This window comes from Muntiacus reevesi, chromosome 1, assembly GCF_963930625.1.
Source record: "Muntiacus reevesi chromosome 1, mMunRee1.1, whole genome shotgun sequence".
NCBI classification, from domain to species: Eukaryota; Metazoa; Chordata; class Mammalia; order Artiodactyla; family Cervidae; genus Muntiacus; species Muntiacus reevesi.
In genome coordinates, this window is record NC_089249.1 from 94442478 (window position 1) to 94510923 (window position 68446).

Below are 68446 nucleotides of genomic sequence, written 5' to 3' on the forward strand. Positions count from 1 at the left end.
GCAATTACCAGCCAAGAAGAGGTTCACAGGTCACATCCGCCTACAGCGAGTTGGGGCTGGATGCAGAGGTGCTGGCTGCATCCTCAGTCCTTAGAAAAAGGATCAGGGTTGAATGCCCCAAGCACACTCTGAGGGGACTAATGTGACATAGCACGCACGTAATGGGGAAAACCTAAACTATGGGAATGCCAGAGAGACAAAAACAAAAGACCTTACCCGCAGAAAGGCTATAATGCTGCACTGTGACTCCCGGTGCACTCATAGAACAAAGGATCCCACCCTAGCGAATGCCAAAGGACAGCAAGCCAGCTGCTATTTGTGGCCCTCTGTGGAGGCAGAGGGAGAAGGCAATGGCACCCCACTCCAGTAATCTTGCTTGGAGAATCCCATGAATGAAGGAGCCTGGTAGGCTACAGTCCATGGGGTCGCTAAGAGTCGGATATGACTGAGCAGCTTCACTTTCACGTTTCACTTTCATGCATTGGAGAAGGAAATGGCAACCCACTCCAGTATTCTTGTCTGGAGAATCCCAGGGACAGAGGAGCCTGGTAGGCTACAGTCCATGGGGTCGCTAAGAGTCGGATATGACTGAGCAACTTCACTTTCACGTTTCACTTTCATGCATTGGAGAAGGAAATGGCAACCCACTCCAGTATTCTTGTCTGGAGAATCCCAGGGACAGAGGAGCCTGTTGGGCTGCCGTCTATGGGGTAGCACAGAGTCGGACACGACTGACGTGACTTAGCAGCAACTGGAGGCAGAGAGGGCGTCCCTCATAGCTCAGTCAGTAGAGAACCTGCCTGCAATGCAGGAGACCTGGGTTCAATTCCTGGGCCAGGAAAATTGCCTGGAGAAGGAAATGGCAATCCACTCCACAGTACTCTTGCTTAGAGAATCCCATGGACAGAGGAGCCTGGCAGGCTATAGACCATAGTGTTGCAAGAGTCAGACATGACTTAGTAACTAAAGCACCACCACTTGAGGCAGAGAGGTAGGTGCATGACAGTCAGAGGCAGAAGAGAAGGGGCCACTGCAATCTTAGCCCCAGAGACCATTCCTCCCACCAAGCTGTGAGTGGGAACACAGTCACTACCCACATCTTCCTGGGATCCTGCACAGTTCTTATCTGCCAAGAGTGTGACAGCCTGAGACAAGCTCCCCTGAGGAGATGCATGGTCCACCTGGGACTGTGCCTTTGTGGTGCATCCAGGAGCCTGAGTGGCTTGAACCTGGGAAGGGCACGACACTGGATTGTGGCAAGCCCTGTGTGGTCCATCCACCATGAGCACTGTCAGACACATGCCAGTGGGATTTGTTTGCAGTGTCCCTCCCTTTCCAAAGCACAACTGAGCAGGTGCGCCCAAGTAAGTGGCCACTTTCCACCCCCTCATGTCAGGGCAGAGATCGGACAGTGAAGAGAGACTTGCAAGCAGAGGAGGCCAACCTAAGCAAAGAAAAGAAGGGGAACCAGCCCAGAAAAGGCAGATGCAACAGATCAAAATCCTGCACTTAAATTGAGACTATGCATTTGAGGGGCAACTGTAGACTTTGAGAACAGATACAAGCTAGAACAAGGGATTATCTTACACTAAACTGACTCCACACTGCCCAAAATGGCTCCAGAGAAATTCCTAGATATATTTTTCTTTATTATTATTATTTTTTAATTTTTAAAATTTCTTTTAATTGTTTATTCTTATTTTTTCTTTTTTCTCTCTGTTTTCCCCTTTCTTCCCCTTCTCTTTTTCTGTTGTCCTTTCATTCTTACCTGATACAGTTCTTTATTTCTCCTATAAGTTTTATTTTTTAGAACTTTTTACCTTTCTTAAAAAAAAAAAACCTATTTTTAAAATAAATTCCATTTTAAAAGTAAGTGTTTTCCATTTTGTTTTTTATTGTACATTTGAGAGTCTAATTTTTATTCTAGGTTTTTAATTTTTGCTTTTTGATCTTTTGTTATTAATTTTGTGTCTTTAAGAGTCTAATTTTTGTATCCATTTTTCACTTAGGGATTTGATTATTGTCTTCATTGCTCTTTCCCTTTTGACTCTCCCTTTTCTCTTCCTGGTCACCTCTGTCTCCTTCTTCCCTTTTCTCTCCTCTATATGACTCTGTGAAGCTCTGGGTACTATTGTCTGTGGAGAGTTGTTTCACCATTAACCTAGGGGTTTTGTTTTCTGTGCTGTGTGGATGGAGAAGTCTTGATGCTATTGTAAGAGGTCGGGATCAAAACCCAGAGGCAGTAGGCTCAACTCCAGAAGTTTACACCATCATAGAACTTCTGACTCCAGGGAACATTAAAAGACAAGGGCCCACCCAAAGCCTCCACTATCTATACTGACCCTGAACTTCACCAAAGACCCAGCAAGCTTCAGTGCAACACACCTCACACTACTCCTCCATCCAAATAAGAACACAACCCTGAACGTTAAAAGACAGGCTGCCTAAAGCATACCAAACCCATAGACACCCCTAAACTCACTACTGGACACTCCACTGTCCTCCAGAGAGATGATATCCAGCTCCATCCACCAAAACACAGACACAAGCTCCTCCAACCAGGAAACCTTCACAAATCACTGGTCCAACTCCACCCACAGGGAACAGACTCCATAATTAAGAGGAACTATGACACTCCAGACAGCAGAAATGAGACCCCAAGTAAAGCAAAATAAACAAAATCAAAAGGCAGAAAAATATACAGCTGGTGAAGGAACATGATAAAAACCCACAAAACCAAACAAAAGAGGAGAAGATAGGGAGCCTACCTAAGAAGGAATTCAGAACAATGATAGTAAAGATGATCTAAAATCTTGAAAACAAAATGGAGATACAGATAAATAGACTAGAGACATGGATTGAGAAGATGGAAGATATGTTTAACAAGGACCCAGAAGAAATGAATAGTCAGTCAGAAATGAACAATTCACTAACTGAGATTAAAAAAAACACTCTGGAGGGAATCAACAGTAGAGTAATTGAGGCAGAAAGAAGGATAAGTGAGCTGGAAGATAGAATGGTGGGAATAAATGAAGCAGAATGGGAAAAAGAAAAATTAAAAAGAAATGAGGACAGCCTCGGAGACCTCTGGGAAAATGCAAATCACCCCAACATTCAAATCATAGGCATCCCAGAAAAAGAAAACAAAAGGAAAGAGCATGAAAAAATATTTGAGGAGATAATAGTCAACAACTTCCCAAAAGTGGAGAAAGATATAGCCACCCAAATCCAAGAAGCCCAGAGAGTCACATACAGGATAAACCCAAGGACAAACATGCCAAGACACATATAAGTCAAACTAACAAAAATTAAATACAAAGAACAAATATTGAAAGCATCAAGGGAAAAGGAACAAACAACATACAAATGGATCCCATTAAGAATAAGAGTTGATCTTTCAACAGAAACTCTGGAAGCCAGAAGGGAATAGCAGGCCATACTTAAAGTGGTGAAAGAGAAAAACCTACAACCAAGATTACTTTAGCCAGCAAGGATCTCATTCAGATTTGAAGGAGAAATCAAAAGCTTTATAGACAAGAAAAAGTTGAGAGAATTCAGCACCACCAATCCAGCTCTTCAACAAATGCTAAAGGATGTTCTCTAGACAGGAAACAGAAAAGGCTTATAAAAACGAACCCCAAACAATAAATAAACAGTAATGGGGTCATACCTTTCAATAATTACCTTAAAAGTAAACTGGTTAAATGCTCCAACCAAAAGACAAAGACTGGTCGAATGGATACAAAAACAAGACCCCTATAAAATCAGTGCAGATGGTGATTGCAGCCATGAAATTAAAAGACGCTTATTCCTTGGAAGGAAAGTTATGACCAATCTAGATAGCATATTAAAAAGCAGAGACATTACTTTGCCAACAAAGGTTCGTCTAGTCAAGGCTATGGTTTTTCCAGTGGTCATGTATGGATGTGAGAGTCGGACTGTGAAGAAAGCTGAGAGCCAAAAAATTGATGCTTTTGAACTGTGGTGTTGGAGAAGACTCTCGAGAGTCCCTTGGACTGCAAGGAGATCCAACCAGTCCATCCTAAAGGAGATCAGTCTTGGGTATTCGTTGGAAGGCCTGATGCTGAAGCTGAAACTCTAGTACTTTCGCCGCCTGATGCGAAGAGTTGACTCATTGGAAAAGACCCTGATGCTGGGAGAGATGGGGGCAGGAGGAGAAGGGGACGACAGAGGATAAGATGGCTGGATGGTATCACCGACTCTGTGGACATGGATTTGAGTAAACTCTGGGAGTTGGTGATGGACAGGGAGGCCTGGCGTGCTGTGATTCATGGCTTCGCAAAGAGTCAGACATGACTGAGTGACTGAACTGATTGAACTGATGAGAGACCCACCTCAAACCTAGGGATGCATATAGATTGAAAGTGAGGGGATGGAAAAAGATATTTCATGCAAATGGAGACCAAAAGAAAGCGGGATTAGTAATACTCATATCAGATAAAATAGACTTTAAAATAAAGACTATTATAAGAGACAAAGAAAGACACTACATAATGATCAAGGGATCAATTCAAGAAGAAGATATAGCAATTATAAATATATATGCACCCAACAAGGGAACATCTCAATACACAAGGCAAATACAACTATTAAGGGGGAAATTGACACAATAATAGTGGGGGACTTTATTACTCAACTCATACCAATGGACAGATCATCCAGACAGGAAATTAACAAGGAAAGACAAGCTTTAAAAGATACACTGGACCAGTTAGACCTACAGGGCATTCCACCCACAATCAATGGATTTCACCTTTTTATCAAGTGCACATGGAACTTTCTCCAGAATAGATGACATCATGCCTTGGTAAATTTTTAAAAATTGAAATCTCTTCAAGTATCTTTTCTTATCACAAAGCTATAAGATTACATACCATCTATAGGAAAAAAGCTGTAAAAACAAACATATAAAGCTAAATGACATGCTTTTGAGTAACCAACAGATCACTGAAGAAATAAAAGAGGAAATCAAAAGTCTTCAACGGTGAAAAATTGAAAGCATTTCCTCTGAAATCAGAACAACTCAGGAGTGCCCACTCTCACCAATACTATTCAACCAATTTTGGAAGTCCTAGCCAAACCAATCAGAGAAGAAAAAGAAACAAACAGAATCTAGACTGCAAAAGAAGAAGTAAAACTCACATTGTTTGCAAATGATATGATCCTCTACATAGAAAACCCCTAAAGACACCACCAGAAAATGACTAGAGCTAATCAATGAATATAGTAAAGTTGCAGAATAAAATTAACACAGAGAAATCACTTTTATTCCTATACACTAACAATGAAAAATCAGAAAGAGAAATTAAGGAAATAATCCCATTCACCATTGCATTGAAAAGAATAAAATACTTAGGAATAAATTTACCTGAAGAAACAGAAGACCTGTATACAGAAAACTATAAAATACTGATGAAAGAAATCAAAGATGACACAAATAAATGGAGAAATATACCATGTTCTTGGACTGGAAGAATCAATATAGTGAAAATGAGTATACTACCCAAAGCAATCTATAGGTTCAATGCAATCCCTATCAAGCTACCAGCAGTATTTTTTCAGAGAACTAGAACAATTAATTTCAGAATTTGTATAAACACAAGAATGGAACTGGAGGAATTGACCTTCCTCACTTTAGACTACTACAAAGCTACCGTCAACAAGACAGTATGATATTGGCACAAAGACAGAACTATAGATCAATGGAACAAAATAGAAAGTCCAGAGATAAATCCACGCACCTTTGGACACCTTATCTTTGACAAAGGAGGCAAAAATATACATTGGAGAAAAAGACAGTCTCTTCAACAAGTGGTGTTGGGAAAACTGCTCAACTATGTGTAAAAGAATGAAACTAGAACACTCTAACACCATATACAAAAATAAACTCAAAATATATTAAAGATCTGAATGTAAGACCAGAAAATTATAAAACTCTTAGAGGCAAACATAGGCAGAACAGCCTCTGAAATAAATCACAGCAAGATCTTCTATGACCCACCTCCTAGAGTAATGGAAATAAAAACAAAAGTAAACAAACGGGACCTGATTAAACTTAAAAGCTTTTGCAAAGCAAAGGAAACAATAAGCAAGGTGAAAAGACAACCCTTAGAATAGGAGAAAATAACAGCAAATGAAACAACTGACCAAGAATTAATCTCCAAAATATACAAGCAGTTCATGCAGCTCAATACCAGAAAAACAAACAACACAATCAAAAAGTGGGCAAAGGACCTAAGCAGATATTTCTGCAAAGAAGAAATACACATGGCTAATAAAAACATGAAAAGATGCTCAACATCACTCATTATTAGAGAAATGCAAATCAAAACCACAATGAGGTATCATCTCACACTGGTCAGAATGCCTGTCATCAACAAGTCTACAAACAATAAATGCTGGAGAGGGTATGGAGAAAAGGGAACCTTCTTACAGTTGGTGGGAATGCAAACTGGTACAGCCACTGTGGAGAATAGTGTGGAGATTCCTTTAAAAACTGGGACTAGAACTGCCGTACGACCCAGCAATCCCACTGCTGGGCATATATCCTGAGGAAACCAGAATTGAAAGAAACACATGTACCCAAATGTTCATTGCAGCACTATTTACAGTAACCAGGACATGGAAGCAACCTAGATGTCCATTGCCAGATAAATGGATAAGGAAGTTGTGGTACATATACACAATGGAATATTACTCAGTAAAAAGGAACACATTTGAGTCAATTCTAATGAGGTAGATGAACCTGGAGCCTATTATAGAGAGTGAAATAAGTCAGAAAGAGAAATACAAATACTGTATATTAATGCATATACATGTAATTTAGAAAGATGATACCAATGATCCTTCATGCAGGGAAGCAAAGGAGACATAGACATAAAGAACAGGCTTTTGGACTCAATGGGAGAAGGTAAGGGTGGAATGATTTGAGAGAATAGCATTGAAGCATATACATTACCATATTTAAAATAGATGTCTAGTGTGAGTTTGATGAATGAAGCAGAGCACCCAAAGCTGGTGCTCTGGGACAACCTAGAAGGCAGGGTGGGGAGGGAGGCTGGAGGGGAGTTCATGACTGGGAGGACACATGTATACCTATGGCTGATTCATACTGATGTATGGCAAAAGCCATCATAACATTGTAAAGTATCGTCCAATTAAAATAAATAAATTAAAAAAATAAAAGCAGCTAGAGAAAAAACAGTGTATTACATACAAGGGAAACCCCATGAGACTATCAGTAGAGTTCTCAGGACAGAGAGGAGTAGAATGATATATTCACAGTGCTGAAAGAAAAGACTTCCAATCCAGAATTCTCTACCCAGAAAGGTTATTGTTTAGAATTGAAGAAGAGACTAAGAGTTTTCCACACAAACAAAAGATAAAGGAGTTCATCATCACTAAATAAACCTTACAAGAAACGTTGAAAAGAATTCTAAAAGTTGAAAAAATATACTAATTAATAATAAGAAAACATACAAAAGTAATCATCTCACTGGAAAAGATCAACAAACAGTCAAGGTAGAAAGGTAGTGGATCAATCACTTATAAAGCAAGTATGAAGGTCAAAAAATAAAAGTAGAATTATAATTGTAATAGCTAGTATAAGGGATGCATAAAATAAAAATATGTACAATCAGCCTAAAATATGAAGACTGACTTGAAGAGTAAAAATGTACAGCTTTTAGAATGTGTTCAAGTAAAAGTTGCCATCAAAAAAATTTTAAATATATGCACAGGAAACCACAAAGAAAAAATTTACAGTAAGTACACAAAAGAAAATGAGAAAGGAATCTAAATATAGCACCAAAGAAAACCATCAAACCAGAAGAGTGAAAGAGAAGAAAGGAAAAAAGAGGAACTATGGAAACAGGCAAAAATCAGTGAACAAGACGGTAATATGTACATGCCTATCAATAATTACGTTAAATGTAAATGGGTTAAATTTGCTAATCAAAAGAGGTAAAATGGCTGAATGGATTTAAAAAATAAGACTCGTCTATAACTATATTCTGCATACTAGAGACTCACCTCAGAAGTAAGGACACACACAGGCTGTGAAGGGATGGAAAAAGTATTCCATGCAAACAAAAATGAAAAGAAACTTGCAATAGTTCTATCAGATAAAATAGACTTTAAAACAAAGATTATAATAAAAGACAAGGGCACTAAGCAATAATAAAGAAGTTAATAAAGCAAGAAGATAAATATTCATTAATATATATGCACCCAATGTAGGTGCAGTGCTGCAGTCTATCAGGTTGTGAAGAGTTGGATGTGACTTGGCAGCTGAACAACGACCCAATGTAGGAGCATCAGAATATATAAAACAAATAGTAATGTACCAAAAAGAAGAAACTGAAAGCAATACAATAATAGTAGGGGACTTTAACACCCCACTAACAGTAAAAGATGGGACTTCCCTGGTGGCTCTGCAGTAAAGGATCCACCTGCCAACATAGTGATGTGGATTTGATCCCTGGGTTGGGAAGATCCCCTGGAGAAGAAAATGGCAAACTATTACAGTACTCTTGCCTGGGAAATCCCACAGATTGAAGAGCCTTGTGGTCTACAGTACATGGGATCACAAAGAATTAAATATGACTTAGCAGTTGAAAACAATAACACACATTCTCCTCAAGAGCACATAGAACATTCTTCAGAATAGATCATATGTTAGGATACAAAACAAGTCTCCATAAATTCAAGAAAACTGAAATCATATCAGTGCTTTCTCTGACCACAATGATATAAAAATAGAAGTCAATTACAATGAGAAATATAGAAAATCACAAAAATATAGATATTAAATTACATTCTACTGAATAACCAATATTAAAAAATCAAAGAAGAAATTTAAAAATACCTTAAGACAAATGAAAACAGAAATATTACATACCACAACAAAAGAAATTCCTAGAGAGAAGTTCATAGCAATACAGGCTTATCTTAAGAAACAAGAAAGATCTCAAAGAAACAATCTGATTTCACACCTTGTAGGAACTAGAAAAAGAAGAATAAATGAAGTTCAAAGTTAGCAGAAAAAATGAAATAATAAAGATAAGAGCAGAAATAAATAAGAGACTAAAAAGACAATTGAAAAGATGAAAGAACCTGAGAGTTGGTTATTTGCAAAGATAAACAAAATCAGCTGTGTTGTTGTTCAGTCACTAAGGCATGTCTGACTCTGTGACTCCATGAACTGCAGTATGACAGGCTTTCCTGTCCTTTACTGTTTCCCAAGTTTCAGTTCAGTTCAGTTCAGTTGCTCAGTCATGTCCGACTCTTTGTGACCCCATGAATCACAGCACGCCAGACCTCCCTATCCATCACAAACTCCCAGAGTTTACTCAAGCTCAAGTCCATCGAGTCGGTGATGCCATCCAGCCATCTCATCCTCTGTCATCCCCTTCTCCTCCTGACCCCAATCCGTCACAGCATCAGGGTCTTTTCCAATGAGTCAACTCTTCTCATGAGGTGGCCGAAGTATTGGAGTTTCAGCCTCAGCATCATTCCTTCCAATGAACACCCAGGACTGATCTCCTTTAGGATGGACTGGTTGGATCTTCTTGCAGTCCAAGGGACTCTCAAAAGTCTTCTCCAACACCACAGTTCAAAAGCATCAATTCTTCAGCTCTCAGCTTTCTTCACAGTCCAACTCTCACATCCATACATGACCACTGGAAAAACCATAGCCTTGACTAGACGGACCTTTGTTGGCAAAGTAATGTCACTGCTTTTTAATATGCTATCTAGGTTGGTTATAGCTTTCATTCCAAGGAGTAAGTGTCTTTTAATTTCATGGCTGCAGTCACCAATGCAGTGACTTTGGAGCCCCCCAAAATAAAGTCAGCCACTGTTTCCACTGTGTCCCCATCTATTTCCCATGAAGTGATGGGACCAGATGCCATGATCTTAGTTTTCTGAATGTTGAGCTTTAAGCCAACTTTTTCACTCTCATCTTTCACTTTTATCAAGAGGCTCTTTAGTTCCTCTTCACTTTCTGCCATAAGGGTGGTGTCATCTGCATATCTGAGGTTATTTATACTTCTCCCGGCAATCTTGATTCCAGCCTGTGCTTCTTCAAAACTCATATCCATTGAGTCAGTGACAATATATAACCATCTCATCCTCTGCTGCCCTCCTCTCCTTTTGCCTTCAATCTTTCCAAGCATCAGGGTCTTTTCCAATAAGTTGGCTCTTCACATCAGGTGGGCAATGTATTGGAGCTTCAGCTTCAACATCAGTCCTCCCAATGAATGTTCAGGTTTGATTTCTTTAGGATTGGCTGGTTTGATCTCTTTATTGTCCAAGGGACTCTCAAGAATCTTCTCCAGAACCACATTTCAAAAGCATTAATTGTTTGGTGCTCAGCCTTCTTTATGGTTCGGCTCTCACATCTGTACATGACTATTGGAAAAGCCATAGCTTTGACTATACAGAACTTTGTAGCAAAATGATGTTTTTGATTTTTAATTTGCTGTCTAAGTTGTTATAGCTTTCTTTCCAAGGAGCAAGTGTCCTTAATTTTTTTTTATTAATTAATTTATTTGAACTGGAGGCTAATTAGTTTACAATATTGTGGTGGTTTTGCCATACATTGACATGAATCAGCCATGACTTCAGCCACCATCCACAGTGATTTTGGAGTCCAAGAAAATAATATCTGTCACTGTTTCTACTTTTTCCCCTTCTATTTGCCATGAAGTAATGGTACCAGGTGCCATGTCTTCGTTTTTTTGCATGTTGAGTTTTAAGCCAGTGTTTTCACTCTCCTCTTTCACTCTCATCAAGAGGCTCTTTAGTTCTTCTTCACTTTCTGCTATTAGAATGGTACATCTGCATATCTGAGGTTGTTGCTATTTCTCCTGGCAATCTTGATTCCAACTTTTAATTCATCCAGCCAAGCATTTCTCATTATGTACTCTGCATAGAAGCTAAATAAACAGTGACAATACATAGCCTTGTCCTATTCCTTTCCCAATTGTGAACCAGTCAGTTGGTCCATGTCTGGTTCTAACTGTTGCTTCTTGACCTGCATACAGGTTTCTCAGGAGACAGGTAAGGTGGTGTGGTACTCCCATCTCTTTAAGAATTTTCCACAGTTTGTTGTGATCCACACAGTCAAAGCCTTTAGCATAATCAATGAAGCAGAAATAGATGTTTTTCTGGAATTGTCTCACTTTCTTCATGAACCAACGAGTGTTTGCAATTTTATCTCTGGTTCCTCTGCCTTTTCTAAACACAGCTTGTACATCTGAAAGCTCCCAGTCCATGTACTGCTGAAACCTAGCTCAAAGGATTTTTAGCAAAACCTTGCCAGCATGTGAAATGAGCACAATTGTATGGTAGTTTGAACATTCTTTGGCATTGCCCTTTTTGGGGATTGGAATGAAAACTGACCTTTTCCAATCCTGTGGCCACTGCTGAGTTTTCTAAGTTTGCTGGCATATTGAGTGCAACACTTTCACAGTATCATCTTTTAGGATTTGAAATAACTCAGCTAGAATTCTATCTAACTTTGTTCATAATAATGCTTCCTAAGGCCCACTTGACTTCATTCAAACTGACTACAGGATGTCTGGTTCTAGGTGAGTGACCACACCATCATGGCTATCTAAGACCTTCTTTGTATAGTTTTTCTGTGTTTTCTTGCCACCTCTACTTAATGCCTTCTGCCTCTGGTAGGTTATTACCATTTCTCTCCTTTATTGCACCCATCCTTGCATAAAATGTTCCCTTTATATCTCCAGTTTTCTTAAAGATATCTCTGCTGCTGCTGCTGCTAAGTCGCTTCAGTCGTGTCCGACTCTGCGCGACTCCACGAACTGCATTCTACCAGGCTCCTCCGTCCCTGGGATTCTCCAGGCAACAGTACTGGAGTGGGGAAAGAGATCTCTAGTCTTTCCCATTCTATCGTTTTCTTCTACTTTGCATTGTTCATTGAAAAAGGACTTCTTATCTCTCTTTACTATTCTCTGGACCTCTACATCCTGTTGGGTATATCTTTCTTCTCCCTTGCTTTTCACTCCTCTTCGTTCCTCAGCTATTTGTAAAGTCTCCTCAAACAACCACGTTGCCTTCTTGCATTTCTTTTTTGGGGGGATGTTTTTGGTCCCTGCTGCCTGTACAGTGTTACAAACCTCTGTTTATATTTCTTCAAGCACTCTGTCTACAAGATCGAGTTCCTTGAATCTATTTGCACCTTCACTGTATAATCACAAGGGATTTGATTTAAGTCATACCTGAATGGTCTAGTGGTTTTCCATACTTAAACCTGAATTTTGCAACAAGGAGCTCGTGAACTGAGCCACAGTCAACTCCAGGTCTTGTTTTTGCTCACCGTATAGAACTCCATTTTCAGCTGCAAAGAATATAATCAGTCTGATACTGGTATTGACCATTTTGTGTTGTCCATGTGTAGAATCATCTCTCATGTTGTTGAAAAAGTGTATTTGCTATGACCAGTGTGTTCTCTTGACAAAACTGTTAGCCTTTGTCCTGTTTCATTTAGTACTCCAAGGCCAAACTTGCCTGCTATTCCAGGTCTTTCTTGACTTCCTACTTTCACTTTCCAATCCCCTATGATGAAAAGGATCTTTTTTTGGTGTTACTTCTAGAAGATCTTGTAGGTCTTCATAGAACTGGTCAACTTCAGCTTCTTTGGCGTCAGTGGTTGGGGCACAGACTTGGATTACTGTGATGTTCAATGGTTTGCCTTGGAAACAAACTGAGATCATTCTGTCATTTTTGAGACTGCACCCAAGTACTGCATTTGGATTCTTTTGTTTACTATCCATTTCTTCTAAGGGATTCTTGTTCATAGTAGTAGGTATAATGGTCATCTGAATTAAATTCATCAATTCCTGTCCATTTTAGTTCACTGATTCCTAAGATGTTGATGTTCACTCCTGCTTGATGACATTCAATTTTCCTTAATTCGTGGACCTAACTTGCAATAATGTTCTTTGCAATATTGTCCTATGCAATATTGTTCTTTACATCACTGGACTTTACTTTTACCTGCAGACACATCCACAACTAAGCATCATTTCCACTTTGGCCCAGCTGCTTCATTCTTTCTGGACACTTTAGTAATGGCCCTCCACTCTTCCCCAATAGCTTATCAGACACTTTCTGACCTGGGGGAGCTCATCTTTAGGTGTCGTATCTTTTTGCCTTTTCATACTGTTCATGGGGTTCTCCTGGCAAGAATACTGAAATGGTGCCATCCCTCCTCCATTGTACAATTTTTTTGGTCAGAATTTTCCAACAGCTTCATTTCCAACAAGTCCCTCCTCTATGACAAGACTGTGTTCCATGAAAGACATTTTTCACCATGCCCAACAGTCAACTCGAAGTGGATTAAAGATGTGAATCTAAGGGCAAAACCCATATAGTTCCAAGAAGAAACTACAGGTGGTAACCTCAGTAGCATGTTTTTGTGAGGCTGTTTGTTTAGCGATGTTTTTGTGAGGCTGACTCCAAAGGCAAGGGAAACAAAAGCAAACAAATGGAACCACATCAAACTAAAAAAATTATGCAATGAAGGAAATGGTAAACAAAATGACAGTGTATCATTTTTTTAGATTCCACACATGAGTGACATCATATGGTATTTCTCCTTTTCTTTCTGACTTACTTCACTTAGTATGATCATCCCTAGGTCCATCTGTGTTTTTGTAAACGGCATTATTTCATTCATTTTTATGGCTGAGTAATAGTCTATTGTCTGTGTACCTATATATGCATATGTATACATTATAAAATATAGAATTATTTTTATATTTTTCTCCATTATGGCTTATTACAGGTATTGAGTATCATTCCCTGAGCGATAAATAAGACTTTGTTTTCTAGTCTGTTTAATATATAGTAGTTTGTTAATTCCAAGCTCTTAATTTATCCCTCCACAACTTTGCCTTTTGTAACCAAGTTTTCAATGTTTATGAGTCTATTTCTGTTTTGTAAACAAGTACATTTGCATCATATTTTAGATTCCACATGTTAGTGATATCATGTGGTATTTGTCTTTTTATTACTTCATTTAGTATGATAATCTTGAATTCCATCCATGTTATTGCAAATGCCATTATTTCATATTTGTTCATGGTTCAGTAATATTCCATTTGAGCAAACTCCAGGAGGTAGTAATGGACAGGGAAGCCTGGTATGCTGCAGTTCATGGGGTTGCAAAGAATCGGACATGATTTAGTGACTGAATAACAAGTATTCCATTGTATATATACATCTTTATCCATTCATCTTTTGATGGACATTTAGGTTGCTTTCATGTCCCAGCTACTGTCACTAATGCTGAGGTGAACACTAATTTTTTTAAATTGGCGTTTTCTTTGTTTCTGTGTCCAGGAATGGGATTGTTGGATCATAATGCAAATCTATTTTAGTTTTTAAACGAGTCTCCACCCTGATTTCCCTCATGGCTACACCAATTTACATTATCAACAACAATGTGAGAGCATTCCCTTTTCTTTACATACTCTCCAGTGCTTATTTGTGGCCATTTTGATGACAGCTATCCAACAACACAAGAGAAGACTCTACACATGGACATCACCAGATGGTCAACACCAAAATCAGATTGATTATATTCTTGCAGCCAAAGATAGAGAAGCTCTATACAGTTAGCAAAAACAAGACCGGGAGCTGACTGTGGCTCAGATCATGAACTCCTTATTGCCAAATTCAGACTTAAACTGAAGAAAATAGGAAAAACCACTAGACCATTCAGGTATGACATAAATCAAATCCCTATGACTATACAGTGGCAGTGAGAAATAGATTTAAGGGACTAGATCTGATAGAGTGCCTGATGAGCTATGGACGGAAGTTCATGACATTGTACAGGAAACAGGGATCAAGACCATCCCCGTGGAAAAGAAATGCAAAAAGGCAAAATGGTTTCTGAGAAGGTCTTACAAATAGCTGTGAAAAGAAGAGAAGTGAAAAGCAAAGGAGAAAAGGAAAGATATTCCCATTTGAATGCAGAGCTCCAAAGAATAGCAAGGAGAGAAAAGAAAGCATTCCTCAGTGATCAATGCAAAGAAATAGAAGAAAACAACTGAATGGGAAAGACTAGAGATCTCTTCAAGAAAATTAGAGATGCCAAGGGAACATTTCATGCAAATATGGGCTCAATAAAGGACAGAAATAATATGGACCTAACAGAAGCAGAAGAAATTAAGAAGAGGTGGCATAACTACACAGAAGAACTGTACAAAAAAAGATCTGCATGATCCAGATAATCATGGTGGTGTGAGCACTCACCTAGAGCCAGACATCCTGGAATGTGAAGTCAAGTGGGCCTTAGAAAGCATCACTACGAACAAAGCTAGTGGAGGTGATGGAATGCCAGTTGAGCTATTTCAAATCCTAAAGGATGATACTGTGAAAGTGCTGCACTCAATATGCCAGCAAATTTGGAAAACTCAGCAGTGGTCACAGGACAGGAAAAATGTCAGTTTTCATTTCAATCTCAAAGAAAGGCAATGCCAAAGAATGCTCAAACTACCACACAATTGCACTCATCTCACACGCTAGTAAAGTAATGCTCAAAATTCTCCAAGCCAGGCTTCAATAATACATGAACCATGAACTTCCAGATGCTCAAGCTTGTTTTAGAAAAGGCAGAGGAACCAGAGATCAAATTGCCAACATTCGCTGGATCATCAAAAAAGCAAAAGAGTTCCAGAAAAACATCTATTTCTGCTTAATTGACTATGCCAAAGCCTTTGACTGTGTGGATCACAATAAACTGTGGAAAATTCTGAAAGAGATGGGCATACCAGACACCCAACCTGCCTCTTGAGAAACCTATATGCAGGTCAGGAAGCAACAGTTAGAACTGGACATGGACCAACAGACAGCTTCCAAATAGGAAAAGGAGTACGTCAAGGCTGTATAGTGTCATCCTGCTTATTTAACTTATATGGAGAGTATATCATGAGAAACGCTGGGCTAGATGAAGCACAAGCTGGAATCAAGTTTGTCAGGAGAAATATCAATAACCTCAGATATGCAGATGACACCACCCTTATGGCAGAAAGTGAAGAGGAACTAAAAAGCCTCTTGATGAAAGTGAAAGAGGAGAGTGGAAAAAATTGGTTTAAAATTCAACATTCAGAAAACTAAGATCATGGCATCTGGTCCCATCACTTCATGGGAAATAGATGAGGAAACAGTGGAAACAGTGCCAGACTTTGTTTTGGGGGGCTCCAAAATCACTGCAGATGGTGACTACAGCCATGAAATTAAGAGACACTTATTCCTTGGAAGGAAAGTTATGACCAACCTAGGTAGCATATTATAAAACAGAGACATTACTTTGCCAACAAAGGTTCATCTAGTCAAGACTATGGTTTTTCTAGTGGTCATGTATGGATGTGAGATTTGGACTGTGAAGAAAGTTGAGCGCCGAAGAATTGATGCTTTTGAACTGTGGTGTTGGAGAAGACTTTTGAGAGTCCCTTGGACTGCAAGGAGATCCAACCAGTCCATCCTAAAGAAGATCAGTCCTGGGTGTTCATTGGAAGGAATGATGCTGAAGGTGAAACTCCAATACTTCGGCCACCTCATGAGAAGAGTTGACTCGTTGGAAAAGACCCTGATGCTGGGAGGGATTGGGAGCAGGAGGAGAAGAGGGTGACAGAGGATGAGATGGCTGGATGGCATCACCGACTCGATGGACATGTATTCGAGTAAACTCTGGGAGTTTGTGATGGACAGGGAGGTCTGGCGTGCTGCAGTTCATGGGTTCACAAAGAGTCAGAGACGACTGAGCAACTGAACTGAACGAACTGATTCTGATTGGTGTGAGGTATTATTGCAGTTTTGCTTTGTGTTTCTCTAACAATTGGTGATATTGAGAATCTTTTCATGTGCTTGTTGTCCATCTGTATGACTTCTTTGGAGAAACGTATATTTAGGTCTTCTGCCAACTTTTTGATTGGGTTGTTTCGTTTTTGGAATATTAATCTGTAGAGCTGTTGGATAAATCCCACTTGATCATGGTGTATCATCTTTTTAATGTACTGGTGTAATCAGTTTGCTAGTTATGTTTTAGGATCTTGCACTTAAGTTCATCAGTGATATTGGCCAGAAAATTTCTTTTTGTAGTATCTCTGTCTGGTTTTGGTATCAGGGTGATGGTGGCCTCATAGGGGAGTTCAGGATTGTTCCTTCCTCTGCAATATTTTGGAATAATTTCAGAAGGATCGGTATTAATTCTAAATGTTTGGTATAATTCATTTGTGAGGCCATCTTGTGCTGGACTTTTATTTTTTGGGAGTTTTTAAATAACTGTTTCAATTTCAGTACTTGTAATTGGTCTGTTAATATTTTCTATTTCTTCCTGGTTCAGTCTTGTAATACTGTACCCTTTAAAGAATTTGTCTGTATATTCTAAGTTGTCCATTTTATTGGCATATAGTTGCTTATAATAGTCTTTTATGACCCTTTGTATTTCTGTGGTGTTGATAGTAACTTCTACTTTTTTCATTTCTAATTTCATCAACTTGGAACTGCCTCCTTTTTTTCTTGATACATAAGGTTAAAGGTTATCAACTTAAAAAGAAACTTTTCAAAGGACCGGGTTTTAGTTTTATTGATCTTTTTAATTTTTTAGTCTCTATTTCATTTATTTCTTCTCTGATCTTTATGATTTCTTTCCTTCTACTAAGTCCGAGTTTTATTTGTTCTTTCTCTAGTTGTTTTAGATGTAAGTTAGTTTGCTTATTTGAAATTTTTCTCCTTTCCTGACATAAACTTGTATCACTATAAAATTCCCTCAAAGACCTGCTTTTTCTTTGTCCCATAGGTTTCAAATCATGTTTTCATTTTCATTTGTCTCTAGCTAATTTATTTACTCCTCTGTGACTCGTTTGGTGATCCATTGGTTGTTTAGTAGCATAATGCTTAACCTCCGTGTGTTTGTGTTTTTTGAAGGTTTTTTCCCTTGTAATTGAGTTCTAATCTCATAGCATTGTTGTTGGAAAAGATGATTGATATGATTTCAATTTTCTTGAGTTTCCCAAGGCTTGCTTTGTGGTTCCACATGTGATCTATCCTGGAAACTGTTCCATGTGCACTTGAAAAAAAATTTTTTATTATGCTACTTTCAAACAGAAAGCTCTATAAATTTGAGTTAAGTCCTTTTGGTCAAGTGTGTCACTTACTACCTGTTTTTACTTACCGATTTCCTGTCTGCATGATCTGTCTATTAGTGTAAGTGGGAGGTTAAAGCTCCCCCCAGTATTATTGTGCTAATCTTAATTTCTCCTTTTTTATCTGTTAACATTTGCCTACACAGGGAGGTGCTTCTATATTGGGTGCATATATACTTAAAATTGTTATATCACCTTTGGTTGATCCCTTGATAATTATGTATTGTTCTTCTTTGTGTCTTATAACAGTAGTTATATTAAACCCCATTTTATCTGATATAAGTATTGCTACTCTGGTTTTCTTTTAGGAAGAATTTTTTTTTTTTTTTTTTTTTTTTTTTTACTGAGAAAAAAAAAGATGCTTGCTCCTTAGAAGAAAAGCATGACAAACCTAGGCAGTGTATTAAAAATCAGAGGCATTACTTTGCTGACAAAGGTCCATATAGTCAAAGCTATGGTTTTCCCGTAGTCATGTACAGATGTGAGAGTTGGACCATAAAGAAGGCTGAGCAACAGAGCACTGATGCTTTCGAACTGTGGTGTTGGAGAAGACTCTCGAGAGTCCCTTGGATAGCAAAGAGATCCAACCAGTCCATCCTAAATGAAATAAACCTTGAATATTCGTAGGAAGGACTGATACTGAGGCTGAAGCTCTGATACTTTGGCTACCTGATGCGAAGAGTTGACTCGTTGGAAAAGACCCTGATGCTGGGAGGGATTGGGGGCAGGAGAAGAAAGGGATGACAGAGGATGAGATGGTTGGATGGCATCACTGACTCAATGGGTGTGAGTTTGAGCAAACTCTGGGAGATGGTGAAGGACAGGAAGCCTGGCATGCTGCAGTCCATGGGGTCACAAACCGTTGGACAAGACTGAGTGACTGAACAGCAAGAAAAAAGCTCAACATATCAAAATTAATGTGATAATTTTAGAAGATGATGTAAATCCAAGTGACCATGGATTTGTTGGTGCCTTCTTAGGTACAACACTAAAAGCATGATCCATAAAAGAAAAAACTGATATGATGGACTTCATTAAAATGAAAAACATCTGCTCTACAAAAGACATTGTTAATAGAATGAAAGGACAAACCACAGACTGGGAGATAATCTTCGCAAAACATATGTCAGATGAAGGACAAGGATCCAAAGTTTATAAAGAACTCTTAAAATTCAACAAAAAGAATATGAACATTGCCACAATGGGCAAAAGATACAGAAAGAAATCTCCCTAAAGAATATGTACAGATGGCAAATAGCATATGAAAACTGCTTAGCATCATATGTCATTAGGGAGTTGCAAATTAAAACAACAGTGAGATAGCACTACACACCTATTACCATGACCAAAACCTAAACAACTGAGAACACTAAATGCTGGTGAGAATTTGGAGCAGTGGGAGATCTCATTCATTGTTGGTTGAAATGAAAAATGGCACAGCCACTTTGGATGACAGTTTGGAAATGTTTTACAAAATTAAACATGCTCTACCATGTTTCAGCAGTCACGATCCTGAGTGTTTAACCAAATGAGTTGAAAATTTTTATCCACGAAAAAGCCTGCACATAAGTGTTTACAGGAAGTTTATTCAGGGAATCCCCCAAGTTAGTGTTTTCATAGTTTTTGAATAAACACCCAGGATTGAAATTCTTGGATCACATGGTAGCTCTATTTTCAGTTTTTTGGGGAAGAATCTCCACACTGTTTTCCAAAGTTACTGTACAATTTTACATTCCTGCCAAAAGCATATGAGTAACCTGTTCTCCACAACATCGACAGCACTTGTTATTTGCAGTGATTTTGATAGTTGCCATTCTAATGAGTATGAGATGATCTCATTGTGGTTTTGATTTGTATTTTCCTGATGATTAGTGATGTTCAGCATATTTTCATCTGACTGTTGGCAATCAGTATGTTTCCTTAGGAAAACATAAGAAAAATACTTACTTGCTGTTTTCATAGGAAAATACCTATTCAGGTCTTCTACCCATTTTATAAACAGGTTGTTTTTTTTGATGTTGAGCTGCATGAGCTCTTCCTACCTTTTAGAATAATAAGCCCTTATCAGATATATTATTTGCAAACATGGTCTCCCATTCAGAAGGTGACCTTTTCATTTTGTTGACAGTTTCCTTCATTGTACATTACACTTTTTAGTCTGATGTAGTCCCATTTGTTTATTTTTGTTTGTCTCCCTGAAGAAACATATTAAAAACCTACTAAGACAGATGCCAAAGAGATTGCCTCTGTTTTCTTCTATATTAGGTTTAATTGTTTTTCATCTTACATTTAGGTGCTTAATCCATTTTGAGTTTACTTTTGTATATTGTATGAGAAAATTTCTTTATTTTTTCACTTGTAGCAGCCCAGTTTTCCTAGCCCCATTTATCAAAATATACAGTCCGTGAACTATACAGCCCTTGGAATCACCAGGCCAGAATACAGGGGTGGGTACCCATTCCCTTCTACAGGGGCTCTTCCAAACCCAGGGATCGAACCCAGGTCTCCTACATTGCAGGCAGATTCTTTAACAGCTGAGCCACCAGGGAAGTCCAATAATACTGGAGTGGGTAAACTATCCCTTCTCCAGGGGAACTTCCTGACCCAGGAATCGAACTGGGACCTCCTACTTTGCAGACGGATTCTTTACCTTATCAACTCTAGCTGCCTTGTATCCTAGGCCACCAGCTTCGTCTTCACAATTCAGCTAGTCTTCCTCACTTTCCCCTCCCTGACCTGTAGTGTAGAAACCCTCAAAGCAGTAATCTGAGGCATTTGTAAGCTTTAAGTTTCCCATTTTTCAGGGATCACTGTCTGATGGGGATGTTTGTGTCTCCCTAAATTTGTATGTTTAAATCCTACCCACCAACTCCACGTGATAGTTGAATATGGGGCTTTTGGGAAGTAACTAGAATTAGAAGAAGGCATGAGGGTGGAGTCCTCATGAATGAAATTAGTGCCCTTATAAGAGTTAGAACTTCTGTCCTCTTTCTGTTCTCTTTCTTGTGGAAATACAATGAGAAGTTGATAATCTGCTCTCAACAGAATCTGAACATGCTGGCACCCTGATCTTAGCCTCCTGAACTGTGAGAAATAAATGCCTGCTCTTTATTAGCCACCCATTTTATGGTATTTTTTATGGCAGCCCAAGCTGACTGAAACATTTTTCATTATCTGCTTGTCTTGAAAACAGTTGTTTCATATATTCTTGTTTGATTGTTGCTATTGTCATTGCTTCAAGTTGGAGGTTAAATCCAGTCCCTGTTACTCTGTCTTGTCCAGAAGTGGTTTTACTAGAGTTTTTTTAAAATTATCTTTTCAGTCATTTTTAACATAGCATGATATACACATTGCTAAAAATCACCACGCCATGCAAAATTATGCAATAAAAACCCAATTTGCTCATAGAAAAATTAGGTTATAAACACAGCACCAGAAAATTCTGACACATTAAATAAAAAGATAAGTACTAAATAAAAATGGAAGTACATTTTTAACAGGTTGAATTACTAATAAATACATAAATACTATAACAAACATGGCATTTTACCCTGTGAAAAATATGAAATTTACTTGTGGGAGGGCATTCCCATTCTCCTGCCAGCCTGCCCACCTCACTCTCATCAGGTTGCATGTATGAGGAAGAAAGTAAAAAAGAGCTTTTAAAAACATTGACAGAAATGGTAGATTAAAAAGAAAAACAACAAAGAACATGGAGAAAAAGTGCAAATAGTCTGACAAGACAGACAGGAAATTAAAGCTAGAATGTACTAGGCTGAGCAGCCAAGATGACCATTTGAAGGGATATAACTTGTGAATTATTGTCCAGTGATAGAAGGAGGGTTGTCCAAGATAAGACGGAGAATTTCAACACCAGATATGGATGTGTGGGGCTCATTGTCCTTGAGGCATGTGGGAACATGTGTTTTATGACCTACATTTCTCAGTTCATCTGGGTGCAGTCTTTTGCAGTTACCTAGTGTATTTTAGGCACAAAATTGTACTTCATTCTGTTCAGTCACTCAGTCGTGTCCAGCTCTTTGTGATCCCATGGACTGCAGCACGCCAGGCCTCCTTGTCCCTCACCAACTCCCGGAGTTTAACCAAACTCATGTCCATTGAGTCAGTGATGCCATCCAACCATCTCATCCTGTCGTCCCCTTCTCCTCCTGCCTTCAATCTTTTGCAGCATAAGGGTCTTTTCAAATGAGTCAGTTCTTCCCATCAGGTGGCCAAAGTATTGGAGTTTCAGCTTCAACATCAGTCCTTCCAATGAACACTCAGGACTGACCTCCTTTAGGGTGCACTGGTTGGATCTCCCCGAAGTCCAAGGGACTCTCAAGAGTCTTCTCCAACACTACAGTTCAAAAGCATCAATTCTTTGGTGCTCAGCTTTCTTTATAGTTCAACTCTCACATCCACAGATGATTACTGGAAAAATCATAGCCTTGACTAGATGGACCTTTGTTGGCAAAGTAATGTCTCTGCTTTTTAATATGCTGTCTAGGTTGATCATAACTTCCCTTCCAAGGAGTAAGAGTCTTTTAATTTCATGGCTGCAGTTAAGGAAATTCAAAATTTAGATCCTCTCAAATTCTTCTGTAATATATCAAATGTCTAGTAACAAATCATGTTTTCAGACCAAACATTATAGAAGAACTATCTTCCCCTTTTATTTCTTGGACTTCTCTTTTTATTTTAGTATTTAATTAAAATACTTTTCATGTATATATTAGAATGAAAATCTTTTTAAGGATTTGAATATCATATTAAGTGATAATTTTGCTTCATATAAATTTCTTCGTTCTTTCAGAAAATTTGGCACAGAAATGATAAAAAGATGACACATTCTTTCAAAGGAATGCTGGACTTTATCCACAATTCTCTTTAAGGGTTATCATATTCTATAGAATTTACACTTTCCATTGTCTCTGATAATTTGTCAACTCTTCAGTGATGAAGTTAACTTTTCAAAAGCCTGATAGTGATGCAACAAATGGTTCCTCTCAAAAAAGATACAAATGAATTTTGTATGGTAGAGATGCAATTGTTTCTATACCCCTCTCAAACCTCTGTGCAAGAGATGATTTTAAATATTACATTTTGCTTTATTACCCAGCAGATATTGGGTAAATATCCTATTTACACCTATTATCAAATTCAGTTCAGCATTTCCCATTGCCTAAATGGTTGCCTGCTCTTAGAATTCTATTTAAACCTATTTCAACATCTTAATTTTTCCCTCATTAATTAGTAAGTTACATGAAATTATTAATACATGCCCATTTAATTTTATATGAAAGCCATAATTTTACTTTTCTTCAATTATCATTTAACCGTTCAAAAATTCCATCACACTTTCTTTTCTTTTTTTTCTTTTTTTTTTTTTGGCCACTCTGCATGACATGTGGGATTGGAAGTATGGAGTCTTAACCAATGAACTACCAGGGATGTCCCCTTCACCTTACTTTTGTATCAAACGTTTTTTTTTTTGAGATGTATGATACCAAAATCATTTTTTAATTTTTGCTAGTTGTGGCAGGCAGACTTAAAGATTGGTCTCCAATGATTCCCATCTTCTGTTGACAGTCTAGTGTAAGCATCTCTTTTCAAGTGTAACAAATTTAATTCATCAAAAGTGATGGGATATCACCTCTATGTTTAGGTTACATGAGCTTGTGACCTCCATCTTGTTACTAGAATCTCTTGCATGTTGGATTTGACAAAGCAAGGTGCCAAACTGGGAAGGTCAGAGAGTTGCAAAAATTGTAGCTGCAGGAAACTGTGCTCTTATGATGGCCCTAAATTCAGTTCAGCTCCGTCGCTCAGTCGTGTCTGACTCTTTGAAACCCCACGGACTGCAGCATGCCAGGTTTCCCTGTCCATCACCAACTCCTGGAGCTTGCTCAAACTATGTCCATTGGGTCAGTGATGCCATCCAACCATCTCATCCTCTGTCATCCCCTTCTCCTCCTGCCTTCAGTCTTTCACAGCATTAGGGTCTTTACCAATGAGTCAGTTCTTTTTTTTTTTTTTTTTGAGTCAGTTCTTCACATCAAGTAGCCAAAGTATTGGAGTTTCAGCTGCAGCATCAGTCCTTCCAATGAACATCCAGGACTGATTTCCTTTAGAATGGACTGGTTGGATATCCTTGCAGTCCAAGGGACTCTCAAGAGTCTTCTCCAACACCACAGTTCAAAAACATCAATTCTTCAGCGCTCAGCTTTCTTTATAGCCCAACTCTCACGTCATTACATGACTACTAGAAAATCCATAGCTTTGACTAGATGAACCTTTGTTGGCAAAGTTGTGTCTCTGCTTTTTAATATGCTGTCTAGGCTGGTCATGGCTTTTCTTCCAAGAAGCAAGCATCTTTTAATTTCATGACTGCACTCACCATCTGCAGTAATTTTGGAGCCCCCCAAAATAAAGTCTTTCGCTGTTTCCACTGTTTCCTCATCTATTTGCCATGAAGTGATGGGACCAGATGCCATGATCTTAGTTTTTTGAATGTTGAGTTTTAAAAAAACTTTTTCACCCTTCTCTTTCGCTTTCATCAAGAAGCTCTTTAGTTCTTCTTCACTTTCTGCCATAAGGGTGGTGTCATCTGCGTATCTGAGGTTATTGATATTTCTCCTGGCAAACTTGATTCCAACTTGTGCTTCATCCAGCCTGGCATTTTGCATGATGTATTCTTCATATAAGTTAAATAAGCAGAGTGACAATATACAGGCTTGATGTACTCCTTTCCCAGTGTGGAATCAGTCTGTTGTTCCATGTCTGGTTCTAACTGTTGCTTCTTGACCTGCATACAGATTTCTCAGGAGGTAGGTAAGGTAAGATAAACTTCCCATATCAGTAGGTGCCTAATATGCTACTGGAGAACAGTGGGAAAATAACTCCAGAAAGAATGAAGAGATGGAGTCAAAGTGAAAACACCACCCAGTTCTGGATGTGACTTATGATGGAAGTAAAGTTTGATGCTGTAAAGAACAATATTGCATAGAAAACTGGAATGTTAGACCCCTGAATCAAGGTAAATTGGAAGTGGTCAAACAGGAGATGGCAAGAGTGAATATTGAAATTTTAGGTATCAGTGAACTAAAATGGAATGGAATGGGTGAATTTAATTCAGATGACCATATATCTACTACTGTAGATATATCCCTTAGAAGAAATGGAGTAGCCATCATGGTCAACAAAAGAGTCCGAAATTCAGTACTTGGATGCAATCTCAAAAATGACAGAATGATCTCTGTTCATTTCCAAGCAAACCATTCAATATCACAGTAGTTCAAATCTAAGCCCTAAACAGTAATGCTGAAGAAACTGAAGCTGAATGGTTCTTTGAAGACCTACAATACCTTCTAGAACTAACACCCAAAAATATGTCCTTTTCATCACAGGGGAGTGGAATGCAAAGTAGGAAGTCAAGAGATATCTGGCCTAGCAGGCAAATTTGGCCTTGGAATTCAGAATGAAGCAAGGCAAAGGCTAACAGAGTTTTGCCAAGAGAATGCACTGGTCATAGCAAACATCCTCTTCCAACAACACAAGAGAAGACTCTACACATGGGCATCACCAGATGATCAATACCAAAATCAGATTGATTATATTCTCTACAACCAAAGATGGAGAAGCTCTATACAGTCAGCAAAAACAAAATGGGGAGCTGACTGTGGCTCAGATCATGAACTCCTTATTGCCAAATTCAGACTTAAACTGAAGAAAGTAGGGATAACCATGAGACCATTCAGGCATGACCTAAATCAAATCCCTTATGAGTATACAGTAGAAATGACAAACAGATTCAAGGGATTAGATCTGATAGAGTGCCTGAATAACTATGCATGGAAGTTTGTGACACTGTACAGGAGGTAGTAATCAAGATCATCCCCAAGAAAAAGAAATGCAAAAAGGCAAAATGGTTGTTCAAAGAGGACTTACAAATAGCTGTGAAAAGAATAGCAGTGAAAAGCAAAGGATAAAAAGAAAAATATACCCATTTGAATGCCGAGTTCCAAAGAATAGCAAGGAGAGACAAGAAAGCCTTCCTCAGGAGGAATCAGATGGGGAGGGAGGTGGGAGGGGGGATTGGGAGGGGGAACACATGTAAATCCATGGCTGATTCATGTCAATGTATGGCAAAAACCACTACAATATTGTAAAGTAATTAGCCTCCAACTAATAAAAATAAATGAAAAAAAAAAAAAGAAAAAAACAGAGGGAAAGCTTGGAATGGGAAAGACTGGAGATCTTAAGAAAATTAGAGATACCAATGGAATATTTCATGCAAGATGGGCACAATAAGGGACAGAAATGTTACGGACCTAACAGAAGCAGAAGATATTAAGAAATGGCAAGATTACACAGAAGAAATATACAAAAAAGATCTTCATGACCCAGATAACCTCAATGGTGTGCTCACTCACCTAGAGTCAGACATCCTGGAATTCTAAGGATGACCCCACTAAAATGCCTGCCTGAGAAAGCTAAACACTGCCAAGAGAATGTACTGTTTGTCCTAACCAGTACCTAATGATAGGCCACTGCTGTCTTAATGCTCCCTTAATTCGAGCATTTACTATAAAAGGACTTACAATTATGAATCCTTTCTCTGTCCTTTTGAGATGTATATCTATGTCCTACAACTAGATGTGTCTTTCTCAAAGACCAGGAAGTCATTGCTTCAAAATGTAATCATAAGGAAGGATAGAGCACTCCCAGTCTTCGGGGTAACATAAAATCCTAATCTTGATAATTACCAGCTAGCAGACACTGGCCCAACTGCATTTTCACTGACCAACCCTTCATAATTTTTCACTTCTTTAACTCTCCTTGAGTCTCCACTCACCTTTCCTTGATTTTCCCTTTTAAATAAATATCAGAACACTTCCTCGCAAATTGGTATGAGGTTCAGTTCTTTCTCTTACTGGCAGCAGAAATGTTTTCAGTTTTAACTAATGCCCATCTGTGATTATCTCTTACAGCTCACATAGCAAAGAAGTGAAAGCAGCCTCTGAAGAAACAACCAGCAAAAGTGAGACCCTCAGTCTAACAGTTGCAAACAACTGAATTCTGTTAACCAAAAGAGCTTTAATGTAGATCTTGCCCAGTTGAATCTTCAAATGAGACTGCAGCCCTGGACAACACCTTGACAGTAGCCTTGTGAGAGACCTTAAAGCAGATGACTCAGCTAAGCTGTACCTGGACTTCTGACCCAGAAAAACCATGTGATAATAAAGTGTGGTTTTTTCACTTGCCAAACTTGTGGTAATTTCTAATGCAGCATTATATAATACAGTCTTCCTCTCTAGAAGCTTTAAATTTTCTCTTTCTCTTTTGTAGTCTCTATTTTCTCTATTTTTAGGCATGGTTTTTGTTTCTGTTTTTTTTTTTTTTTTTCCTTTTCTTTCCTACTCATTTCTTTATGGCTCTTTTCATCTGACATCTTTCTACTTTATTTAATCCTGGAAAAATTGTTTATAGATTTAAAAATTGTTTTCATTTTTCTCTTTCTGCAACTCTTGTTATCTAGATATTGGCACATAGCTTCTATCTATCACAATTTTATTATTTATTTAATTTCAAAGATTGCTATTAAATAATTAATATTTTTATATTTTCCAGCTGCTGTCCGACATTTTTCTTGATGTGTTCTCTCAGTTCCCTAAGTTTTCCTTCACCTGTATGGTTCAACTAATTGTCACATCTAATGTATTTTTAACTCATATATTACAGACCTAGTAAGTTCATTTTTTGGTTGTTTTCCAATTACAATTCCCTTTAATTTTCCTTATAATCTTAATTTGATTGATAACGCATATTTAAAATTTTGGTTTATCTGTTTTAGTAACTCTTCTTCATATTGTATTGTTTCAATAATTCCATTTGTCTTCTTCTGAAATAGTGTACTCCTTTTTACTTACTTTGGTTTGTGATGCCATATTCTCCTGTTGACTGTGGTTGCTTTACCTGGTAATGCGTTTTAAGCAAGGGTCAAAGGCCTTACCCATATTTATGTCATTTTCCAGTAAAACGAAGGAGAGTGGGCAGGTTGAAGTCTAGAACAGAGAACTTCAGGTATCCCAAACAGTAAAATAGTCACGCTTTCTGTCTCACCACAAACCAGGTCCCTAAGTGAGGGTTTCACTTGACTGAAATAATTCACTGGAATTTGGGGAGGAAGCCGCGTCCTAGACTCTCATCTATAAGTCTTAGGGTTTTTTAGAGAGACAGAGACGCCTGTATCTCAAACTATGTATCTATGAATTACTTATTCGGCTCTTCACCCCAGCAGCTCTCTTTGCTTAGTCACTCAGGTGTGCCTGACTATTGGCAACCCCACAGACTCTAGCCCGCCAGGCTCCTTTGTCCATGGGGCTTCTCCAATCTAGAATACTAGAGTAGGTTGCCATACCCTCCTCCAGGAGATCTTCCCAATCCAGGGATCGAACCCAGGTCTCCCGCATTGCAGGAAGATTCTTTACCATCTGGACCACCAGAGAAGCCTGAAGTGCTCTTTGCTGACTTGATACTATCATGAACACTTGCACCAGGAATCTTTACTATTTCTTTAACTTCCTTCTGTGTGGATGGACAGACATTGATAATCCCAGACAATATGGGAGAGAGGGAACAGAAATAATTTAAAACTGCCTTTTTCCAACGTATGATTTCAGTTTTCTGTGCTCAGATCACAGCTACTTTCTTCCCTACACATTCATTTTAAGACAGCCTTTAGTTCCCACTGGAGTTTTCAAAATGTTCTTCAGTTCAGTCACTCAGTCATGTCCAACTCTTTGCAACCCCATGGACTGCAGCACACTAGGCCTCCCTGTCACCAACTCCCAGAGTTTACTCAAACTCATGTCCATTGAGTCAGTGATGCAATCCAACCATCTTATTCTCTGTCATCCCCTTCTCCTCCTGCCTTCAAGCTTTCCCAGCATCAGGGTCTTTATAAATGAGTCAGTTCTTTGCATCAGGTGGCCAAAGTAATGGAGTTTCAGCTTCAACATTAGTCCTTCCAATGAATATTCAGGACTGATTTCCTTTAGGATGAACTGGTTGGATCTCTCTGCAATCCAAGAGACTTTCAAGAGTCTTCTCCAACACCACAGTTCAAAAGCATCTATTCTTTGGTGTTCAGCTTTCTTTATAGTCCAACTCTCACATCCATACATGACTACTAGAAAAACCATAGCTTTGACTATATGGACCTCTGTTGGTAATATCTCTGCTTTTTAATATGCTGTCTAGGTTGGTCATAACTTTTCTTCCAAGGAGCAAGTGTCCTTTAATTTCATGGCTGCAATCACCATCTGCAGTGATTTTGGAGCACTCCCTGCCAAAATAAAGTCTGTCACCATTTCCACTGTTTCCCCATCTATTTGCCATGAAGTGATGGGACCAGATGCCATGATCTTAGTTTTCTGAATGTTGAGTCTTAAGCTAACAGTGTTCTTAGTTCTTAGAATATGTTTCCCTTTTATAATATAGGAGAAACAGCAGGTCTTAGTTCATCACTGTAGCAGGATTCAACAAATGTTGTATTATAATTGTTATTTATAGTACTTGAAAAGAAAAATCTCTGCTGTATTTATAGCCATTTCCCCCTTTTATTCTGTATTTTTGCTCTCTCTTTTTTTTTTTTTTTTTTTTGGCTTGATTAACCTCTCTTAACATCTATCTCTAGTGTTGATTTTATCAAAGAATCAGCTTGTGGCTTTGTTAACTTACCGCATTATTATTTACTTCACTTGCTTATTTTTGTTTCCTTTGTATTCTGTTGCTTCTAAAAACATGTCTAAATTGGGTTCTTAAGTTTTTAAAAATTAATTAATTAATTTGACTGTGTTGTGTCTAAGTTTTAGTATGCAAGATCTTCCTTGTGGTATGTGGGATCTTTTTCAAATCTTTTTAGTTACAGCATATGTAACTCGTGTGTTTAAACATTGTTATTTTATGACAAACATTTAAATCACTTAATTTTCATTATAATTTCATCTTTAATTCAGGAGTAATTTAGTAATAGGTTACTCAGTTTCCAAATATGTCTAAAAGCTATTCTTAATTATCTGAATAGCTAATTTTAAACAACCTATGGTTGGTAAACATAGTATGTATAGTATTAATCCTAATCCAGTATGCTATTTTATACATATTCTATATGGTCTCAAAAATAATGTGAATTATTAAATGAATGGAGAGTTATTTACACACCTGATGTCCCACTCTGGTTTATTGAATTGTTTAGAAATTTGAAATCTATGCTTAGCTTTTGTATGTTTTAGCTATTAATTTCTCAGAGATATTTGTCTATAAAGCCATCCTCTACATTTGTTGGTTTGTTACTCTACTCATTTCTGTCAGTTGTTGCTTAAATTTGTCACTCTTTTAGCTAACAAGATCTTTATCTTAATATGCTTGTTTCTCTTTGGTGTCTCATTCCTTTATCCATGCTGTTGTATTATTCTCTGTGCATCAGTTTCTCCATAGAATGTACTATTTTTCACTAGCTGTTAAGAGTAAACAAGTTAATATTTGTAAAGTACTTAGGATAGTGCTTGGCATGTAGTTTCAAGTAGGTGTTTGGTTAGGATAAAAATGGCTAGAGGTGGCCATTGAAACCACAAGCATGTTTAAAGTCACTTTAGGAGACAGGATAGTTTGAGAAAATAAAAGGATCAATGATCAAATTTAGGGAAATCTGTTTAATGGCCATGTGAGGGATAAAACTTCAAAAGAAACTGAAAAGGAGTACACAAAAAAGTAGGAGGGAATTCAAGAAAATACATTACCAATGGCATCAAGTGGAAAGATCAATAAATCTTTAATTAATAAATCTGCTGCTGAATACAGATATAAATAAATGTGATAAACAACATCAACTGAAATAGCTGAATGAGTGGTTTAATGAGTACACTTGACACTCCGATGCATTTCCCAGAACTTCTTTGAGAAATAAAGGTTTTATTCTGCCAACATTCCAACTGGGAATGTTGCCAGCAGACATGCCTTAGCTATGCCTCTTTGAGTAACTGCCTTGGCTAAAGAGATCTTCCTTACTTAAGCTCATGCACCCTTCCCTGGCAAAGCCTGAATTCCACTTGGGAAAGCTTCAAAAGTTCATCTTAATTTTAGAGCTCTATGTGGGATCCTCTAAGGCCTTTGTTAAGACTGGGCATCACAACCTAACTTCTCCCTCTGCCCAACTTTGCTCCCTTTTTTTCCTTTCTAGGCTTCCCTGGTGACTCAATGGTAAGGAATCTGCCAGCCAGTGTGGAAGACTTGGGTTCGAATTCCCAGATAAGGAAGATCCTCTGGAGAAGGAAATGACAACCCACTCCAGTATTCCTACCTGGGAAATCCCATGGACAGAGGAGACACGTTGGGCTACAGTCCATGGGGTCACAAAGAATCCAACAGGACTTACAGCTAAACAACATGCCTTCCTTCCACAGACACTGATCCCTAATAAACTTCCTGCCCACCAAAGTCTATCTGAAGGGTCTGTCTCCCAGGAAACCCAATCTGTGACAATGAGCTTCATTTATGAGAAGTGCTGATGGATATGAGGAGAAGTTAAGAAATGCAAAAATTAAGAAATGAGTGGTGACAAAAATGAAACAAGTCAAGAATGGGCAACTCATTTATGTAATTTTGCTTTCACAGACAGGAGGACGACCAAAACCAAGATAGTAAAAGGGGCTCAACACTCTGCCTCCTCTTTAGTATGGGAATATTTGACTGAAAGATAAATACCACTTACACACACAGGATTCAATATCGCCAAAATTAATCTTTAATGAAGAGTGAATGGTAGTTAAAGCATTACTCTATGATAATCGAGACTTCAAGATCTTTCATCATTTCATTAACGAGTTAGGAGAATGACTAACCAGCATTTTTAAAAGACCAAAATAAACCTTTAACTTGGCTACCATACATCAGTCTCTTAAGTTTACATTTTTACTGCTGGTAGCTGATAAAACTAGATCTTTTAAACCATTCCTCCCACAACTTCCTCCTAGTTCTAGCTGAAGCCAAAGACTCAACCCGTTTCTCAGATAAGAGACTTAACAACAGTAATCAAGAGATGTCTGCCAAGTATTTCTCTGGAAAGTCAGATAAAGATGCCAAAAAGTAAGTCAATACAAGAAATGAAACTTTTGGGGAATTAAAAAACTACATGACAGTGTTATTTCCAGCGAGTATTACGGAGTGGAGGGAGACCGTAGGTTAACTCTCGAGGCAAAGCTTTAAGTAAGAGAATAAAACCCGAGAAACCCTCAGGAAGTAGCAATAAAACAGGCGCTTGCCACAGGCAGGTGTCTTAAAATTTTCTCACTCCAGGAGTGCATATGACTCCGAAAGAACCCTCCAATGTCTTTTAAAGCACGGGCGGAAAAGAAAATTTAGACCAGCGGCAAATACAAAGGGAGGAAATTTGCGATTGCCCCGGAAACATTTTATTTTGCGTAGGCATCTGGAGAATTTTTTTCTGCGACTCGTTACTTGATCCGGAAGAAGAGATGGCAAACATCACCTTTGATTGGATCACAGTACAAGGGCGAGGTGCTAGCGAGCCAGTCATCTTGGCGACCGGATGTGACGATACCGGAAGCTGGCAGGCTGAGCTTTGCTAGCGGGCGGCTTTGGTGGGCGGAGTCGGCCGAGCCCTGCTGGCTCGGCCTTCACGGCTCACCCGGGACCCATAGGGGCGGCGCCATTAAGGCCACGCCTCCAGCGTTGATTCCGGGCGGCTCTGGAGCGAAGTCCCAGGCGCTGAATGGGTGGAGACTCGAGACCCTTCTCTGAGAGGCTAGGGACGGACCCGCCCCGTCAATCTCTTCTATTCTTCCGGTTTTTGGTGGCTGCGCCGCCTCCCTCCGAAGCGTGAGGATACACCCTTTCGAGAGCCTGCCATCCTTCTCCTTTCAGCTTCGAACTCCTCAGAATTGCTCCGGGACAACTCCAGCCCAACATTCTCGTTCTCGCTCTCGCTCTCGTTCTCGTCCCTTGGAGGACCTCGGCCCCGACACTGCCCCCTTTCCTGGATGTACTGGCCCCTCCCAACCCTATAAAATGTCCAATAACCTACAAAGGGTCTTCTTGAAACCTACAGAGGAAAAGTCAGGCAACGCCTCGCATTGGTAAGTACCGGTTTCGAATCTCCCTCGACCCGGCGGCCCCTCTCCCGTATCTGAACAGGATGTTGAGTCGGCCGTCGTTTCCTGACGTTCTGCAATTCAGACGCCTTTGATCCCTCTGGGTGAGCACTCCAGGGAAAGTGCGCGGCAGTTTGGCGCTTAGATCCCTTAGAGCACGTCCCCCTTCAGAGTCTGACGCAGTCAGCCTTTGCCCTGGCGCCGCAGGACTCCAGCGTCTGAATTTCATAGGCTGACAGAGTAGATCTCCATGGGAGAGAAAAATCAACATGGCCGGCGCGCCTTTATGACCAAAATCTTCTGGAAGATTCTCGCGCATTCGCAGAGAAACACGCAGCAATCAGAGCGGATTAGCAAGTGCAGCACAGGTGGCGCTGGACCGTAAGGGAAAATAGCTGTAATGTAAGAGTTTGTGAGAAGGAAAGACTTTTTTTTTTTTTTTCTTTCCCGTGATTGATAAGAATATAGAAACTGAAAACTTGTTTTAAAATAAGGGAATCAATTAAAAAATTTTTTTTCAAATGATAGCTTTATTTGAAGATACAGAAAAATGAAAACAGAGGAATTATCATGTAAAATCCTTTGCAACGGCGTATTTGAAGCAGGTGTAATGAGAATACCATCTCGAATGTAGAGGAACAACATCTGTGAGAGGGGGATTCCTCTATTTCTTAGACACTTATTTGTAAATTTAGACAATAGTGTATCACTAACTCATTTTTTAAAAAAACATTCAAGATGAAGCAAAACGAACAAAATTGTAAGCTAAGGTAGAATATTTTAAGTTAAACTATTCGTGGTTTGTAAGTATATAATAAGTGGTGAGAAAAAAATGTAGAAGAAAATGAGAAGAAGAAACCATAGAAATGGAGATGTAAAAATCATGGAAGAGCATTTATGTTTGAAGAAAACCAGTATCACTAGGTTTAATTCTTGCTTTGCTAGTTACTATTTGTGAGGCCAAGGGACTTGGTTTCCAGTCTGTAAGTAAGAACACCAAGAGGTATTTTAAGGATTAAAAGAATGAATATACTAAAATACTTAGTGCAGTAAACATAGAAAAGCATTGTTTAAATGTTAGCTATTATTATAACTTTAAGGATACAATTTTACTTCTGTAAAAATTTTAGCCCAGGAAGTAGGTAGTTATGAGTAGATATGAAACCTAATTGTGATAAACACTTTAAAAAAGCATGCATAATAATTTAAAACGAAATGATCATCAAAAGTGGTTAGCTAAAACTGCATTGAAAACTGCTAAGAAAGAACCATTGTATTTCAGATCATAACAAGAGCCAACTCTTGTGCATGTATGTTTTTTGTTGGCTTATTTTTGGTGGAAGTTAAGGGGAAAGGCAGAGATAGTGCCTTGTATGGATATGCAAAAATGGAACTAATCTTTAATGGTTGCTGATTTCTTCTATATTGTTTTAATACCTGCATATTTGATAACGTTTGATTTACTCTAGTTTAATACAATTTGTTTCAGAGTTTTATTCTTTTTAAATATCAGAAATTAGAGTAAGAACCTTACTTTTTGTTTATTGTGTACTTTGTTTTCCTGTTTCTACTTTTGTCTGTATTTAAAAACATTGCAAATTGAATTATGTTTTCTACATTTATCAATTATTTGGAGTTTGCTAGCTCATTGGTTTATGCATAATTTTTATCATCTTTGAATGCATTTTTCTTCAAGTCCTTGAGATTTTAAATCACATATTCGGGACATTTGCTAGATGCCTTTCTGAAACTCTTTGACATTTATTTTGGTTACTGATTGCATATTTGATTCTGTTGTTTTATAATTAACAATCTGCAGGACATCCAAAGATACTTTTGTACATAGGTGGATTAATGTCAGCTGTATAGGTTTTTGGAAGCTTCATGGTCTTACATATCAGATAATATTTTTGTTGTACAAAATCATTTTTTATAAGCTTAAAATTATTATATGATTTTCTTATTTTCTATGAATACTTGGAGTTTTCTTGAGTTACCATTTTCCTGCTGTAAAAGCTTTCAGTAATGTAATACAGAATGTTGATTGCTTTAAAAGTGTCTCTTAAATTCATCAGGGTATAAGATGTAAAACCAAAATTTAACCTTATAGTACAAAGGAGAAATCTGGAAGATATCTGTGATAGTAGGCATTAAGCTTATTTAGATTTGGACTTTATATGTAAAGAGCAAAGCGAGAGTCAGAATGGTACAGTTGAGGTACAAAGACCTTGGTAGAGTTAGAGAAAGAAGATAGTTAACAGAGACCTAAGTTCATATTCTAGTTCATCACTTAGTATAGTTAAAACATTTCGTTAAAAACTGTTTACTGAGTGCCTACTGTGTGACAGACTGTACTAAATGGAGAGACTGATTAAAGAATAGGCCATGGACCATGCCCATGAAAAATATTAACATATGGGGGAAATATAACATAATACACTTGTTAATAAAAATTATGCACAGGATGATCCTGTGAGGGCATAGAGAAAGGAAATTGTGGGAAAGGTTTCTGGAGTGCCCAGGTTGGGGAATATTAAGTATTAGCTGTCCAGTTAAAAGATGAATGAAGGCTATACCCAGGCAGAGGAAATTAATTTAAAAAAGAAAAAACAGGTATTACTAGTAATTGGTATTTATTGTTTGAGTCTATACTACAAGTAGGATAAATAGATAGCTCATAAGGATTTGCTGAAGAGATTAGACTTCTCCATTGGAGACCCTTCTGAGGATTTTAAGAAAAGAACTGTTACAGTCACGTGTCAGTTTTAGGTAACTGATGACTGTGGATTTGAGGTGCCAAGTCAGGCGAATAAAGATTCTATTTAAGTTGTCCTTTCAGAGATTCTGAAAGCCTGTGCTAGAATGTAGAGCAAGGGTTGGATTCAAAGAAATACAGAAGGGCAAATGGGCAGATCTTGTCAGTGAATTGGTATGAAGAAAAGTGGGTCAATTATGATGCCAGTTTTCTGGGCAGATATTGGCAAATTAATTGAGATGAGGAATACACCAAGAAAGCGATCAGTGAGATATTTGAATATGAAATTCAGGTAGAATCAAAGCTGGAAATTTGAGAGTCAGAGTTCACAAAGAGACTTGTGAGTCATCAGCTTAGAAGAATTATAATAAAAGCCTGTGACAATATATCCCACAATAATAGGAATTAGGATGCCATGTGATTGGCAGTTGGCTTCTATCCGCCTTTGAGCCTTTGTCTTAAATAGGGAGCTAAATAGGTGTCCTCAGCAGGAGACTTGGTTTGGTTATAAAATGTTTCATTGTCAGTTTGATGTGCATGTAGTTTTGTACAGTGTGTTATTATCTTTGTTTATGTGATTTGAGTGTGTGTGTGTATACGAGAGAGAGACATATACCGGTTAAATGAAATCTATTTCTCTTTAATATCTCAGTTTACGCATGAATTTTGAGGACCGTGTTATATTGAGGTTATGCTAAAGTAAATACAAGAAAGTGAATGGGATTGCCCAAGAAAGCATGTCCTTCTGAATAAGTTCTTTAATATTACTAAACTTCCATTTTCTCAACTATAAAATGGGAATGGCAGTACCTACCTTGTTGAACTGTTTCTTAGGATTAGAGTTAATGACAACTATTTATAGCAACAGCTGTTATGCATATGATGTTATGTGAAATATATTGTCATATATATTATTACATTATGTACTTGTATATGTTATGTATGTGCATAATAGAGTAATAATAATTATAGAGATTATTATAATAATCATAGAGAGTAAGTTGGAAAAAATCTCTTAGCAGCTGAAAATTTTGTGAAATTATCTACAAAATGTTTATTAACCTACAAAAATTTTTTAAAATAAATTATTTTTGGTTACACTGGGTCTTTGTTGCTGAGCACAGGCTTTCTCTAGTTGCAGTGATCAGGGGCTACTCTTGGTCGTGGTGCAGAGGCTTCCCATTGTGCTGACTTCTCTTGTTGCTGAGCACAGGCTCTAGGCACATCATTTTCAGTAGTTACACCACACGGGCTCGTTAGATGTGGCTCACGGGCTCTAGAGTGTGGACTCAGTAGTTGTGGCACATGGGCTTTAGCTATTTGTGATGTGGGGAATCTTCCTGGACCGGGAATCAAACCTGCATCCCCTGCGTTGTCAGGAGGACTCCTATCCACTGTACCATCAGAGAAGTCCTAACCTGCAAGATTTTTATGATTCCCTATCAAATCTGTAAATGCTTCATTCAAAACAAAAAGTCAAAAATGTCAAATCCATGGCTGATTCATGTCAATGTATGGCAAAAACCACTACAATATTGTAAAGTAATTAGCCTCCAACTAATAAAAATAAATGAAAAAAAGTTATATAATAAATTTATTGAATATCTTTTATTAAAGTTCTCACATTTTCAGAAGATTGCCTGATTCATTTACTTGATCTTGGGCAGCAATTATAATATTTTAATGGAAGATGATGTCTAGCATGTATTGGGAGCTTATCAGCATCCCAACCAGTTATAGCAAAACTTAAAAATAAAGAGAGATTCAAAGAAATTAAGTTTACCAAAGTCAATTAATAATTGGGAGAGCTAGGATTAGAAGCCAGTAATCTCCTTAATGCATTTCTCTGTCCTTTTTTAAAGTCTTAAACTGTATAACTTTCCAATGTAATTTCTCAGTTCAAATCCTAATTGATTTAAAGTAATTAGCATGTTGATTATTCTTTGTTTAAGTGACCTAACCAGAGCATGGGATGCAAAATCTGGCTCTAGTTTTAGTTCTAACCTTAGCTAGAAGAATATAATCTTTAGTATCTTAAATGGAAGGTCTCTTCTGTGTCTGAAAAAAATGTGTAATGATGAAAGAAGTATGAATTTCATCCTGGTTTATTACTTCTTTCCTTAGCATTCTGCATTTCTGTTTAATCTTTGGAACTCATTCCATTTATTACTAGGAAATTATGGGTTTTAAAAAAAATTACAGCTTGTAGGATTCAATTTAGCTAATACTGTTAACAGTGTGCCAATTGCTCTATTAGGTATAGAGAACATAGATATGAATAGGTCTCTGGCAGATCATATGAATCTCTACTGATACACTGACATAGAAGAGACTGTATTTTCCATCCCTTTTTCGAGGGGAAGTGGAAAAGAGAAAAAAACTGGATCAGATTTTTAAAAAGAGTTTGTGTAGTATAAATATTTTTTTTATAAAATGAATACAGGAGTCATATAGTGAAGTATGTGAATGACCTCTTGGAAGCCTGTGTGATTTGCTTAACTACTGTGCTGATTAAAATGTGTTTACGTATGTGCTAAGTCGCTTCAGTGGTATCTGACTCTTTGTGACCCTGTGGGCTGTAGTTGGCCAGATTTTTCTGTCCATGGGATCTACCAGGCAAAAATACTGGAGTGGGTTGCCATTTCCTCCTCTAGGGGATCTTCCTGACCCAGGGATTGAACCCACAACTCTTACGTCTCTTGCATTGGCAGGCAAGTTCTTTACCACTAGTGCCATCTGGGAAACCCTTAAAAGACTACATGTTAGTTGCTCAGTCATGTCCCACTCTTAGGGACCCCTGGGACTGTAGCCTGCCAGGCTCCTCTGTCCATGGAACTCTCCAGGCAAGAATACTGGAATGGGTTGCCATTTCCTTCTCCAGCAGGTCTTCCTTACACAGGGATGAAACCCAGGTCTTCTACATTGCAGGCAGATTCCATACCATCAGAGCCACCAGGGAAGTCCAAACTGTGTTATCCACTATGCAAATAATTATAAAAGCATGGATTCTGTTCTGTTGAAACTTCTAATCTGTTAGCCAGATATTACTGACAGATGAAATACATTAACTAAACAATACAGATATTGAGGCATTTTAATGTGTTTGAAATATTTCAAAGAGTTGCATTATTTTTTATATAATTTTGTTAGGGCCTTCTGTGCTTGGTATTGGAAGAACAGAAAGTAAATGATATAGTCTCTGACCATAAGGAGTTTCAGCCTTACTGAAGAAAACAATAGTTTACTCATTTTAAAAAATTAACTAATAGATTAAAGACAATACAGAAAGCATTATATAACACGTGGCATTAATGGCAACAACAAGAGTGCTTTAGGGATTCCAAGTTGGGAGAAATTAATGTGAACTTGAGTGTCTAGGAGATAGTTCATGGAGAAAATGTATTGGTCCTCAATTTATAACTGTTTTAAATTGTTAGAGAAGAAAAAAAATGGTTAGAGTAAATATTGTACATGGGACAATCCAGAATAGTAAAGACCTTTATGATAAGACCAGAGATTTTATGTTGAGATGTTATAGGAGATTGGTTGGGACTAGGTTGTAGATGATTTTAACCTCAGACTGAATTGGCAGTGATGAATTATTGAAACTTTGAGCAAGAAGGTAACAGGATGGAAACAATGATTTAGTCTGCCAGAGATACATCATAATAATGGCTGCAGTCAAGAAATCTAGTTTAAAAATCAGAGGCAAAAAATATAGGAATGAGATAATGAGGACAGGACACAAGGTGATACAGGTCTGATCTAGGAAATAGAAATGGCGAAGACAAAGAGAATATGACAAAGAGCTGTAAAAAAGGGGGGAAGAATATAGACTTGGTGATTCATTTGGTATACATTTATTGTATGTTTATCCTTTGAAGGTATCTAGGTATCAATACAAAGTACTCTGAGTGAATTAAAGGTGAATAAGGAGGGTGGTGAAGATAGAGATGGCTAGATACTGTAAGACCTAAGTGACTTGGAAAATAATATGCTGACACATGACTGGATGGTAAGAAAGAGTATTAGTTTTCAATACAGAGTAATTTTAACTTAAGTAATGGTTTTAAAAGTGAAAATATTTGGTCAGACATTACAAATATGGAATTGAGATAAATATTAAAGAATCAGAATGAATAAATAGAGATAAATAATAAATAGAGTCATTATTGCAAAGGAGATAATTGAAGCCAATAGATGAAGCTTTGAACTGTTACCTTGATGCAATCTTTATGCAAGAATGCCTTTAAAAATAGTTTTTTAAAATTGAAGTATGGTTGATTTACAAAGGAATGTCTTGAAAGAAAAATAGTCATGAACTGTACTATCAGGAGTAGTCATAGTTGGATGCTTAAAATGCAGAAAATTAATAAGAAGTGGAACAGTAAGAAAGACAAAAGAAATACTGCACACAATGGAAACCGTGTTTGGAAGAGGTTCAAGATAGATAATTAGCTACCAATGTTAGCTTCAGCAGAGAGCACCTAGGAAATGAAGACAGAGTAAGCCAGATTTAACTGTGAGGACATACTTGGTAATCTTTGGAAATAAGGTGCAGTAGAATATGGGGGAAAAATAGATTGAAGACAGTGAGCTTCAAGTCAACTTTCTAGCATATCAGCAACAGAAGGTTGGTAGATGGTCTTAATTGTGGTTCATTAACACCATGTACCAACTTCCTGTCACTGAATTGAAGCACCCACCTCCTAATCATCTCTCTAATCCAAATGACTTCAGCATCTATGTGGGTAATCTCTTTTGTCTCCTGGTCTTTCAATACAAAGATCTTTTTTCTTCAATGTTTTCTCCATTCTGTCACCATCAATCCACTTCTGTAGTTGTTATCAGATGAAATTGCTGCATTTACAAAATTCTTGGTTTTAGGCATCCTGCTTTCCAAACACCAGTTCCTGTATTTTAGGTTAGTTGTTTTAAGTACTCCCATGCTGACTTTTTTTATCTGGCCCTTCAGTCCATTCCCTTTATTTTCTCCCTATGAAAGTGAAAAAGTGAAAATGTTAGCCACTCAGTGATGTCTGACTCTTTGCAACCTCATGAACTGTAGCCTGCCAGGCTCCTCTCTCTGTGGAATTCTCCAGGCAAGAATACTGGAGTGGGTATCCATTGCCTTCTCTAGGTCTTCTCAACCCAGGGATCAAATCTGGCTCCTTTACATTGTAGGCAGATTATTTACTGTCTGAGCCACCAGGGAAGCCCCTTTCTTCCTAAATGTTAGCCTTTATGTTCTCATTTTCATCCCATCTAGTATAGATTCTGCATTTCATTATTTAAAAGAAATTTTCAGTACCCTAAAATCATTTGCTCCTCTTTGACTTTTGTTACACCCTTCTGAAGTCACTGCAGCCTTGGATGAACTTAGTGATAACACTTTCTTTTTGGCTATACCTAGTAAAACAAGGAGACTCACCAGCACAGTTGGTATCACTATAAATTAATGATTGTTACCTACCTCCCTGGGCCCTTAACACTGTCTGATGACTCTGATATTTTCTAAAGTCAGCTTATTCTTGCTGAAAGACTGTTTTTGCATCTTTTTGATTTCTTGAAATTTCTCCCTATTTTTGCTCTTCTTAGCAAATGGTGTTATGTTCTTATTTCACAGTGCAAATAAAAGTCACTAGATCAGAATTACCTCAACCTTGTAATGCCAAAGCTTTAAACTTACCTCCAAATGTACCTAACTTCTCTTCCAATGAAGAGAGACATTTCTCCAGGTCTCTTCACCTGACTTGTGGTCTCAATTTCCTACCTTCTTTTCAAACTTTACATTATTAATTACCCCTCTTGCTCCTTTATTTCAAGTCTCTTCCATTTGGTTACTCACATGAATACTTATGCTCAAGTTCAGGGATCCTCAATTTCTGGATCTAATGCCTGATGATCTAAGGTGGAGCTGATGTCATAACTAATGTAATAATAATAGAAATAAAGTGCATGATAAATGTAATGTAATTGAATCATCCTGAAACCATTCCCCCACTCCAGTTCATGGAAAAATTGTCTTCATGAAACCAGTCCCTGGTGCCAAAAAGATAGGGGACTGCTGCTCTAGTTCACCTAACATTTAAAAAAAAAAAAAAGTCTCCTCTTTGACCCCATTTAGTTTCCAACTACTTGCCAGTTTTCCCCTTTCCCTTTACATCCAAAGTTCATAAAAGTGTTATCTATCCTTGCTGTTTTCATATTCTTTCTTCATATTCACTCCTACCAACTTCTTTCCACACAAAACTGCCCTTTAATGCCATCAGTGATCCTCATGCCATTAATTCCTGTATACATTTTTAATCTGCCTTCTCTTTGGTCTCTCAGAAACTTTGAGTGGAATTACCCAGTTTTCTTGAAACTCTCTCTTCCTTTGTGTTCAATTGCATCAGAATCTCTTGGTTTCTTTTTTACCACTCAGAGAAACTGGGAAGTTGATGAAACATTTTAAGTAGGGAAGAGCCAGCCAGCTTTAAGAGTGCTAAGTAATTTGAAGAGAAGATGATAGACTGAAGAAAAGATCGGTTGTTAAGCTACCATAACAGACCAAGCCAGAGATAGACTGGAGTGGGAACAATTGATTTGGAAACAGTTGAATAGATCAAGAGAAATTTAGGAAATGGTATCAACAGGATTTTGAGATAGGTTGGATACATATGGTTAGAAAGCTGGAATTGTTTAGATTTGGGCATCTAAGATAGTTGGGATACCATTTATTGAAGGAAGAACACTGGAAAAGACTCTGTTTAGTTTTAGATGCATTTGAGATTCTGAATGGAAATGTGAAGAGGGAAGTTGGACATATAAGCCTGACTCAAAAGAGCTAAGATATAAATATTTGAATTGTTGTATATAGATGGTAATTTAAGTCATGTATATAAAATAAATCATCTGGAGCAAAGCTTATTGAGTAGGAAGAGTTCACTTTAAACTTTGTTGAATTCCAACATTTTAAGGCTGATTCAAGGATGGAGTTGGCAAAGACTGAGTAACCACTACAAAGATAGAAGAATATGGTATCTAGGAAGCCTTGGGAAGAAAATGTTTTAAGAAAGGAGTCAACATGTTTGTTGTCATCCAAATAGATCATCATCTCAATGATAATTGCCTATCTACATGTTCATGTACCCAACAGTTTTAAGTTCTTTTAGGGATTGTGGGTTGAACTACATTAGAAGCTAGCAAACATTTTCTGTAAAGGGCTAGATAGTAAATATTTAAGCTATATAGGCCATATAATCAGAGGAGGCAATGGCAACCCACTCCAGTACTCTTGCCTGGAAAATCCCATGGACAGAGGAGCCTGGTGGGCTGCCGTCTATGGGGTCGCGCAGAGTCGGCCACGACTGAAATGACTCTTAGCAGCAGGCCATATAATCTCTGCTGCAACTGCTGAACTCTTGTTGCAGCATGAGAGCAGCCATGTACAGTACATAAAAAGTGGTGGGGGTGACTATCTACTAATAAAACTTTATTTATGGATAGTGAAATTCATAATTTTTACATATCACAAAATATTTGTGATTTTTTAAAAAAAGATTTTAAAAAAACATTCTTAGCTTGTGTACTGCATAGAATTTTTTTACTTTTTTTAAATTTATTTTTATTAGTTGGAGGCTAATTACTTTACAGTATTGAAGTGGGTTTTGTCATACATTGACATGAATCAGCCATGGAGTTACACGTATTCCCCATCCCGATTCCCCCTCCCACCTCCCTCTCCACCCGATTCCTCTGGGTCTTCCCAGTGCACCAGGCCTGAGCACTTCTCTCATGCATTCAACCTGGGCTGGTGATCTGTTTCACTATAGATAATATATATGTTTTGATGCTGTTCTCTCGAAACATCCCACCCTCACCTTCTCCCACAGAGTTCAAAAGTCTGTTCTGTACATCAGTGTCTCTTTTTCTGTTTTGCATATAGGGTTATCATTACCATCTTTCTAAATTCCATATATATGTGTTAGTATGCTGTAATGTTCTTTATCTTTCTGGCTTACTTCACTCTGTATAATGGGCTCCAGTTTCCTCCATCTCATTAGAACTTACTCAAATGAATTCTTTTTACTTTGATTTGTATTAATACCTGAGGCTTAAAAAACACCTTTAGGCAGTAAAACATATGTTTACACTACTGAGAATTCTAATTATTATTTCATTATTTTTCATCTGATCTTAGTCATATAAGGCCATGTTAACTGTATAGGACATGGACTCTGTACCCATATTGCTAGAATTTAGCATAAGAGACAGTACATAAACTGGTAAAAAAAAAATTAAGATATGGTAAAAACTTGTGATATATATACCATGAAGAAAATTAACAAATGTAATGTTATTAATTATGAAGGAGGAGCAAAGGTAGTTAAAAGTGGCCAAAGGATGTATCTTCTGGGAAATATCATTTATGTTGAGACTTAAGTTACATGGGTGGATGAAGAATAACTAATTAATAACTAATCAGCATGTGTGATGACCCTGATTCCCATACTAAGGGTTTAGTATTTTCCAAGAGCTGAAGTTTGGTTTTAGGTATATAGCTTTAGGTGTCTGCATTTAACTAATCTACAGATAATTGGTTATACAGTCTGATACTGTTATGTATTGATTTTTTTTTTTTAATCAGCAACCTGTGCTAAGTAATAGCTAATAACTATCAGGATCAAAATAGGCTGTTAAAAAGAAATACTGACTTCCAGTGTATTTGATAGCTTACTGTGAATGATGTTGTTCATATTCCATATTCATTGAAAGCCATTCAGCTGAAATGATGTTGCTATTAAAATATGGATTGACAGTTGAAACTAATATGACTAATTGTCATACCAAGAGCTATTTAGTACTAAATGTCAAACATACTGAAATCAAAGAAGAATCTGCTTTCTACATGAGTAATTCAGTTTAGTCTCCAGACACGTGATGCATGAAGGTGGTGTCTTAAGAGATGCATTGAGCAAAAGAATAGCTGACAATAGAACTTGTCATTGTCAGTGAGAATAACACAGAACAGATTAGCTAGGGAAAGAAAAGAGCAAGGGAAATAGAATGACGTAAATGGGGGTAAAATGAGAATCATGGTCAGTAATAGTAAAGAAGAAGGACTAGAGGAAAGAATTTAATTAAGGAAAAGAAGAAGGGAGAATACGTGGTTTAAGAGGAGCATATTCTAGTAAGTGAAATTTTATACAAGATAAAACCTTAGAAAAGTCTACTTTTAGTCTTAGAAATAATGCTAATATCTCATATGCATTGCCTAATCATATGAGAAAATCTAAATCAAAGCTTGCCATATCTTTGATTATCTCTTCTACTTCAAAATCTTTCTTTTGCAGTATTTCACTTTGAAAACTCAAAGTGTCAAATTACATACTTATATTTTATAAATTTTTACTTTTTAAAAATAATATTTACAAATACTTGTTTTTAAATAAAATGTATATACCATGTAGTATGTTGTATTTATTTACTCAATCTTTTTTTAAGTGTTTCAGGCTGCATGTACCAAGTAGTTCAGACGATTGGCTCGGATGGAAAAAATCTTCTGCAATTACTTCCAATTCCTAATTCCTCTGGAAATCTTATGCCACTAGTTCAATCTTCAGTCATGTCTGATGCTTTGAAAGGGAATACAGGAAGTCCAGTTCAAGTTACTTTTCAGACTCAGATTTCCAGCTCTTCCACAAGTGCATCAGTTCAATTGCCCATTTTTCAGCCAGCCAGTTCTTCAAACTATTTTCTTACAAGAACAGTAGATACAGCAGAAAAAGTTAGAGTTACTTCTGTGGGAACTGAAAATTTTACCTCATCAGTTTCTAAAGTTCAGAGTCATGGTGTGAAAATTGATGGACTCACCATGCAAACATTTGCTGTTTCTCCCTCTTCAACACAAAATGATTCATCTTACATTTTAGTAAATACCCAGAGTCTCCCAATGACTGTGAAGTCTCCGGTTTTGCCTTCTGGGCATCATTTACAGATTCCAGCCCATGCTGAAGTGAAATCTGTACCAGCGTCATCATTGCCTCCTTCAGTTCAGCAAAAGATACTTGCAACTGCCACCACAAGTACCTCAGGAACAGTTGAGCCCTCCCAAATACCTACTGTTATTTATGTATCTCCTGTAAATACAGTGAAAAATGTAGTTACCAAGAACTTTCAAAACATTTACCCAAAACCTGTTACAGAAATAGCAAAGCCAATGATTCTAAACACCACACAGATTCCAATGAATGTTGCTAAAGAGACACAGTTAAAAGGTGGTCAGCATTCTCAAGCTGCTTCAGTGAAATGGATTTTTCAAGAAAATCTACAGCCTTGCACTCCATCTCTTGTTCCTGTTAAATCTTCAAATAATGTGGCTTCAAAGATTTTAAAAACTTTTGTAGATAGAAAAAATTTGGGAGATAACACTGTAAATATGCCACCATTGAGTACCATCAGTCCTAGTGGGACACAATCCAAAAGTATGCCTATTAAAGATAATGCTTTGGTTATGTTTAATGGGAAAGTCTATCTCTTGGCTAAAAAGGGGACAGATGTTTTGCCATCACTAATTGACAAACAGAATTCAGTTTCTTCTGATATTCCACCAAGAAAAGATGCATCACAGATAGTGAGTTCAAGTCCAGTCACAGAAATATCCAGAGAGGTTGTAAATATTGTTTTGGCTAAAAGTAAATCTTCCCAGATGGAGACAAAATCAGTTTCAAATACTCAGCTTGCTTCCATGGCCAATTTAAGGGCAGAGAAGAATAAGAAAGTGGAGAAACCATCTCTTTCTGCCCCAAACCCACATAGTATGAACCAATCTATTAACTACTTAAAGCAGAGTAAGACTTTATTCTCAAAGTCAGTCTTACCAGATGGATTTAGTACAGGACAAAATGCCCCCAGGAAAGGAAATGTCATCCAGAGCGTAGAGAAAATAAGTTCCTCTGTTGATGCAACAACTGTTACTTCACAACAGTGTGTTTTCAGAGACCAAGAACCAAAGGTAATTTTCCCATGTCAGGGTGTTCTTTTTAATCTTATGTATATAGAAAATTTTTCTCTCTTGATTCTTAAAGTTAGTTATCTATGATACCTCTTTTTCCCTCCTCTCCCATCCCCCTTTTCATCATATACATACCATACACACATGAATGCTTAATCCAAAGCTTTCATTTGAGGGAAATGTTTGAGAAGTGTAATAGAGCCCAAATGGTATTTTTCTCTTGAATCATTTGGCATGCCAAATCTTAAAAGCAAAATTAAACAAACAAATCACAGAGCAACAAGATTTAGAAGAGTTGGAGAAGGATAATGTGAATCCACAGCTTCGTAAAATTGTGTGTGTAAATACATATGCATGCTTATATTTGTACACATAAGTATATGTACATACATATATTTAAGAGCTTAGTTTTAGTATATGAAGAGATTAATGTTATGCCTAGAGGAGAGCTGGGATTTGTTTGTTTGTTTTGTGGTAGGGAGCTATCTGGCAGTTTTTTAGGTAGATGGTGGAAGGGGTAGGACCTGACTAATTTAACACCTTTCATTCATATGTGGAAAAAATTTATCAACATCTTGATTGTGTTTTTTTTAATATACAAGTTTCCCTTTCCTTTTTCTAGCCCTTCTTTCTGACTCCTCATTCAGTTACCCAACATATCCACGTAATTATTTCTGTTGTACTTAGTGTATGTGTGACCTCTAAATATTTGTACTTAGAGGTCTACTTAGTAATGTCAGTATTTTCCCCTTTTGTACAGAATTCATTGAACTCCAGGAATATAATGAGGTAAATTCTGATTAAGTACAAGATTGATTAAATGTATAAGGATTTTTCAGAAAATGACAGTTTCCAACATAATGTCATATAGATTATTTTCACCTTGTTATTAGTCTGTATTCTCATTTCATTTGTTTGAGAATTGACTACCTGTTATTTCCTAGTACAAGAAAGTAAAATTGTTGGGGAGTATTTTGGTTTTGCCCAGTAAAGTTCAGCTTTTCGAATGTGGGTGGTAAGGTAAGAGGAATGCAATCTGACCATTTAGGACTTTAAAGCATGGCATTTTAAGGAAGATGAGGTAATTACTTAGTTGCTAGTGTGATAAAATAGCTTAAGTAATTGGCAGTATTGTTTGTGTGTTTTCTTTTCCTATTTCCAGATCCAGAATGAGATGGCATCAACACTAGAAAAAGTTACTCAAGAAAGAAATGACAAGAACAGTTCTCAACGAAGAAGCAATAAGGCGTCATATCTGAAGAGTGATGCTGAACTTAAAAAGATATATGGTATCACTAAAGATTTGAGTGTGTGCCTTACTCGGATTCCTCAGCAGTTGGACTCTGGAGAAGGTTTTGATTCCTTTAGCCCTTTGGTGAAGAATGAAACTTACAAAGAGGCAGAGTTTATAGTGAAGGAGGAAGGGAGAAAACAGGTAATAGATTTTAAAGTGTCCTTTGTAGGTACTCCAAAGATACATGAATGTATTAATTTTCTTGATTTTTATTTTTTAGTCTTATGTATTAATATGAATGATAGTTCTTACCAAATTTGCGTCTATATGTATTATACCAAAACATATAAGAAAATAAAGGTAAAAAGATAAACATGTAAAAAGATATCCCCAGTTAATTAAAATGTTGTTTAGGGAATTCTCTGGCAGTCCAGTTGTTAGGACTCCACGTTCTCACTGTCAAGGACCCAATCCCTAGTCAGAGAACTAAGATCCCTCAAGCTGCACAGTGTTGCCAAAAAAATTTAAAAAGGAAAATAAATGACAGAAATGTAGGGAAAATATAAGCAAGTAGATATTCACTACAATATGGCTTTTAATATAAGTCTTAAGAGAAATCTATACAATAATGATGAACAAAAAAATCCCTGTAGCTTTGCCTACTGTCATTCTACTTATAAATGTTTCCTTATTGTTTAATATCCTGAACTTCAGATCAGAAACCAGTCAACCTTTCCCAGTGATAATCTTTTATACGTGCCTACTGTGCAGATGAAAAAAAATGTTAAATATGTTAAATCTATTTCTTAGGCTCTTCACAGATGATTGTTACGCTTTTGTAGTAGATCAATATAGCTTCTAATAGTTGATTTAAGCAGGAAAATGTGAATTAGGCAATTTATTCTCAGTGAATATCATTGGGACATTGCCATTCGCTTTGATACCATACAGTGGCAAACATTACTTTCTTCCTGCAGTTGTTCTCAGTAGTTTTGTTGAGTTGAATTTAATGGCTAAATATTTGTAACTGGAAACATTTTTAAATTCAAGAGCACAGTATATATTCAGCAATAATATTTTGTTTTTCTTTTGAAATCTTATTCAAAATTGCAGCAGGGTATTGATAAGAAAAGAAAAGCAAAAACCACTAAGAAAATGGATCGTCCAAAGAAGAGAAGAACCAATAGTATTAATAACACAACTATAAATGGAGGAGCTAATGTCCCCAGTTCCCAGCTCATTAGCAGTATTTTACCAACTTCAGATGTGTCAAACCATAACATCCTCACAAGCTGCAACAAAACCAGAGAAGAAAAGAGAACTGAGGTAGAGCATTGTACTTATGGAAACCAAGAAAAAGGCACATTGAGCTCAAGTACAGCATTTGAACAAAGCCATTCCTTTAATAAAAATTATACTGAAGATATTTTCCTGATGACACCACCAGAGTTAGAAGAAACCATTAGAGATGAAAAGATAAGAAGACTTAAGCAAGTGCTGAGAGAGAAAGAAGCAGCTCTTGAAGAAATGCGTAAGAAGATGCATAAAAAATAATAAAATGGCTGTTCTTAAAGGCATCAGTGAAATAGCTGTGTTTTTTCATATACTTTTGCATTGTTATAGGTACATTCTGAAAGTATTTTTGAATGTGAAAATTGTCTTTTCATCAGCTGATTATAAAATTTTATGTAAGAAATACAGAAAACGTTAACTCACATTTGACTTATGAATAACTCATGGGATATCTGAACCTTTGTCTATAGATACCTTTTTTTGGAAGGAAAATTTTTCTATTTTTCTATTACTTCAACTAGAATTCCCGAAGTTTGAATATTTGTTATTGTTTGTATGTTTAGCTAAATTGCTCAGATGTTATTCCAGCAATAGTTGATTATTATGTACTTTTAAAATTATATAATCCAAGATAGGAAATCAGCTCAAAGCTTAACTTTACCATTGTCCTTGTATCTTTATATGTCTCTTTACCCATAAAATGACAATACCTTCTACTCACCATTGTTGCAAGTTTTTCTTAAATTTTATGAAAGAAAATGTATTATAGCAGCATTATTAAAAAATTCAAACATTTCTCAAGAATGAGGGATGTTTGTTTTGTAACTTTTACAAAGTAGTTTCTTATGATACAAAATGGGTTTTAGAATTCAGGCTATATAATGTGTTGTTTGCTTAAAGTGGTATGTTATCTCTAGGCAAATGCTTCCCTTTTTTGAAATATGTAAATATATGACTTAAGACTGTATGAAAAGTAAATCTGAACATGGCCACATTTAATAATTTTTAAAATTGTAAAGTGTAGCTTTTCTTAATAGAGCCAGACATTTTTATCTCTGGTTATCTTTGATTTGGAGAGTTGGAGAGTGGCATAGAGATAGGGATTAAGGGGAAGGAGGAAAAGGTTATTTTTAAGAAATGATAAATTCCTGGAAGTAAGGTCAAATAAAACCTGGACATTGGCAACAAAATAGAAGACAGAAAGTCAGAAAATACTGAGAGGGAATAAAACAAATGCAAACTGAGTATCAACTAGATTCTCCTGCCCCCCCCCCCTTTTTTTTGGTAGCAACTTTATTAAGGTAATTTGCATATTGTAAGTTTCACCCTTTTGAAGTGTACAGTTATTCACAGAGTTGTGTGACCTTCAACATGACCTAATTTTAGATAATTTTCATTATCACCTAGAAAACTTCATACTCATTAGCAGTCACTCCCTAGACCTTTCTTTCCCCATCCCTTGGCAACCCTCCAGTACACTTTCTGTCTCTCTAAATGTGCATAGTTTAGACAGTCATATGCATGGAATGAACCATTCAGTATATTTTCCTTTGTGACTGATTTCTTTGAGTTAGTTTAGTATTTTCAAGGTTCGTCTGTGCTGTCACATGTATTCATACTTAATTTTTTAAATTGCTAATATTCCATTGTATGAATATACCATACTTTGTTTATCCATTCGTTTATGGACATTTGGGTTGTGTATACTTTGGCTACTAGGATGTTATATTGCTGTGTTTTTCTGAATGTTTGGGTATATGTTTTTGTGTGGATATAATGTTTTCAAGTCTCTTGGGTATATACCTAGGAGTGTAATTGCTGGGCCATACCCTAACTTTGAGGAGCTGCCAGATTATTCCAGGCAGATTTTTCTCCCCCTTCACCCTATTTTGTTAAGGATGCCAGTGACTACCATGTTGCTAGATCCAGTGGTCAGTTCTCAGTCTTCTTAGTTTATCTATCTGTGGGGAGATTAGTTCATGAATTAATTACCTCCTTTGAAAAAAAAAATTAAGCTTTAAAAAAAGAAGCAGTACATGCCCATTGTGGGAAAATTGCAAATACAACAATCTAAAATATTAAAAATTCACTTTCCTATCAAGCTAAAATATTAAATATTGGAGCTTGGGGATACATAGTTAAAGGCTATCAGTAAATAGATACCATTTGAAGCCATATGTCTGAATAACTTCACTTAGGGAAACTATAAACAGAGAAGAAGGTGAAATTGTGGGCTCATGTCTTAGTACAATTAAAGATTGGGAAAAGGGCAGTCTCAAATGTATTTTGAGAATCAGAAGCTTCTTGAATGAATTGTATTTATAAATCCTTGGATAGTGCCTGGCAGCGATGTATCAGTATTTGTTAAATAAAATCATCCTAATAGACATATTGCATCCATTTTCATTTCATTTCATTTTCTTTACCTCCTCCTTTTGATGTTTTCTGCTTTTATTATTAAGGTTTTGCTGCTTATGGAATTATCGAGCACCCATTTCTTCTGATAATAAGTTCCATAATATGGAAATGTAGCTTGAATTCTTTAGAGCAAAATTCTCAAAGTTTATTTATACTGATGGTCTCAAACTCTTATTTCTCATTCTGAAATTCACTCAAATTAGGGTTTTATCATTATCACTCCATTAAAGCTATTTTTCTCAAGGTCTTCAAATATCACCATATTGTTAAATCTAATGATCAATGCTTAGTCTTTATCTTACTTGACCTGTCAGCAGCATTTGACAGTTTTTTTAAGTCTGTCATTGAAATTTGATACTATTTTCTTGGGCCCCAAAATCACTGCAGATGGTGACTGCAGCCATGAAATTAAAAGAATCTTGCTCCTTGGAAGAAAAGCTATGACCAACCTAGACAGCATATTAAAAAGCAGAGACATTACTTTGCCCACAAAGGTCCATCTAGTCAAAGCTGTGGTTTTTCCAGTAGTCATGTATGGTGTGAGAGCTGAACGGTAAAGAAAGCTGAGCACAAAAGAATTGATGCTTTTGAGCTGTGGTGTTGGAGAAGACTCTTGAGAGTCCCTTGGACTGCATGGAGATCAAACCAGTCCATACTAAAGGAAATCAGTCCTGAATATACTTTGGAAGGACTGGTGCTCAAGCTGAAGCTCCAATACTTTTGGCCACCTGATGCAAAGAATTGACTCATTGGAAAAGACCCTGATGCTGGGAAAGATTGAAGGTGGGAGGAGAAGGGGACGACAGAGGATGAGATGGTTGAATGGCATCACCAACGACAGAGGATGAGATGGTTGGATGGCTAGATATGAGTTTGAGCAATCTCTGGGAGTTGGTGATGGACAGGGAAGCCTGGAGTGCTGCAGTCCATGGGGTCACAAAGAGACAACTGAGCAACTGAACTGATACACACACCTGTACCAAGCAAGATGTGTTTCTGTTGCTCCAAAGAGTTTCCATGTTCCTGTTTCTAGTCAATTTCTCATTTCTCCATCCAGTCGGGCACAACTGAGTGACTGAACAACAACATTGAAATTTGTTCTTCACTCTTGCTACCAAGACATATTCTTGATTTCCTACTACCTTATTGGTTGCTCCTTCTTAGTCTCATTATTTTTTCCCTCCTCCATGATCTCTTAATGTTGAAGTTACATACAGCTCAGTCCTGGTGTGTCTTTGATTTTACACCTATATTCACTTATGATAGTCTCATCTAGTTCTCATGAATTGAAATACCATCTATATACAGGAACTTTTCTCTGAACTTCAACATTGTGTATCCAACCACCTTCTTGATATTTCTATTTAGAAGTCCAGTGGGCATCTCAAAATTTATGTTAACATAGGCCAAACCGAAGTTCTAATCCACACCCACAATTTTCCTCAACTAAGATTTCTATCTCAGTTAATGACAAATCCAGGCTTCCACTTGTTCAAGTGTACACACTTGGAGTACACCTTGAGTTTTCTTTTTCTTATACTCTAGTCTAAGCTTCTCTGGAGAAGGGATAGGCTACCCACTCCAGTGTTCTTGGGCTTCCTTAGTGGCTCAGATAGTAAAGAATCCACCTGCAATGCAGAGACCTGGGTTTGACCCCTGAGTTGGGAAGATCCCCTGGAGGAGGGCATGACAACCCACCCCAGTATTCTTGCCTGGAGAATCCCATGGACTGACGTCCCTGGAGGGCTGTAGTCAATGGGGTCACAAAGAGTCGGACATGACTGAGGGTCTAAGTACACCAAAGTCGATCTTGGAGTACACCTTGATTTTTCTTTTTCTCTTACCCTAGTCTGTTAGGAAATTGTCTTCATTTACATGAAATCTGACCATTGTTTACCACCTGTATGGTGACAACCTTGCATCATCTGTCATTTGGATTATTGAAACAACCGTGTCCCTGCTTCCACCAGTGTCCTCCTACAACCTTTACTTAGCACCATAGCCAAGTAATTTTGCTAAAAATATAAGTGTGTGCATGCTCAGTCATGTCCAACTCTTTGTGACCCTGTGGAGTGGATCTGCCAAGCTCCTCTGTCCATGGAATTTTCCAGGCAAGAATACTGGAATAGGTTGGCATTTCCTACTCAAGGGGATCTTCCAGACCCAGGGATTGAATTTGCATCTCTTGCAGCTACTACATTGGTAGGTAGATTTGTTACTTTTGCGCCACCTGGGAAGCCCCGAAAGTATAGGTAATGAGAGTAAAAAACCAAAAGCAGAATGGGAATGGGCAAAATATATGAACAGATAATTCATGATGAAAAATATAATCTTCAAACGAAAAATAATCAAATTCATTTGAGATTGGTGAAGTGAAAGTGAAAGTCGCTCAGTTGTGTCTGACTCTTTGCGACTCCATGGACTATGCAGTCCATGGAATTTTCCAGGCCAGAATACTGGAGTGGGTAGCCTTTCCCTTCTGCAGGGGATCTTTCCAACCCAGGGATTGAACCCAGGTCTCCCACATTACAGGCAGATTCTTTACCAGATGAGCCACAAGGGAAGCCCAACAACACTGGAGTGGATAGCCTATCCCTTCTCCAGCGGATCTTCCCGACCCAGGAATCAAACGGGGTTTCCTGCATCACACGTGGATTCTTTACCAAATGAGCTATGAGGGAAGCCCAATTAGATAAATGCAAATTAAAACCACTCAACATTTTTCATTGGTCAGAATGGAAAATACTTAAGAATATGGCAACACATGTTGGCAAGACTGTAAAGAAATAGTCATGTTCACATGTTGCTGATGGGACTACAAATGGATACAGTTTTTCTGGAGGAAAATTTGATGGTATGTAACAAAATTATTCATTTACATTTCAACCAATGGGGCCAGCTCCTCTGTTTTCAGGAATCTATCCTGAAGATATCCCTCCAACAGTATTAAAGTTATACAAAAATGTATTAATTATAATAGTTTTTAATTGCAGTGTATTGGAAACAATTTAAATGCCCATTCATAGGAGAGTAGTCGAAAAAAACCATGATATGTCTACATAGTGGGATGAGGAAGAGCTTTATGAACTGATAAGTGATTTCTAAGACATGGAGTAATTTCTAAGACATGCTCTAAAATGAAAAAAAAAGCAAAACACAGAAGAGTATAGCATGTTACCCTTCATGTATCTACCCTTCATAATATCTCCCCACTGTGGCTCAGCAGTAAAGAATCCGTCTGTAATGCAGGAGACACAGGTTGGATCCCTGGGTGGGGAAGACCCCCTGGAGGGGGGCGTGGCAACCCACTCCAGTATTCTTGCCAGGAAAATCCCATGGACAGAGGCCTGGCAGATTGCGGTTCTTGGAGTCACAAAGAGTCAGACACGACTGAAGCAACTGAGCAGGCACAAGAACTATAAGAAAATAAACATCTTCTCATTTGTTTAAAATAAAAAATATGAGAAGCATAAGCCAAAAGCTAACAAGACAGACTACCTAAAGGAAAGGGATAGAAAGAAGAGGAGAATGGCAATAGGTTAGCAAGAATGAAGTAGAGTAACATTTCTCTGATTATATTTTTTGTATGATTCTTAGAATCTTGCATACTCTTCACATACCCTTAAATAAACAAATGACTAAAACCAAGCAGGAAATGACAAAAGAAAATTGGAATGCCAATACTAACAAATGAAAGTAAATGTATTATGAAAGAATAACATGACCATACTTAAGGAGATGGGGGGAAAAAATCAACCTAAGGAACTTAGAAGCAGTATCTTCACTAGGTGCAAAGCTGAAGCCTTAAGCACTGTCTTCTAGTTAGTAAATGTTTTTCTCACAGGTATATGAGTTAGCAACCCTGAAACTGCATTTGCTTACTATATGCTAGAATTGAAATAGTAAGTATGTATATTGTGGATAGTGAGAGCCAAGCTTCTTCCTGTTGAAGGAAGACTTTGTAAAGAAAGGAAGAAGGATAAAGTCAAGCCTGTGGTATTGGATTAGAATAAGAGGTATCCACATAGATTCATGGTTTTTAATATATAATTCAGACATATATATATATATATATATATATATATATATATATATATATATGGACATATGTGTGGGTTAGTATATATTCATATTTCCTAACTCACTCACTGAGAAGACCTAGAAGCAGTTGACACTCCAGAACAATGAGCACACCTACTACCAGATCTTGGTTTCTAAATGCCATGCTCCAACATAAGGGACCAGAGTCACTTGGATAATTTGATTCAAGGGCAGCCTGGAGCAAAGAAAATACTAGATAAACTTAGGACATTTTGTGATGTCAGAAGGTAAGGAAGTGCTCCTCCGAAAGATGGAGCCTTATTAAAAACAGAGAAGCCAATCTGAAGGAGCATTTAATGGCCAGAACTGGAATAATGTGGATAACAATATAATAGTGTTTGACTTTAACCCCTAGAATAATATACTCAGGGAGTCTATGTGAATATAAAAATCAAATACATAAATGAAGGAAAAGAGACAGCTCTTCCTTAAAGTTGAATTTCAATTAAATGTAGATGGAAAGGGGAATTAGAGAATCATCATTGTAAGTACCCTAGTAATATCTGTTGCAGACAAGATTCACCAATGGGTGCTAAAATTAGGGGGCAAAAGTTTGAGAAGGATTTGCAATCTCAAAATATCTCCCCAAAGATACTTGTTAACTATAAGGGGGAATAAAGTAACTATAATTTAGGGGAGAAACCGAGCAGACACCAACCTATCCAAATGATCAAGATAAATAACACCAATAAGTAGACATATCAATATCATGAATCCCTTGATATGATGCATAAAGACATTTTTGTATGTTGTAGTCTTTCCAAAAATGCAAAACCTGTTACAGGTTGAATGTTTGTGTCCTTTCTAAAATTCATACACCGAGGCCCTAAGCCCCAATGTGGAGATGGGGCCTCTAAGGAAGTAAATGAGGTTAAATGAGGTCATAGAAATGGGACTGTGATTTAGTAAGATTAGTGTCCTTATGAGACTTTAAATGATCCCCCACAATCGCCCCTCCCAGCAAGAATGTACTGAACCACCATGCTCGCTCTGAAGAAGATCAAGTGAGGACATGGTGAGAATGTAGCCATCTGCAAACCAGAAAGAGAGTTCACATTGGAGTTCACACTAGAGGCTGAACTGACTGGAACCTTGTCCTTGAACTTGAGCCTCCAAAACTGAGAAATAGATTTCTGTTACTGCAGCCACTCAGTCCGTGATATTTTGTTATGGCAGCCTGAACTAATTCTCTTTCCAACCATGAGAAAATGTGAGTAAACCCCATTTGAGGAGCATTCTACAAAATTACTGATTAGTATTCTCCCAAAGTGTCAAGGTCATGAGAGACAAGGAAAAGAGTAAAGAACGGTTGTGAGAGACTAGGAGGAAAACAAAAACAAAAACACACAATATGGGACCTGGAGTAGGATTCTAGGACATGAATGAAAAGTGTGAAATTTGAAAAAGATCTGTAGCTTAGTTAGTAGTATTGAGCTAGTATTAATTTCCTGTTTTTGATGTTAAATAGGGGAAGTGGGGTAAAGGACACAAAGGAACTCTTTGTACCATTTTTGCAAATTTTCTGTTATTCTAGAATTAGAGCAAAAATTTTACAAACAAAACAAAATCTTTAAAAAATGCAGATCAGAATATTCCCTCTCCTGTTCAAAATCCTCTTAGTATCTTTCTATCTCACTCAAATTAGATGCCAAATTCTGCACAATGGGAAAGCCCTATACAAATTTCATATAGGAGAAGCCCTATACTCACTGTTCCCTTGCTTCATCTCTAACATCTCCTATTAGTCTCCCCCTCCCCACTGAACTTCAGCCAAGCTAAGTTCTTATTTTTCCTTAGTATAGCAGGCACATTTCTGGCTTATGTCTTTGCATTGGTTTATTCCCAATACCACTGGCTGTTCTTCCTCTAGTTACTGGCTGTAACTAACTGCATGACCTGCTCTTTCACATTTTTTGTCTTTACTCAAATATCATTTTATCAGTGAAACATTTCTCACTACTCTATTTTATTTTATACCCACCAGCTACCTGAAATTCCATATTCTGATATTGTTTTTTCCACTGCTCTTGTTACCATTATCAATATACTGAATATTTTATTGATACTGATTATATTATTGTATGTTGATAATACAGCAGAGTTTAAGCTGCACCTAAGTTAAAGTTAGATCTATTTTTTTCACTGATGTTATCCCAGTGAACATGAAGAGAGAATGAATGGTCGTGTGGAGGTTGCTTCATCTCCAATGTCTTATTCTAGTTTCAAGAGCAGAAAGAAAGACACACACACACACACACTCAAAGAAGAAATATATTAGGAAAGCAAAACTTCTCATCATATCTTCATGTGTTGGCCAAATATTTTACATGACCATCTGTAATGAAGCCTGGGAATTTTTTTTTTTTTTTGACCTGGGAATATTACTATTCAAACAAAATTTAGTTTCTGTTGAATAAAGAAGAAAGGAAGTGTATACTGGGTAGGCTACTGATAATGTCTGCCACAAAAACCATATCTACCACATTTTGACAAAAAATTTAGAGGGACAAAGAATGAATATTCTAAACTATTTAGACAAAAATATAATATTACTTAGGAGGTAGCCAAAAGCTTTCATAAATTTATACTTTTGTTTCAATAATATTAAGAAGGGGAAGCACAACTTTCTTGGTTCTGAGGGATAAAATGTAAAGAATTTTCCCAATCTCCCAATTTATCCCTCCCCATATTCCCCCTTATCTCCTAGTAACCATAATTTTGTTTTCTACATCTGTGATTCTACTTCTCTATTTTAAACAAGTTCATTTGTATCCCTTTTTTATATTCCACCTATTACCAATACCATATGATATTTGTCTTTCTGTGTCTGACTTCACTCAGGGAACTCTACTCAATACTTTGTAATGACCTATAGGGGAAAAGAATCTTTAAATCAAGGAACCAAGATTCCACATGCTACAAGGTGTGGCCAAAAAAAAAAAAAAAAAAAACCAACCCCACAGAGTGGACATATGTATAGCTGATTGACCTTGCGGTACACCTGAAACCACACACTGTAAATCAGTGATGCTCCAAAAAAAAAAAATTTTTTTTTAAAGAATTTTCTGCATGCCTAAGTTCTGAATGAAAAATTATATGTAGAACAAGATATTCTCAAATATGCAAGAGCCCAGAAAATATGCTTCTCAGGTTTCCTTATTGAATAAAACTATTTTAGCATGTGCTATTACCGTTCATTGTAGGGCTTTTGTTTTGGCCCCACAGCTAGCAGAATCTTAGTTCCTCCACCAGGGGTTGAATTCAGGTCCCCTGCATTGAAAGCACGCAGTCCTAACCCTGGGCCACCAGGGCATTCCTTGCATATTGTGTTTTAAAAAGTATATTAGCCCTGAATATTCATTGGAAGGACTGGTGCTGTGGCTCCAATACTTTGGCTACCTGATGCGAAGAGCTGACATTGGAAAAGGCCCTGATGTCGGGAAAGATTGAAGGCAGAAGGAGAAGGGAACAACAGACGATGAGATGGTTGGATGGCATCACCAATTAAATGGACATGAGTTTGGACAAACTCTGGGAGATAGAGAAGGACAAGGAAGCCTGGCGTCCTGCAGTCCATAGGGTCACAAAGAGTCGAACATGACTGAGTGACTGAACAACAGTGGCTTTGTACCAAGTCACCCTGGCTAGGCTAAGCTACATTTCCTAGAACTTCCTTTTGTATATCATATTTCTAGTTAGGGTGGACTACAAGAGAGACTTCTGTGGGAAACTTGGTAGGCAAAAGCAAAGCAGTAGCCACTTTATTGCTCACACAGATTGTCTGATCTACTGGCACATCTCTTTGTCATGAGGTGTGGCCAGATATGGAACTACTTCATCTTCCCTGTATCTTTCTTCAGCTTCTCTTACTTGTTGGCCAAGTCACTAAGTTTAGTTCTGTGACAAAGAGAACATGCATATCATCAAGGTCAGAGACAACAGGAATTGACACAAATTTCAATCTGTCCTGTGGCCCTCAGCTTGTCCTTGTGTGTTCCGACTTGTTCTTCCTCTCCTTCAGAATTTCTTGCTGATTTCCTGCCCTGTGGTCTTGAAGTTTCATGATCAGATAGGGAGACAATAGCTCTTCCTAAGGACGCAAGAAGATTAGATTCCTAGAATGAATCCTTTTGCACATACACAAACATACATAATCCACATTCTAATGGTTCAGCTTCTCTGATTGAACTCTGACTTATACACTATCCTGAATTTATTTTAAAATTCTCCAACAATTTCTGCTAAGAGTTTAGAATTTTTCCTTTCAAAGACTGGTCTTTAACTTGCTTCATATTGATTTTCATGTATTTACAGTGTGAATGAGTTCAATTCCATTTGTTTCCAAATGATGATTAACCCATTGTTTCAAGGTCCTTAATTGAAAAGTCCATCTTTTCTCTTTTGACAGGTAATATCAAGTTTATCATATAGCAAGTGAACACACATGTATGGGTTTGTTTTCTGGTCTTTCTCTTAGTATATCTATGTATATATATTAGTATAGTTGTACCTAACTAAAGTTAAGTGATATCTATAAATCAGTGAGTACTTGTGTCTTAATTACAGTAGCTCTAATATAAATCTTGGCATGTACCCTATCTTACTTTTCTTGATCAACAGTATCTTGGTGTTTTGATCCTTAGCATCTTTATATAAATTTTTGAAATATCTTTTCAAATTCCATAATGTAATCTGTTGGTATGTATTCAGGTTGAATTAAATCAATAGATTAAATTGGAAATAATTAACATGTATTAACTTATATAATGTTAACAGATACAATCTCTAAGCATGGTGCATTTCTCTATTTAAGTTTTCTATAATGCTTTTCAACTGAGTTTTAAAATATTCTCCAAGAAGCTCTTGCATAACTTTTTAGAAGTTTATTTCTAGATACTTATATTTTTGCTCTATTAAAAATGATAATTAAATTTTTTGATGGAAAATACAGCATAACTCTAAAGGATTTCAATAGAAATATATTGTATATATTTATTGGAATGTTGTTTTTTAATAAGGTACTATGTTTTAAAACATCATCATTTTTTGTTAATTCATTTTCATTGACATCTAATATTTCATCACATGAATATGTCACAATTTATCTACTCTATTATTGATAGAGACTAGGAATTTCCCCAGTATTCAGCTGCTATAGACAAGGCTTCTGTAAAACAAATTTATACTCTGTCCATGAGCATTTAACTACGCATTTCTGTAGAATGCTTATTTAAGAGTGAAATTTCTGCATCAAAGAGTGTGTCACACTGTTGTACAAAGGCTTGTATTAATTTATGTACTCCTCAGCAATATATAAGTTTTCCAAATATTTCATATTTTAATACAGGAACTAGTCAGCTCTGTTATTTATTTATTTACTTAACCAATGTAATAGGTATGCAGTGATATCTTATTTCCCTGATTGCTCATGAATTTGAGTAATTTATTATGTTTACCAGCTATTTGAATTTCCTCTTTTGTGAAGTGTCATGTCAGTCTCTGGTGGAGGCGTGGGTCGGCAGTGGCCTGCTGCAGGGTTGGGGTCACTGAGTGCGGCAGTGCATGCATGGGTCCTTTTGAAGGAGGTCGCCATTATCTTCTTTACCTCCACCATAGTTTGGCCTCAGATCAAACAACAGGGAGGGGACACAGCTCCACCCATCAATAGAAAACTGGATTAAAGATTTGCTGAGCCTGGCCCCACCCATCAGAGCAAGACCCAGTTTCCCTCTTAGTCTCTCCCATCAGGAAGCTTCCATAAGCCTCTTATCCTTCTCCATCAGAGGGCAGACAGAATGAAAATCACAATTGCAGAAAACTAACCAATCTAATCACATGGACCACAGCCTTGTCTAACTCGATGAAACTATGAGCTATGCCATGTAGGGCCACTCAAGATGGGAGGACCATGGTGGAGAGTACTGACAAAATGTGGTCCACTGGAGAAGGGAATGGAAAACCACTTCAGTGTTCTTGCCTTGAGAACCCCAGGAACAGCATAAACAGGCAAAAAGATAGGACACTGAAAGATGACCTTCCTGGGTCAGTAGGTGCCCAATATGCTACTGGAGATCAATGGAGAAATAAGTCTGGAAAGAATGAAGAGATGGAGCCAAAGGAAAAACAACACTCAGTTGTGGCTATGACTGGTGATGGCAGTAAAGGCCAATGCTGTGAAAAACAGTATTCCATAGGAACCTGGAATGTTGGGTCCAGGTCAAACAGGAGATGGCAAGAGTGAACGTCGACATTTAAGGAATCAGTGAACTAAAATGGAATGGAATGGGTAAATTAAACTCAGATGACCGTTATATCTACTACTCTGTGCAAGAATCCCTTAGAAGAAATGGAGTAGAATTCCTGGTCAACAAAAGAGTCTGAAATGCAGTACTTGGATGCAATCTCAAAACCGACAAAATGATTTCTGTTCTTTTCCAAGGCAAACCATTCAATATCACAATAATCCAAGTCTATGCCCCAACCAGTAATGCTGAAGAAGCTGAAGTTGAAGGGTTTATGAAGATCTACATGACCTTATAAAACTAACACCCAAAAAAAGATATCCTTTTCGTTATAGGGGACTGGAATGCTAAAGTAGGAAGTCAAGAGACACCTGGAGTAACAGGCAAATTTGGCCATGGAATACAGAATGAAACAGGACAAAGGCTAATGGAGTTTTGCCAAAAGAACACACTGGTCATAGCAAACATCCTCTTCCAACAACACAAGAGAAGACTCAACATATGGATATCACCAGATAGTCAATACTGAAACCAGATTGATTATATTCTTTGCAACCAAAGATGGAGAGACTCTATAGAGTCAGCAAAAACAAGACTGGGAACTGACTGTGGCTCAGATCATGAACTTCTTATTGCAAATTTCAGACTTAAATTGAAGAAAGTAGGGAAACCACTAGACCATTCAGGTTTGACCTAAATCAAATCCCTTACAATTATACAGTAGAAGTGACAGAACAGATTCAAGGGATTAGATCTGATAGAGTGCCTGAAGAACTATCGATGGAGGTTTGTGATATTGTATGGGAGGCAGTGATCAAGACCATCCCCAAGAAAAAGAAATGGAAAAAGGAAAAATGGCTGTCTGGGGAAGGCTTACAAATAGCTGTGAAAAGAAGAGAAGTGAAAAGCAAAGGAGAAAAAAAAAAAAAAGATATACCCATTTGAATGCAGAGTTCCAAAGAATAGCAAGGAGAGATAAGAAAGCCTCCTCAGTGTTCAGTGCAAAGAAATAGAGGAAAACAATAGAATGGGAAAGACTAGATACCTCTTCAAGAAAATTAGAGATACCAAGGGAACATTTCATGCAAAGACAGCCATAGTAAAGAACAAAAATTGTATGGACCAAACATAAACAGAAGATATTAAGAAGAGGTGGCAAGAATACATAGAAGGATCTTCATGACCCAGATAACCACGATGGTGTGGTCACTCACCTAGAGCCAGACCTTCTGGAGTGTGAAGTCAAGTGGGCCTTAGGAAAAATCACTATGAACAAAGGTAGTGGAGGTGATGGAATTCCAGTTGAGCTATTTCAAATCCTAAAAGCTGATGCTGTGAAAGTGGTGCACTCAATATGCCAGCAAATTTGGAAAACTCAGCAGTGGCCACAGGACAGGAAAAGGTCTGTTTTCATTCCAATCCCCAAGAAAGGCAATGGAAAAGGATATTCAAACTGTTGCACAATTGCATTCATCTCACATACTAACAAAGTAATGCTCAAAATTCTCAAAGCCAGGCTTCAATAATATGTGAACCATGAACTTTCAGATGTTCAAGCTGGATTTAGAAAAGTCAGAGGAATCAGAGATCAAATTGCCAACATCTGTTGGATCATCAAAAAAGCAAGAGAGTTCCAGAAAAAATCTACTTCTGCTTTATTGACTAAGCCAAAGCCTTTGACTATGTGGATCACAACAAACCATGGAAAATTCTTAAAGAGATGGGCATACCAGACCACCTCACCTGCCTCCTGAGAAATTTGTATGCAAGTCAAGAAGCAACAATTAGAACTGGACATGAACCAACAGACTGGTTCCAAACCAGGAAAGGAGTACATCAAGGCTCTATATTGTCACCCTGCTTATTTAACTTATAATGCAGAGTACATCATGCGAAATGCTGGGCTGGATGAAGCACAAGCTGGAATCAAGATAGCTGAGCGAAATATCAATAACCTCAGATATCCAGATGACAGCACCCTTAAGGCAGAAAGCGAAGAACTGAAGAACCTCTTGATGAAAGTGAAAGGAGAGTGAAAACGTTGGCTTAAAACTCAACATTCAGAAAACTAAGTTCATGGCATCCAGTCTCATCACTTCATGGCAAATAAATGGGAAAACAATGGAAACAGTGAGAGAGTTTATTTCCTTCGGCTGCAAAAGTACTGCAGATGGTAAGTGCAGTCATGAAATTAAAAGATGCTTGCTCCTTGGAAGAAAAGTTATAACCAACTTAGACAGCATGCTAAAAAACAAAGACATTACTTTGCCAACAAAGGTCCATCTAGTCAAAGCTATCGTTTTTCCAGTAATCATGTGTGGATGTGAGAGTTGGACTATAAAGAAAGCTGAGTGCTGAAGAATTGATGCTTTTGAACTGTAGTGTTGGAGAAGACTCTTGAGAGTCCCTTGGACTGAAAAGAGATCAAACTTGTCAATCCTAAAGGAAATCAGTCCTGAATATTCTTTGGAAGAACTGATGCTCAAGCTGAAGCTCCAATACTTTGGCCACATGATGTGAAGAACTGACTATTGGAAAAGACCCTGATACTGGGAAAGATTGAAGGTGGGAGGAAAAGGAGATGACAGAGGATGAGATGGTTTGATGATGTCACCAACTTAATGGACATGAGTTTGAGTAAGCTCTAGAAGTTGGAGATGGACAAGAAAGCCTGGCGTGCTGCAGTCCATGGGGTTGCAAAGTGTCAGACACGACTGACCACATGAACTGAACTTATGTCAAATCTTTTGCCCATTTTCTCTGTATTATTCTTTTCTTATCCAGTTTCAGGAATTCTTTATCAATTTTGAATATAAGCCTTTTTTTTTTTTTTTTTTTTTTGATCCTCCATGATGCAGATATTTTCTCCACCTCTGTGGTGTGTTCCAATTTGGTGAGTTTTTTTGATATGATGAATGTAATCAACCCTTTCAGGGATCACAGCCTTGTCATGGGAAAGGGGCTTGTGTAACTCAGTGAAGCTATGAGCCCTACCATATGTGGCCAACCAAGATGGATGAGTCATAATGAAGAGTTCTGAGAAAATCTGGTCCATTGGAGGAGGGAAAGGCAAACCACTCCAGGACTCTTGCTGGGAAACCCCATGAAGAGTTTCAAAGGACAAAAAATTTGACACCAGAAGATGAGCCACCCAGGTTGGAAGATGTCCATTATGCTATGGGGGAAAAGTGGAGGGCAATTACAAATAGCTCCAGAAAGAATGAAGTGGCTGGCCAAAGAGGAAACGATGCTCAGTTGTGGATGTCTCTAGTGGTGAAAGTAAAGTCTGAGGTTGTTAAGAACAATATGGCATAGGAAACTGGAATGTTAGGTCCATGAATCAAGGTAAGTTGGATGTCATCAAGCAGGAGATGACAGAGAACTATTGACATCCTATGAATCAGTGAACTAAAATGTGGGAGGGGGGATCGGGATGGGGAATACATGTAACTCCATGGCTGATTCATGTCAATGTATGACAAAACCCACTACAATATTGTAAAGTAATTAGCCTCCAACTAATAAAAATAAGTGAAAAAAATGTACAGGAATGGGTGAATTTAATTCAGATGACCATTATATTTACTAAGGGATTGGGCAAGAATCCCTTAGAAGAAATGGAATAGCCCTCATAGTCAGCAAAAGAATCTGGAATGCAGTACTTGAGTGCAACCTCAAAAGCGACAGAATGATCTCAGTTCATTTCCAAAGCAAACTGTTCAACATCAGAGTAATCCAAGTCTATGCCCAAACTTAAGTAAACCAAACTAAACCTAAAATGTAAGTAAACCTGAGTAAAGTAAACCTAAGTAAACTAAGTCTATGCCCAAACCAAAGATGCTGAGGAAACTGAAGTTGAACAGTTCTATGAAGACCTACTAGAACTAACACCAAAATAAAGATGCTCTTTTCATCACAGGGAACTAGAATGTAAAAGGATGAAGTCAAGACTGGAGCCTATTATATAGAATGAAGTAAGCCAGAAAGAAAAACACCAATACAGTATGCTGCTGCTGCTGCTGCTAAATCACTTCAGTCGTGTCCGATGCTGTGCGACCCCATTGACAGCAGCCCATGAGGCTCCTCTGTACCTGGGATTCTCCAGGCAAGAACAGTGAAGTGGCTTGCCATTTTCTTCTCCAATGCTTGAAAGTGAAAAATGAAAGTTAAGACGCTCAGTCGTGTCTGACTCTTAGCGATCCCATGGGCTGCAGCCTACCAGGTTCCTCCATCCATGGGGTTTTCCAGGCTAGAGTACCAGAGTGGGTTGCCATTGCCTTCTCCCCAATACAGTATACTAATGCATATATATGGAACTTAGAAAGATAGTAGCGATAACCCTATATGCAAGACAGCAAAAGAGACACAGATGTATAAAACAGTCTTTTAGACTCTGTGGGAGAAGGCGAGGGGGGCGGTGATGATCTGAGAGAATAGCATTGAAACATGTATATTATCATATGTGAAACAGATCGCCAGTCCAGGTTCAATGCATGAGACAGGGTGCTCAGGGCTGGTGCACTGGGATGACCCAGAGGGATGGAATAGGGAGGGAGGTGGGAGTGGGGTTCAGGATGGGGAACACATGTGAACCCATGGCTATTCATGTCAATGTATGGCCAAAACCACTACAATATTGTAAAGTAATTAGTCTCCAATTAAAATAAATAAATTTTTTAAAAAGATTAAAATCAGTCATAATTCTAAAAAAGAGAGAGAGAGAGAGATCGAGTAACAGAAAAGTTTGGCCTCAGAGTACAAAATGAAACAGGACAAAGGCTAACAGAGTTTTGTCAAGAGAACACAGTGCTCATAGCAAACACCATTTTCTAACATACATGAGATGTCTCTACATATGGAAATCACCAAATTGTCAATACCAAAATCAGATTGATTATATTCTTTGCAATCAAAGATGGAGAAGCTCTATATGGTAAACAAAGACAAGACCTGGAGCTGACTATGGCTCAGACTGTGAGCTCCTTATTGCAAAATTTGGGCATAAATTGAAGAAAGTAGGGGAAATCACTAGGCCATTTTGCTATGACCTAATCAAATCCCTTCCGATTATACAGTGGAGGTGACAAATAGACTCAAGGAATTAGATCTAGTAGATAGAATGCCTGAAAAACTATGGACAGAGGTTTGCAACACGGCATAGGAGGCAATGAACAAAAATATCCCAAAGAGAAAGAAACACAAGGAGGCAAAGTGGCTGTCTGAGAAGGCTTTACAAATAGCTGAGGAAAGAAGAGAAGTGAAAAGCAGGGAAGAAAAGGAAAAATATATACAACTGAATGTACAGTTCCAGAGAATAACAAGGAGAGATAAAAAGGCCTTCTTCAATGAACAACACAAAAAAAAATAGAGGAAAACAGTAATGTGGGAAAGACTAGACATCTCTTCAAGAATACTGGAGATATCAAGGAAACATCTCATGCAAGGATGGGTATAATAAGGGACAGAAAGAGTAAGAACCTAACAGAAGCAGAAGAGATTAAGAAAAAGTGGCAGGAATACACAGAACTATACAAAAAAGGTCTTACTGACTTGGATAACCATATGGTGTGCTCATTCACCTAGAGGCAGACATCCTGGAATGTGAAATCAAGTAGGCCTTAAGAAGTATTACTACAAACAAAACTAGTGGAGGTGATGGAATTACAGCTCAGTTATTTAAATCCTAAAGATGATGCTGTTAAAGTGCTTCACTCAATATGCCAGCAAATTTGAAAAACTCAGCAGTGGCCACGAGACTGGAAGAGGTCAGTTTTTATTCCAATCTCCAAAAAGGGCAATGCCAAAGAATGCTTAAACTACCATACAGTTGTGCTCATTTCACATTCTAGTAAGGTTATGCTCAAAATCCTTCAAGCCAGGCTTCAGCAGTTCTTCAACTGAGAACTTCTAGATGTACAGTCTGGGTTTAGAAAAGGCAGAGGGACAAGAAATCAAATTGCCAACATTCATTGGCTCATAGACAAAGCAAGGGAATTCCACAAAAACATCTACTTCTGCTTCATTGACT

At 37.6% G+C, this 68446-nt stretch overlaps 1 protein-coding gene across 3 annotated transcripts; it reads left to right on the top strand.

The window, feature by feature from the left end:
- Window positions 1-33004: 33004 nt before the first annotated feature.
- LRIF1 (ligand dependent nuclear receptor interacting factor 1) lies at window positions 33005-52040 on the top strand. 3 transcript variants are annotated; one of them, XM_065907020.1, is made up of 4 exons: window positions 33005-33361; window positions 45621-47130; window positions 48293-48565; window positions 49478-52040. In XM_065907020.1, exons 1-4 carry the CDS (start codon window positions 33294-33296, stop codon window positions 49916-49918), a joined length of 2292 nt encoding a protein of 763 aa, XP_065763092.1. In that variant the 5' UTR covers window positions 33005-33293; the 3' UTR covers window positions 49919-52040. The 3 variants fall into 3 exon arrangements, with proteins under 3 accessions (XP_065763092.1, XP_065763106.1, XP_065763097.1); XM_065907025.1 differs by having other exon boundaries at window positions 33291-33361; window positions 45629-47130; XM_065907034.1 differs by lacking the exon at window positions 45621-47130 and having other exon boundaries at window positions 33021-33361.
- Window positions 52041-68446: the final 16406 nt, after the last annotated feature.

Bases quoted from the DNA above. Each gene is read 5' to 3' on its own strand.
- LRIF1 (XM_065907020.1), top strand. From the start codon at position 33,294: ATGTCCAATAACCTACAAAGGGTCTTCTTGAAACCTACAGAGGAAAAG. The intron at 47,131-48,292 runs GTAATTTTCCCA...TCCTATTTCCAG, and splicing joins TCAGAGACCAAGAACCAAAG to ATCCAGAATGAGATGGCATC. The intron at 48,566-49,477 runs GTAATAGATTTT...TCAAAATTGCAG, and splicing joins AGGAGGAAGGGAGAAAACAG to CAGGGTATTGATAAGAAAAG.